This window comes from Chelonia mydas, chromosome 3 (assembly GCF_015237465.2).
Source record: "Chelonia mydas isolate rCheMyd1 chromosome 3, rCheMyd1.pri.v2, whole genome shotgun sequence".
NCBI lineage: Eukaryota > Metazoa > Chordata > Testudines > Cheloniidae > Chelonia > Chelonia mydas.
In genome coordinates this window covers 20,448,293-20,520,381 of record NC_057851.1, presented here as the reverse complement: position 1 = coordinate 20,520,381, position 72,089 = coordinate 20,448,293, and the positions used below count along the sequence as shown (strand labels likewise).

At 43.6% G+C, this 72,089-nt stretch overlaps 1 long non-coding RNA gene across 1 annotated transcript; it reads left to right on the top strand.

Annotated features, from left to right (window-relative positions):
* The first annotated feature begins 31,295 nt into the window (after positions 1-31,295).
* On the top strand, positions 31,296-69,155 carry LOC119565685. Its single transcript, XR_005224496.2, has 3 exons — positions 31,296-31,741; positions 42,444-42,533; positions 67,702-69,155. It is a non-coding gene; the product is annotated as an uncharacterized LOC119565685 (long non-coding RNA).
* Positions 69,156-72,089: the final 2,934 nt, after the last annotated feature.

The window sequence follows — 72,089 nt, the reverse complement described above, 5'->3', positions numbered from 1 at the left end:
GGTGAGCCAGGGGAAGCAACTCAAACATCCAAAGAGGCTGGCCAGGGCAGGACATCTTCCTTGCAGGGAAGGGGTGGGTGTGGCAGTGACATCATAAAGGCCTGTTGTAGGACCTCAGCCTATTGGGCAAAGGAGGTGAGGAGGTGGTGACTTCACAGAGAGACCCTGACATCAGCCAGGCAGGACAGAGGTGCAGGGCAGGGGCAACCTCAGAGACCCCTGGGGCTTAGCTGCAGGAAGTCTCCTCCTCAAGGTCTCTCTCCTTGGGGACTGAGTATTAGGATTCATGTACACAACCATGAGGAGGAACCTCTTCAGAACTTTCTCCTTTCCTACTACTGATTTTGTAGTCCCTGTTTAGAAGGTAAGAGCCTCAGAGAGGTTTGGAATCTGTTCATTCTGATCCACTTAGTACTAGCTGAATTCTAGGCACAGAAAACACTAAGTTAAGATAGCAGAATTTGATTTCCTACCTAGGGATTTTTTCCCTTAGAATCACTGGGGACATTGGGGTTTATCCTTTTAGGTTTCCCTTTTCCTCTTTTCCTCTTTCCCTCCCTCCTTTCTCTTCGTCTCTTGCTTTTTTCCCTGCTTCCCTCCCTCCACCAAGGAAGTGTGTGTGTGTCGGGGGGGTTGCTCTCTTTGTGGGAGGCCCTCACAAAGAGGTGGGGCTGGAATAGTGCTCTGAGCACGATCCCCTCTGGTGGTGACCTGGACCATCCTTTGGGACGTCTGGTGAGACCCCTCAACCTCCCAGCTCTGAGTCTCAATTCTGATTAGCCGAGCAGAGGGCTATTGACAGGGAGCAGACCCAGGTCCTTTTGTTCTCTTTTAAGACCTAGCATATAAGTCATAACCAATTATGTATTTGATTGATCTTGCTACTTCTCTCCAATAATTGTCTCTGAGCAGTTCATGATTCTCTCTAACATTCTAGTTCTTCTAAAATACTTGCTGAATAGTGACTATGAACAATTGTTGGTCTGTAGCTCATTTGAGAGCACTTTATTCTGATCAGTCAGTGTATCCAAGGGGCTGGCCAGGGGGAGGACATCAGCCTTGCAAAGGAGGGGTGGGTGTGGCAGTGACATCACAAAGGCCTTTTGCTGGACCTCAGCCTATTGGGCAAAAGTCGTGTGGAGGCAGTGACCTCACAGACAGACCCTGACATCAGCCTGGCAGGACAGGATGCAGGGTTAGAACAACCTCAGAGACCTCCTGTGGCTTTGCTGCAGCAAGTCTCCTTCTTGAGGACTGAGAGAGAAGTAGGATTCACATACGTGAACGTAAGGAGGAACCTCTTCAGAACTTTCTCCTTTCCTACTGCTGATTTTTCTAGAAAATGAATGTCCCTGTTTAGAAGGTAAGAGCCTCAGAGCTGTTTGGAATCTGTTCATTCTGACCCTCCTGGTGCTAGCTGAATTCTAGGCACAGAAAACACTAGGTTAAGGTGGCAGGATTTGATTTCCTACCTAGGACTTTGTCCGCTAGAATCACTGGGGACATTGGGGTTTGTCCTTTTAGGTTTCCCTTTTCCTCCCTCCTTTCTCTTCTTCTCTTGCTTCTCCCCCCTACACTTTACCTGCTTTCCTCCATGCACCAAGAAGGTTTGTGCTTTGGGATGGGGCGGGGGGTTGCTCTCATTGTGGGAGGCCCTCACAAAGAGGTGGGGCTGGAACAGTGATCTGAGAGTGAGCCATCCTTCAGGACATCTGGTGAGACCCCATCCACTTCCCACCTCTCAGAGTCTCAATACTGATTGGCCAAGCAGAGGGCTATTGGCAGGGAGGAAACATCAGGTCCTTTTGTTCTCTGTTAAGACAAGCATATAAGTCATAACCAATCATGTATTTCATTAAGCTTGCTGCTTCTCTCCAATAATTGTCTCTGAGCAGTTCATGATTCTGTCTAACGTTCTAGTATACTTGCTGAATAATTACAGTTGTTGGTCGGTAGCTCATTTGAGAGCACTTTATTCTGATCATTCAATGTATGAAATTCAAAATGTGACAGTTAGTTCGAAAGTCAGGACTCCTGGGTCCTATTCCCAACTCTGCCACTGACCGGCTGGGTGACCTAAGACAAAAGAATAACAATCCTCTCCTGCCTCCCTCACGGTGGTAGGAGCTGTGAGGATCCATTTGAGAGTGTCACTAGTAACAGTGCATAATATGAGTGAGGTGTCCTATCACATTGAAGTGTATCAGATTATGACGTAATATAATAGCTGAAATATTCTATTTTATTATTTTGAAATTGTTATGAGCAGCAGCTACTTAGCACAGACTAAAGCATCTTGTCTAATTCTCTAGATCAAAGTGTCTCCTCTCTGTGTGTGTGATGAGAAAATTTAACAGTGTGCGACAAATAGGAGGTGGTTTAGTCTAGGGTGATCATATTTCCCAAAGGGAAAATGGGACACCGCATGGGGCTAGCCCGAGCCCCCCTCCCCACATGAGGCTGGCATTGCTGCTCACCGAGCCCTGCCTATCGCCTGTGCGAGGCTGAGGCTGGCCTGGCTGCTCCCTCGAGCCCTGCTTGCCCCCGGTCAAAGCCCTGCCTCCCCTCCTACACGGGGATGGCATTGCCACTTGACCAGCTGGCAAGAGCAAAAGGGACAAATGCCCACTTTTGCCAAAAAAATGGGGACAGGGCTTAAAAAAGGGACTGACCCATCCAAAACAGGACGTATGGTGACCCTACAGATGGGGAGGTAACCATTCTGTCCAATAGCCCCTTTGTGACTGTTGCCCCCATATGGGGGGAGAGGGAGAAGGAAAAGCCCCCCCCCCCCCGACTTTATTCTCCTGCACCAGAACCTCCTCCAATGGGATGCTGGGAGACGTTACAGTGAAGGGGAGCGAGGAGTAAACACTAGAGCTGATAGCAAATTTTCCACTGGACCGCCTCCTTTTTTTTTTATTGACAGAAAATGGCTTTTAAATTAATTGGACATTTCTGTTTCTGTCCAAAAAACCCACAAAAACTTCACTTTAAGCTAAGAAATGTTGGTTTTCAGTTGGTGAAAAATGAAACATTAATTATGTGGGGTTTTTAGGTTTTTTGATGAAAACCTGAACAATGTCAATAAAAAATATTTTTTCTTGAAAATTCCCATAGGAAAAAGCATTAATTGCCAACCAGCTCTAGTGGAAAGTGCTCCCCTGCATGCCTTTTGCTGTGCTCACATTCCCAGACCCTCTACAACACTTTCTATCCTCTTTCTTCCTGCCTGGTTTATTTTAGTTTGGTCCATAGTTTACTCTGCCCTGCTCAGAACCACTCCTTTTCATGTGATCTCTGTCCAGCTCTTCCTGAGCTTTCTGCTTTACTCAATTTTCATCTCAACTTACTTTTGTCTTTACTGTTACCTCCACTTAATCCCCAGCTGCCCTAGCCTTTCCCTTCCAGTGGTCACTCATCTTGTCCCTCTCACTCCCTCATTCAGCCATTCTCAATCATGTTTATTCTCTTCCCCCTCCCTCACCCTTTTTCCCCCATCACTGTTGGGGGTAAAAAGTTGGAAAACGGAGTCACAAGTCCACCCAATTTAGGCTTTATCAATTTTTGCCTTTATTTATACAGTTTCAGACAGAATTATTGTCACTTATAGTGTCTGGACATACATTTGTGCTAGATAAATAATAACAGACAAGACAGAATTGGTAAATGGGCCCAATTTACCACATTCTGGGGCACCAGGAAGTTCTTTCACCTTCTGTGGTAGTCGTTGCCTTCTCTAATCCTTCAGTCTCATTCTTTAGTTTCTGTTCCAGCCTTTCATGTTTACTTAGGTTTTTGTTTGTTTTTTTTTAAAAACATTTCTACATTACAGATTCCTTAATCTTTGTCCAATTGACTTTTAGCACATCAACCCTTTGGATTTCAGAAAATCCATACATTATACATGCACAGACTTCAGTTACACAACTACCAAAGCTTTTATTTTTACCATTAACAATTCTTCATTTTATCTTTCAATTATATATCTATATATCTCAGTATGTGTTATTCTGTGCTACCCGGAATCTGTTAGATAGGGAAGGGGAAATTGGTGATTCTTTAATGTTTACATCTCTTATCTTCTTTAAACATGTTTTTTTTTTTTCCCTTTAAAGTTTCGTTTTGTTTGTGAATCATTGCAAAGAAACATCATTAGAAATTCTTGTGAGTACATTTTGAGGGGGTGTTTCAATTTTAGGGCCCTGATATATAGTTGCTTTTAATGGTACCCCAACAATCACACACTACACACAACCATCCACTCTCACAAAGTCACCCTCCCAAACAGTCATAAGCAGAAGTTCCGTTAGGCTAGAGTCGGGGAAAGGTAGGTGGCCTACATACAAGCCATGCTTGCAGTGTTGTGGCACTGTAGGGGATCTGGAGTCCCAAGAAAAAAATACTCTTGGGGCCAGAAGTGGATTATGGTTTTTGTGGGGCCCTGAGCCAGAGCAAGAGGGGGCCCCTCCCTACTCCTTCCACCTGCAGTTCCCCCCCACCGGGGCTCCTGCTGGGGAAGTACCACTGCAGATGCAGGATGGGCAGGGAGTTAAGTTCGCTCCCTGTATCCACAGTCCAGTGTCTGAAGCCTTTGGAGCAATTCCTGTTGAGAGCTAGGAGAGGGGGACCCAGCCAGAACCGTGCTGCACAGACCTCCTGTTTGGGAAGTCTACAGAGCTATAAAATGATACAATCCCCCAAAGTGGAGGCTGTTATTTTGGTATAAAGGTGCTTTTATGCTGGTATAGCTTATTCCTGTATGGGAAAGGAGTAAACTATACTGGTATAAGGCATCTTTATATGGGTATAACTGCATCCACACCAAGGGTTGTACTCATTTAACTATTTTGATAGGGAAAAAAATCATACCTCTAACATAAATAGTTAAATTGCTACAGAAACTATGTGTAGACCTGATCTGGGGCTGAAACTTCTCTGAGAAGCTTCTCTGAATTGCCTTGACCCAGAATTATTTGATTTGAATTCTTCTTCCCCCCCGCCGCATTTGCTCAGAAGTAACTTGAGCTCTCTGGACATCACCCAAGAGGGCAGGAGTAGGAGAAGGATGTCGGAGTTTGAACTAAAACAAAAGTTATACTGGGGTTTTGGAAAATCTTTCTGTTGCTGCTGTAGGTGGATGATGACACAGCTTCCCCAGAGCCAGGGGAGAGCAGCACAGAAACCTAGGCAACTGGGCAAAACAGAGGCAAAAGCTATTAAAAGCAGAGAGGCTGTGCCCTGGATGTTTACGTCAAAGGTCTAATTGTGAGAACTCAAACATGCCAGTAAGTGCTACTACAAATTATTAAGTACTGACTTAGTTCCACCATACACAAGGACTCTCAGGTCAATTTAGACCCAGCTTTAAGGGCCTGTTCCTTTATCTCTTCCTAGACAGATGGTCCTGGCTCATACAAAATACTTCACTGAAGGCTGTTGTCACAAGCCGTGGCTACTCATGTGTAAGGGTGTTGTAGGGCATACCCCTTGGCATAACTGAGTGCAACTCCAATGAAATAATGGAGGTGCCACCCACTTCCACCGCAGTGGATTTGTCCCGCAGGTGCGTAGCACCTTGTCCCTCCGTGTGAAGCACCTTAATTTTTAAGTAAAATGATCATCTTGCTGATATTAGAGGGCTCTGGGCCTTTGCAGAGACATAGCACACAAGGGGTTAATAGAACGGCCGTGTGATTTGACTCACCTCTATGCAAAGGCGGTGGCTAGGGCACCACCCTGATGAGGCCCACAGAAGTACCTGCTGTAGAAAGACATCGAAGCTACTGAAGAATAATCTGGTGCCCTGTTTCCAAAGGTTATGCACTGTATAAAGCCAGGCTTTACTCACTTGTACAACCATCTTTTTTGTGTGTGTGCAAAGAACTCCCCCCTCTTCTTTGTCTCTTTCCTTCCACTTTCCCACTTGGAAACCTTTTCTTTCTGCCAGATGGCAGGACAAGAACTCTTCTAGCACACGCCATATGCCATCATTCCTGGGGTGAGCCAGTACGGGCTGCTTCACGTAGTACTCTTCCGTGTACACTGAGTACAGTACCGTTCCTAGTGACAGGTCCAAGATGTCACGACCTTGAGCACATATCTGTGGCATGTCACCACGCAGTGCTGTGGATTTTTGCCTCCAGACTCATTTTACTCAGACTGAGCCCGGTCTGCACAGGGGAGTTGCACTGGTACAACCTGATGTGTGAATTTAAACAGATATAGTTAACCTGATTTAAACCCTCTGTGTAGATGCTCATTTTGGCATAAGAGAGGCATTTTTCACTTAAGTCAGTTGGGAACAGGTTGAAGTTAAACTGAAATGAACCATTTGAATCCAAAACAAGAATGTCAGCATAGGAGTTTGCACTGCTTTAACGATGTCAGTTAAAAAAATCGATGTACATGAAATGGCTGCAACTGTTCTATGTAGACAAGGCCTAAATCAGCTAGGAAATACAAGTGACGAGCGCTCCCACTGTGTCAATGACCCCGTGAAATCAATGGCAGTTTTTCCATTGCCTTCAGTGGGCTTTGGCTCAAGCCCTAATGGCCCATTTCTGCATCCATTGAAATCAGTGGCAAGGCGCCCATTGTTTTCAAGGGGAGCAGAATCAGACCCTGTTTTATTGATTAAGAATATTGGACAAAATCTTTTAGAGAAATACAACACCACTGGGCTTATTTGCCTGCGATCAAACATATCATATTACATAGTACATGAATTTAGCTGTTTGTTCTTACTGGACATGGTCAATAACCATTAACATGCATAACCCTTTGCATATCATTCTTAATGACTGAGTGCGCATTTGACTCTGTACAAATATAAAGGAAGAAGTCATGATCCCTGCACCAAAGAGGTCATGATCTAAATTAGCAGGTACAGCAACATTATGAATGCTATGACATGAAGATGTAACAAAAAATGAAATGTGAAAACAACCTCTGTTGATATCACCATTAATTATAGAGATGCAACTGTTCTCTCTGCAAACAAACTACTCTTTAAATGAATAGCATTTGTGCTAAATGGTCTGTGCCACAAATTGTACAATGGGATTTAATCCTCTGATGGGATAAATAATCGTGTCCAGTAGTGAGGGCTCCTTATTGAAATTTTGTGTGTGTGTGTATAAGCTATCACATGTGGATGTGAACGAGAGAGATCAGGTTATTAATGTTTTAAAGACCTGATCAGTGGAAGCTTTGTTATTGATTTCAGTGGGCACAGGATCTGCCCCTTAATTCTGCCCGTTAACGAACTGATTTGGGATTGAAGCTTTAGGAAGAAAGATCTTGTGGATGAACATAGAGACACAGAAATTGCCAGACTGGCTCAAACCAGTGGTTATCTAGTCTAGTATATTGTGGCTAACAGTGGACAGGATCAAATGTTTTACAGGAAGACGCAAGAAACCCTTCAGTACATCCGCCTTCTGTGAAGATTATCATCCCAATTCCTAATAGTTATATATTGGTTTAAACCCTGAAGCATTTAGATATTTATTATTATTATTTATTTGTATTGCAGTAGGTAGGTGCTGTACTAACAGAAAAAGCCAGTCTGTGCCCCACAGAACTTGCAGTCTAAAGCTTATACCAATTTAGTTTAATTCTTAATTAAATCTGTCCTGTAGAGACATGATGATGGGGAAATCTGAAACTATCTAATGTGCCTTTAAAGACCAGTCCATCTAATCTGGGACTCTGATATTAAGTGACATTGCTGCAGGGCAGAGTTAAAGTTGTCAGCCTGCCTTAACTGTGCATTTCTAGAACTCATTGTGTTTGGATTTATTTTAAATTTAACCTTAACTCTGAATTTCCTAGGTTTATGATGCTTGTTTTTCAGATCATCACAACACCCCTGTACTGTTTACACCCTTAAATTAGTGCTATGTACTCAACCTTTAATTTGAGTTTAATATAGTTTTCATCTGGGAATGGATAGATATATATTAAAAATAAAATATTGGGTCCTAGATTGGTCCTGTATACTATATACTACATCTATGGACTGTTGTTGTTTCATACACATTCTGATATTAATGTCTTAAATATGCATCATGTTTTAATTTCCCTCCACTCTATTTGTATGGCATGTTCAACCAGCTTTGAAGAATTGAAAAGTATAAGCACTCAGGGGGAGGGTGAGATCAATTACAGTCTAAACCTCAGGGCAGGGCTCTTGTGATTCTTATATCAAGTGCCATATTGTACAATCATTAAGTGCAGTATTAATAACTATAGGAGCTTGATAAATCATTAATCTTATACAGGCAATTAATTGGTGCTAAGGAGTTCGTGGTAATGCAAGGCATCACAACGCATCATCCAGCACCCTAATAGCCCCATAGTTAAGGTAGCATTGAGATTTGCATTAAACACACATATTAAATCCTTTCGTTGTTTGAATTATTATCTTAGTGCCTAGGAGCCCGTGTCCAGACCTCATTGTGTTAGTTGCTGTACAAACACAGAACAAAAAGATGGTCCCTGCCCCAAATATATAATATATAAATATCTTCCTTAAAGTGCTTGCAAGTTCACAAGTTATAATTATTTTAAAAATCACCCCTTCTGACAGTTTTATCTGGGAAGTCTCTTCTTTTTTCAGATCCTTTCACTAAGTTCCTGAGGTTGGAGATTTGAAAGATGGCATGGTTGAAGACTATTTCAAAATCTAACACACGGACTAAGTTTATTTATGCAAAAATATTTGATTTATTAACACTATTAGTTATAAACCTTTCTGTTTACATTGCAATGTTCATCATTTATTTGGCCTCAGAGATGTTTGTAATGCATGGTTTGGAATCACAGTTTTCATGAACAACATGGGCACTGCTCTGCATCTCAAATGAAAGAAGGTGCAGTCCACTTGTCAAGGTTCTTAACAGAGTGTGGTAAAAGCCTCAAAGCTACGCTAGACATAGAACAAGCCACAGGCAATGATCTGTCATAGTAAGACTTCCCAGCAAATGACACAGCCAGAAATGAAAATAGCTGAGAGGGAACAGAGAGCAGATTTAATGGGCTATGTTTCCTCACTATACCCTAGCTAGAAGGTCTGTCACTGTTGCGGTGGGAAAGGATTTCAGAGTCATGAAAAACATGTGGAAAATTTGGCATTTTGCCCCTGAAACTTTGTTATTTAAAGTAGAACAAAGCATGGGCCAATAGCACCATTCACTGATCCACCATCTGGATATATTAAGTGAGGTTCCCTGGTTTTATTTTAGGCATCTGACCCAACGGCAATGCTCAGGAAATATGCAGAGGCAGGCACTGATCAGGTCTAAGGTCATGTCTAGATGGGGAGGTTATTCTGGAATAAGGCAGGGTGAGAATTTAAAGCTTTATAGCTCTTCTGGAATAACTCCCCATGTGTACACTGTCATTCTGGAATAGCTATGGAAGAATAGTTGTGCCTGTGAATTTCCCTGTGTAGACAAGCCCTAATTCTTTTCCTGTTTTGTCTCATATCACTTGTGGGAAAATGTACCTCATTTTCTACTTTGAACCTTGATTTGTCTCTTTAGGCTTGAACCTTTAGCAGCGTTCTTCTCTAGGCTTCATTTGTTAATGCTAACAGTGAGCTCGAATTATGCTGGGAAAATAGGATATTTACATAAGGCTTGATCCAAAGCTCAATTAAGTCAGTGGAAAGACTCCCCTTAATGTCAATGGGTTTTGGATCAGGTCCATAAATTATACTTTTTTGCTGTATTATTTCTATTTGTGTTTGCAAAATAAACATTTTAAAACTGCCTTCCAATAAATACCAACATCTGGACAGAGCAGCTTTTGAAGCTAATCCTTTCTGTCACAACTGCTCCTCTGATACTTTTAGCTGGTAGCTCAAGGAGTATTTGAAGGCTGTAGTTGTTCATTGAGCAATGTGTTTAGGTGGCCAGCAAAGTGTTTTATGTTACTTGCTTCTGTAGCACCTTTTAGCTACGCAGGAACAGATGTGCAAAAATGGTGCCAGATCACAGTGACGCACTCATCCCATCCAGAATCCTACTGACCCCATTCAGCATCATGTTCCTTGTGTGCCGGCCCAAATATATTTCTGGCCAGCCTTAGTATGAACTGTTTGTTTTCCAGGCACGTTGTTCCTCCGTAAGCAATCTGTGATTTTCTGGTTGCACTGACATTGTTACTTGCCCCCACCCTCTACCCCTTAATGACTTTCCCCACAAAATATAATTACTGATGAGCCTGCTACTGCCTTGGCTAAGAGAGACAAGGTGGGTGAAGCTCGAGTGGGTCTCTCTCACCTACAGAAGTTGGCCCAATAAAAGATATTATCTCACCCATATTGTCTCATTAATGTCCTGGGACTAACACAGCTACAACACCACTTCTTACAACAACTGGCTAAGAGTCTTTTTGCTCAAGCATTAGAGGCTCATCCTTTAAGATCAAAAGGTCCTAGGTTCGATCCCCACCACAGACAATCCAGCCGGGATGTAAGCTATAGTCATGTTTTTAGAATTCTGGGCAAACTTTGCCTTTGTTTCCTTCCTCTGTGCCCCTATGAACTTTTCCTTCCCTCTCCTTCAATCTGATATGCTTGTAATGAGGAAGTGTGTGGTACTGTTCACAGGGTGGACTAGCTCTTTAAGGGAGTTGGGCTCAGCCCCACCTGTGTCTAGTCAACTGCCTCCTCAGGTGATAGGTGTTAAGGCCTCCTATAAGAAGGAGCCTGCTTAGTTCCATATGAAGAGTGACCTATAGGGAGTTAGAAATTGTCTGCAGGATATTTAGTCTCAGGGAGAAGGAAGGGTCTCCCTAGTAGAGCCAGATGGATGGCAGGAAGTGCCTGGAGTCTCTCTACAGTGGGTCCAGAGAAAAGTCCTAGAGAGAGCCCAAAAAGAGGCTGTGGGAAGGGCCTAGAAATAGGCAAGGTAGGGACTGGTTCAGGGAGGAGGTGAAGCAAGAGTTCTGAGCAGATGTCCCTTTGCAGCTACAGTGATACAGTGTCCCTGGAGTGGAGGGCGGGCCTGGGTTCCCCTACAGACTCACCAATGAAGGTGATGTGAAACATGAGATTTCTGGTGTTGACTGTTTTGTTGCCCTTCTGCTTATTCCCAGAAAGGGGGATGAAGTTCATGATTTGTCTGGAGGGTTGAATCACTAAGAAGCCCTGGAATTGGTCCTTCAGAAGACAGAGACTGAAGGGGCTGGACCCAGAAGAAGGGGATGCAGAGGGATGGGATACCAGGCGTACCAAGAGAGGTAAGGTGATCTTGTTACAAGTACACATACCCTGCACAATATTTTTCTTTGGTAACTTGATGTAAGTAGATCCTTGTGCATCAGTGGCCAAGTAAACAGAAAAAATAACATGTTCCCCTTCTTTAATGGCACATACACCCTGCTAAGAATTCTCTAGACCAGTGTCTGGGCAGGGCTTCCTTCCAGTGGCTTTTGGCTGGTCTTTCTTCTGGACAGGAAGGAGACTGTTTTTTGTTCTCCCTTCAAGTGGTGCCACCAGAGTGTATTGTACTCCTGGCTTCCTGTACTGGTGGTATGGGCTTGGTAAACATAGTCATTTAGCCATATGCTGCTGCAGCTTACAACTAATGGACATACTGATATTTGTGAAATGTGAACAGCCAAGGGAACAAGCGAAACAGCAAACCGTAATTGTCTGTATTAGAGTAGCACCTTCAGGTCCTAACGAAGACCTGAGCCCTAGCATGCTATGGAGCGTATGTTATGGAGACGTGTTTATCCTTTCTGTAGATGAAACAGAAGGGGGTGGGAAGAAAAGGCAAGGGAGTAATTTTCCAAATGTTAAGGATGGGGATCTGAGGCACAGAGAGATTGTGATTTCCCCAGGGTCACACAGGAAAGCAGTGGCAGAATCAGTCATTGAAACCAGGTCTCCTGAATCCCAGCCTAGTGCTTTAAGCACAAGAGCACTGTTGTCTTTTGGGAGGGGGGTGGCTGTTGGTTCTTTAATGCTGCTTCAGTGTAGTATTTAAGGGGAAATAGTTATTTGGTTGCCCAGAAAAGGTATAAATAGCTGTGCCCCATCAAATACATGATTACTTGTTTAATCCCAGCAACGTGTTTAGTGCAGTAGAGTAATAAACACACAGACAGATCTGCCCTAGAGAAATCACCATGGGCTGATTCATAAGTGATTTTCTGATTATCAGCACTCTCAGAGGTAAATGTTTTGCCTGAACCTTGAGCGTTGGGAGAGAACTAGATCATTCCCACACATATGTTTGTGTAAGTATCGGTGACTGACATAATCAATGAAGCTCAGATGGTTAGACTGAGTTATGAAAACTGAGCCCTCTGAGGTGTTCGGACCATGTATGCCATCTAGTATCTCTGACAAGTGCACTCTCAGGGTGGCTAGCTCCTCCGGCCGCTTGCACTGCTGTGGCTACGTTCTATTTTTTGCATACTAGCTCAATCAGAGCAACGATGAGTATGTCTGCTCAGGTTGGCAATCACACCCCCAGCTCGAAATGAGTAATAGGCATACCCTTAAATGGGCTGGATTCATTTTATTGCCCTGCACCTTGTGTAGGAACTTATCAGAATGGCAGCATTTTGCACCCACTTGGCACAAAATAGCGTTCTTACAAAGTATTGCAAAGCACTTCATAAAGAGAGGTAAGAACACCTAGAGGCTGGTCCAAGGAACTGGGAATAAAGGCTCATGGGTTCTAATCATGGGTCTACTAGGGACTCGTGTAACTTGGATGAATCACTTAGTGCATCTATTTACCCACTTGTAAAATAGATATAATCCCTCCTCACAGGGGTGTTGTGACAGAGGTTTAGTTAAGGTTCTGGAAGCCTGGTTCTAATGTGAATTCTTCAGTGGCAGTGTACTGTATCTTGTGTTTTGGCTTAGTGAAAATGTAAGTTTTGGCCATTGCAGTGTGACAGTGTGTGATGCATGATACCCTTTCCTTAGCACCATTCCTGCCCTTTATTTTCTGATGAAGTAAAATACTTCCCTACGACAAATCACTGGTATCATTAGCCACTATCATGTCAGATTCATCAGTCTTCTGCATAGTAACATGGCTTTGGATGAGTCTCCATTCAAAGCATGTGTTACTATTTAATATGACATACAGGTTGCTGTCGACTGATGCAAAGCCCTTTTTTACCACAAGGGCTAGTCCTATTGCCTCTTACATGCCCCACCCCAAACATACTGATGAGCCTGGTTTCCTCACAGGGCAATTCAGACCATTGTTACAGCCTTCGAACAGGCCAGCCATCTTCTTTAAATACATTTTCTGAATTTGTTAAAGAAGCAATAATCTCCCACTTACCCAGCTCTCTGTATTCCCTCATTTGCTCTTCCCTGGTCATGCTACATGTATATCTGATTGTGTGCTTTCTAAGTTTCAATTTTTCTTAGTCTTTTTTTGGCATTAAGGAGATGCAATCTGCAATTTTTCTTCAGACCCCAGGGCTCTGGAGCTTATGCAGGCACAAATCCCTTAAGAACAGAGCCTTTGGGTAAGAGCTATCACTCTGAACATACTCTCCACCCCTAGGCGTTTGGAGCCTGCTGGGGACAGGAGTTTTTAAGATGAAGGGCAAAGGAATGAAATGTGGCATGGTTGACAAAAAGGTGAAGTAAGAAGACAAACCGAAATGCTATGGAAATAGTCTGACTTTAAAAAGACAGGACAGTTTTTTTTAAAGCAGAGAAAAGTGCAAGCCATCATTTTGGAAATGCTGGGTATGTCTATTCTGCAATAAAACACCTGCAGCTGGCCCATGTCAGCTAACTGGAGGTCGTGGCAGGGTCCCAGAGCCCAGGCTCCAGCCCAAGCCTGAATGTCTTCACTGAAATTTTATAGCCCCACAGCCTGAGCCCGAGTCAACTGACATGGGTCAGGCACAGGTGTTTAATAGCAGTGTAGACATCCCCTTTCAGTCTCATTCAGCTAATAGGAACGGCTGTTTGTATTGGACATACACTTTCTTCACAAAGAATGTACGATTATTCACACAGAATATATTTAAACAAAATAAGGCAGATCTATTAACTTTTACGTCCCTGTGATGGCCTCCCGGGATGGCACTAAAATGTGTACGCTGTTCTGGTGGTTGGTAAAAGAAATTCAAACGCAGCAGCTACAGAAATTCTTTGAAATATCTAACACAATTTAGCTGTCTTTTGAGTTTCATTACAGATGACTAAAAGCTCTTGTTAAGAGCTTACTTGTACCCATGATGTACACAACTGAAGGTGGACAGAGCAGCAAAAGAGCTAACCCCTCCCCAAGAATGCAAATAATTGCTGCCTCTTTTTATACAGTTCTGTTTGCCTCTGTTTATCTCATCTTCATGCCTCCTGTGATAATGAAGATTTTCAGTCTATCAAGAGAAGTGGTAGATTCGCCATTTCATGTCTTCAAATTGTTGTGAACTGGCTTAAAACTTGCTCTGGGTTGGGTTAAAGTGTGCTACAGGTTAAACTAAAACCGCATTGAAACTAATGTGTGAACACCCACTCCCTTCATTTAAGATAGCCGTCAGAGACATTTAAGGGGCCCCACCTAAAAGAGTCTGCCCAGAAACTAGCACCATGTGGGTGGAGAATTCCACTGGGAATTGTTCTGACCAAGTGGGTGGGTGTGCCTGACAAAAGATAATCTGGAGGAAACGAGTGGGGTGGGGGGGGGGACACAGCTAAGAGACTGAAGGCAGCAGAGGAAGAAGGCCAAGCAGCAGCCTGTAAACACAGATAGGGCACTGGGAGAAGGCTAGAGAGTTCTTGAGCCTGCTGCTGGCTGAGAAAAGCTTAGCCCTGTAAGCTAAGAAACTACTCCTTTTATTTTTGGTTCCTCCTGCATTTGCAGAAACAGGACTTTGTTTTTTTTTATTAAATCTTGTCTGTTTACAAGAAATGTACAAACAAACCCCCAATACCAAACTCCATCATCAATTTCTACTCCCAACAGGAACAACAGGGGGTTGGACTAGATGACCTCCTGAGGTCCCTTCCAACCCTGGTATTCTATGATTCTAATAAATATCATTCTATAACCTACAAAGCTCCAAACTTTGAGTAGCCACTCAGCTCAAGAAGGGGCAATAAAATCAAGACTGGATGCCTCTCTGGAAGTTATGTTTTAGTTTAGTGTAATCCAATTTACTGGGCTCAATACAGGGGTCACTGGTTGAAGAATGGCTTCTGATATACAGGAGATCACACTAGATGATCTAGTGGTCCTGCAACGGAGTGGCTCACCACTTGAGGGCTGGGGCTAGCCAGTCCTGGTTACAGAATGAGCCACGTGTGGAAGAGATCAGGGCGCTTGCCCTATGAAGAACAGCAGGGGGCAGCACTGAAGGGGGAATGTTCAGGGATGAGAGACCACTAGGAGAAAGTGGGCTCTAACAAAGAGTCCTGGGAATTAGGGCTGAGACTTCAGGTACATAGGGTCTGAGAGTGGCCTGTCAAACAGGAAAGGTCCCAGGCAGGAAGGCCTGAGGGGAGAAAGAGAAATCTTTGTTTTGTCTGTTTCTGAGAATTAAACCCTGTCGTATTCTTTGCTAGAGTGTTGTGAAGGGTCCTTTAATGATCTCAAGAGGGTGTAGTAATATTTACAACCACTTTGAGGCCACTTCACATTATGGGAGGCAGGGGGAGAGTGGGAAATTCTGGCCTTGTCTGCACTTGGAAATTTACCAAAAGATCTATTCTGGAATAATTATTATACAGTATTTATTTGGTATTAGGTCTGCGTGGAAATGGATTAAGCTACATTGGGAAAAGACACTCAATACAGAATAAGTGTCCATGTGGGGGGTTCCTCCAGAATAACTATTTTGGCAAATTTCCAAGTCCTCAGGCTGTTTTCTATCCTTCTCGATACCCTTTGGAGTCATGTATTTGTGTGGGAAGGGCAGCATTACCAGATGTCCCCTCTCCAAAGCTGGAAGATGGGAAGCTTGGGAATGGTTGCCTGAGAACCCAACTGGGAACTAAAGGGAGTAGAAGAGAAATCAGGCCACCTTTCTTCCAACGCCCAAGAAAACTACAAATATTTATATTGAGGTAGGAGTGCATCTTGGGGATATGGCTTCCAGGTAAATCTACAGAGGCTGGTTTATTGCAGATCCCTGCAAACTGCCTCTGCGGTTCTGGTTCATGTAACCCACAGGAACTGAATTCACCCCTTTTTATTTCATACCAGCCTCTGTATAGCCAGTGGACAGTTAGATGGTTGAATCACTGCTGAGCTATCTTCCTTTGGAATCTAGCACCTAACCTGAAGGTGAAAGGCATCATGTAGCATTAGCCATTCTTTGAGCCATCCAGCTCCACTCCATCAACAAGTATTTTATGGGATAGCTGAGAAGTAGAGTAAAGATTATGTAAGGACCATTAAATATCAGGCATGTAAGCTTAGGCACTAACATAAGCAGTTAATCCAAACAGTTATTAATTTAAATGTCCAAGTGATGTAGTAGCTACCAGAGAGGATTCAAGCAGGATTTATGAATTTAAGACAAAAATAAGTTCTGGAAAGAGAAAATGGAACAAGACAAAATTTATCTCCTCTTCTGGCACAAAACATCAAGTCTGTTCTATAAACAAATGTGCATGAAGGCAGAAGACCTTCTCTGTGATAAACAGCTTAAATGTGCTGTGCTCTCTTGCCTGAAGTTCTTGGAACAAAGGCAGATTTTAAGACCTGTGGATGTATTTTCATGCTGTTGACACATTTCAGAAACATAAATGAGAATCTGAGGCCTGGACAGCAGACAAAACCTTATGGGCTGATTGTGGCTGACCCCTGTATGGATGTGCAAGGAACCTCTTTCCTCCTTTGCCATTGTGAAGAGGCAGGGTTTGCACTAGTGTAAGCGGGGGAATAGTCCCGCTCTTGTGGGGAACTTTCCTGGCTTCTGCACTACCCCGGTGAAGTGGGCTAGTGAAAGGATCTGAGACCTCGCTCCCACTTGCTTTATCCAGTGGCCTCCCTGCCCTTGAGGATCCCCTTCCACTCTCCTGTCTGGCTGAGTCCTCGTAACCCCAACAAGGCTGGGCCTGGGATTCCTGGGGGGCTCAACCCCCAACCCTGCTGTGGTCACCTAGGACAGGGGCTAGGGTGTCCCCACTCCAGGGTACTCTCTCTGCACTGGGCACTTCTCTGACCCACTGACCATTACATACAAGTTAAAGCAAATGCAAGTTATTTAATCAACAATTAAATTTAAAAAGAATAAGGAAAAATGGGAAAGGTTAAAGGAAACACATCAACCCGCTCTGTGGCAGGGAACATCACAAACAGTGTCTCTGGAATGTCAGGGCAGTTCACAGTCTGTTCCTTGTAAGTCCCAGGCCTCCCTCTCCGGCCCTGGCTGTGCTGCAGGGATGCTGTGGGTTGGACACTTGCTCTGGTGGTGACCACATGCTCTCAGGCTCTAAGTGGTAGGACCCTTCTTCCCAGTGTTGCCCCCATCCTGTCGGGGTTACGATCCAAGCTTGGCCTGCAGAGCCTCTTGGCTGAGGCGTCTCTCTGTGCTGGGCCCGCTGCCCAGGGTCCCCCTCGCTCTCCCCAGCTTCTCACCGTACCCAGCTCCAGACTGCTCCAGCTCCAGCTCCACCACTCTGCCTCAGCACTGCTGCTGCTGCTCTGCCTCCAGCTCCCTGGGCTGCTTCTCTGGCCCCTCTGCCTCTGGTTGCTGCAGCTCTGCTCCCAGGACAGGTCTGCTCCGCGGGCTGCTTCTGTGACTCTGCTCCCAGCACTGACCTGCTTCCTGGGCTGCTTTTCTGGCCCCTCTGGCTCTGGTTGCTGCAGCTCTGCTCCCAGGGCAAGTCTGCTCTCTCTGGGCTGTGCCTCTGGCTTTGGGGCTGCAGCTCTGCTCCCAGGACAGGCTTGGATCGTAACCCTGGGCTGCTTTTCTGGTCCCTCTGGATCTGGCACGGCTCTGCACCCCAGCTCAGCTTGGGCCCCTGCTTTTTCCTTAGCTCTGCCCCACTCTGTCTGATCCAGGCAAATCCAGCTCACACGGAGGACGGGACCTCCCTGGCCTCCTGACTCCCTGATTAGCCTGCCCGCCCTGTCATTCAGGCTGACCTGGAGCATTGGCCTCTCCCCATTGTTCCTGGGGGCTGTGAGTCTCAGGGTCCTGATTCCCCATCGACCCTTCCCCCTTTTTAGTACTGGGAGCTAGAAAACCAAAACATCCCCACTGAATGTTAGTAAGGGGGCAACAGTCCCCTTACACTAGCATGGCTTTCCTGAGTCAGTGTAACTTAAAGTGCTTGCCATGTGTTTAGTCTGTAGAATGGCTTTGTAAATCTCTCAGACGTTCACAGCAGCTCAGTCTTCTCTACACTGGCCCAGAAAATGCTGACCTTACATCTCCTCAGCTATGTAATGTAAAGGAGTGGGGAATCCTGATGGAATAGCCCCAAAACTGCTAAGTGAAGGGGAGCTACCTCCCTCACCCTGAGACAGCAGTTCCCCCATATGAATGCTGCACTATCAGGATTTCACAGGTTGGGGGGTGGGGGTGGGGCTGGGGGAGGGAAGGGGGTTGTTGTTGTCAGGCCAGAGGGGAGCAGACATGAGAAACAGCCACTCCATGTAACTGTCTCCTAACCATCCCAGGGAAATCCCAGTGGGAATCAATGCTGCTTGTTACAGAATGATAGAGAGTATAATTGTATTTGTTGTAAGGCACAATATAAACACACTTTCCTCCTTATTCTGTAAATAGTGACATTCTCGTAAATATCCTAAGGTGGGCCTGGACCCAATTCCTAGGTACAAACACAATGGACCTGCAACAATTTACACCAACAGAACTTCATCCACAACGTTCAAACGGGTTTGAAATTGGCTAAAGTGAGTTCACCTGTCCCCTACAGCCAACTCGGCCACGAATCCCGGGTTAAGGGTCCACCTGTCTGTGGTGTTGGTCCATAGTTCTGGCTCCAGACTATATTTATTCCTACACAGAGAAATGCATTTCAGGGTAATAGAAGGGACTCTCTTCAGAGGACAGATTGCTGGTGGGTGCTATAGTCAGTATTTTTAGAAAGAGAGGCTGAGAAATATTTATATCTATGATGTGGCACTGTATAATTGAGGGATAAATACAATAAATACCTACAGTACATGGGACAGAGGATGATAACCTCATAATAGTCAAAGAAAAGTACATGGTTTCTAAATCTGGTCAGGGTCTTACACAAGCCTATTTGTCTAAACCAGTCATACCTCTCTGAATGTAACTCTTTAGAGCATCCATTGATGTAGATAAATATATATCTTCTGCCCATCTATAAGAGGTGGGGGAAAACAAATTCCAAGTACTCAACAGATGTACTTTGACTAGTCACGCTCATTGTGTGCTTGCTGTCCTAACTATTTTAGCAAACAAGTTTACTAGCAGGGCTATTCACTGAAATAACTAGCTGTACCAACATATTGTGGAATAGTCACTGAAAATGAATTCATCAACATCTGTCTCAGAAACCTGATTCTATGGAGTTATGCTCATTCAGTCGGATCAGAAACATGGGCCCTAATTGTCCAATTAACAAAGCTCAAATATTAAATATTTGCAACAAAAGGATCAGAAATGAGCCACAAACCAAGGGCCAAATTACCCAACCAATGCATGCTGGGAGATCATAAATTGCTTGTGTATAAGAAGTCAAATTACACTGAATTATTCCTTACGCATGATTTGCCCAACTCAGGTGTATTGATACATATGCACAGATACATATACCACTTAGATTAAGCATATCCTTCCCTCCAGTTTCCCTGTTGATGAGCCTAGGTCTAACTGAAAGCATGGATGTGATAAATGTCTAATCTGGAAATCAGCCAGCCGTAATGCAAGTTTCACAAAGAATGAGTTGTAGCTGAGAGGCTTGTTATTCAGTTCCTACCAGCGTAGGCACAGGGAGGCTCACATTTGGCTTACCTGTTAGTGCTGCTGATTCAAGTCTGGGCACACACCACAAGCCCAGCCACCGGATGGTGGAAGCTCTGTTCATTGATCAATTCTGCTTCTGTCTGGTCTCCAGCTGGCAGACACAAGACAGGATAATGTCAGCACCTGTGTAAAGGAACAGGGAACCCACAATGAGCATTCAAAGGAACTCCAGACAAACCTCATGAAAATACTACATTCCCCTCAGCCTTCAAAACATGTCTGTCTGCAGAAACTGCTCCTTTATGTGGTCTCTGCTGTCATGCATGCCTAGTAACTCGCTGAGATTGCTTCTGGGGTGGAAGAGGTGCCAGGCCAGAAGGAAAAAAATACACTCACATTGAGAATATCATACCTAGGAGTTTCCTCTACACTGGCACAAGAGGGGACTCAATGGGTAAGTGGATTAGCAATGAGCTAGGAAGAGGTTTTTGTTCCTGGTTTGGCATTTCAGATCCAGCCCTCGTAACCAGTATTTAAAAGTAGTTACCGCCTGCTGGCTAGTGACTCTAGATGAACTGAATTGGTAATACACTACAACTGGTACCATGCCGGCAAATTCAGCAGGGAGAATCTGGACTGGGGAGGAATGGAGACTGAACTGCTCTGAAAGTCACCCCGTGAGGAAACCTCTCCAGATCAGGCTTGCTGGGCGCTAGGAGAAAGGCCGCACTATTACGGCCAGTGCTGCGAAGTTTCTCTCAGAGTCAGTGCTTTTGATCAGTATCCAGAGCTATCAATCTGCCACCTTTCACAAACACTGACGGCGCATTTTCAGTGGTGCTGAACACTCAAGTTGCCATTAAATCAGGCCATAAATTCATCTCAAAAGATCATTTATCACTTATTATTAATCATGCAGACAAAAACTGGAAATAAAACTGTTCTATTAAACTGACCATTCCATTACATCCCATCTCTCCTGTTCAGAACTGAAAATGGAAGGCACCCCCATTTAAAACAACTAACACCGGCACCCACCCCAAAGAGTGACGTTCCAAATGGCGCAGCCCAGCTTCAGAGCTAGTCTTTCTTTGTTTCCTAATATTCACTACTTGCCTGTGTTCTGAGGCATTCAGGTAACAGGAGTATGTTACCAAAGGCAGTGTAAACTTCAAGAGTATACAAGCTGGGTACAAATGAAAGGTAAGGTGAATTTTTAAGTCCTGTGCAGCCTTTGAAAGATTTTTGGAGGTCTAAATACCTCAGGGATGATCTAGATAATACCTAGCCCTGCCATGAGTGCAGGGGACTGGACTCGATGACCTCTCAAGGTCCCTTCCAGTCCTATGATTCCATAATCTATGCCTATTAAATCTTTGGGCCCACACATTTACCCAGTTGACCAACCCTCTCCTGCTAATAATAAGCAATCTATGCCCTGCAAGTTCTTGGACTCTTCAAATGTCTAAAAGCAATGTGACCTGCCTGTCAATTTGGTTCACCTTTGTATTTTACTTATTCTGGCCTCCCTTTCTTGAGAAGATATTGTTATATCAGCAAATTTCTAAACTCAGCACAAGACTGATTGTCATAGAGACATGGGGAAATCATCGAGAAGGGAGGTTGGATTGCTTGAAGAGCGCACTCAGTTCTACACCTCTGCAGCAAATATAGTGCCAATTAAGATGGAAAAGCAGTTAAGAGTATTAAGGAGAAACAATAAAAATAACCTCACTTAACACAATGATTGCAGCTGCCTGGATATATTTCCACCCTCTCCCCCACGGCCAACTTTTGTATCTGTACTCTTTGTTTCCTCTCCTTGAGGGTATAGGACTTCATGCCTGTTAGGGCCAATTCCCTCATGATTTCTGGCATCCCCCACTGTTCTCATGTCTCCAAGTCACTTGGTAACTTGGTGCCATCCTCTTCTGTGACTGGTGTAAATTCAATCTTGATCAAATTTTCACATGACAACAAAATTGGAGAATTAGCAAAGAAAGAAACAGCCAAGAAAGAGATTCATTAACAGACTCCAGTTTCTCTGCAGGAACAGGCAGAGAAGCATAAAGGGGGCATTAATCAAAGGGAACTGTGCATGAAGAATGAGGCCTACTACACAACTGAAGTTTCCTAGGATAAGGGGTCTGCCTCTGGTTTCAGTTGGGCATGGTCCCCATTGTGCGGGAAGCAGCTCTGGGGACCACCTAGGAGCTCTCTATAGACTAGGTTGACGACCACTTCCCTAGAAAATTAGAGATAGGTAAAGACCCATTAAATCACTAAAGGCCTGATCCAAAGCCCAATCAGGTCAACTGAAAGCCTCCTATTGATTTAAATGGGCTCCTGTTCTGGCCCTTAATCCATCCCTGTGTTAGTGCAGGATTGTCCCATATGCTATGGTAAGTGTTTTGTCCAGTTATAAATTATTCAAGCACCATGATCTCCACAACTTTTCTAGGTAATAATTCCAAAGGGTAATAAACCAAATTGTTCAGAGTTTCCTCCAAATAGTCACCTTTGCTCAATCTTGCGCCATTATTCCTAACTATCCTCTCTTTGACCAACATAAGCAATCCCTCTCCCTACTTTATCTTTACATTATCAGTTGCTTGTAGATGCTTTTCTTGCTCTCCTTGGTAGCCAAGTACAGCTCATCTATGTGACATAACAATGACCAGGAAGACTTGTGAACTTCTGTGGAAGGGATGGTTCCATAAATTAAGGCTGACTAAAGATGACAATCAACTATGTTCCAAGATTTCAAAACTTCCTAGTTAAAAGAATACATAAGCTGCTTGTCTGGGCCAGTTTCTGGAAATGAGATATGCTGTCTTTTCTTTATCTATCTGGATCATCTCCTTAAATGTGTAGCATGCACACACTGACAGTAAGGGGAAAATGGCAATTTACCTAACTTGCATGTGAACTGTGCAACACTCATCTTTGACTCAAATGAGATGCCACAGTACTGCAGGGTCATATACGAGATCAACCCTATAGCCTTTGTTGAAGGCAGTGAGCCTTAATGTAATTTGTAACCATTAGGTTCATAGCACTGTCATAAATATAAAGGGAAGGGTAAACACCTTTAAATCCTTCCTGGCCAGAGGAAAAACCCTTTCACCTGTAAAGGGTTAAGAAGCTAGGATAACCTCTCTGGCACCTGACCAAAATGACCAATGAGGAGACAAGATACTTTCAAAGCTGGAAGGGGGGAGAAACAAAGGTTCTCTCAGTCTGTGTGTTGCTTTTGCCGGGACCAGAGCAGGAATGTAGGTCAGAACTCCTGTAAAGGGCTAATAAGCAATCTAGTTAGATATGCATTAGATTCCGTTTTGTTTAAATGGCTGATAAAATAAGTTGTGCTGAATGGAATATATATTCCTGTTTTTGTGTCTTTTTGTAACTTAAGGTTTTGCCTAGAGGGATTCCCTATGTTTTGAATCTGATTACTCTGTAAGGTATTTCCCTTCCTGATTTTACAGAGGTGATTCTTTTACTTTTTCTTCAATTAAAATTCTTCATTTAAGAACCTGATTGCTTTTTCATTGTTCTTAAATATCCAAGGGTTTGGGTCTGTGTTCACCTATGCAAATTGGTGAGGATTTTTATCAAGCCTTCCCCAGGAAAGGGAGTGTAGGGTTTGGGAGGATTTTGGGGGGAAAGACGTTTCCAAGCGGGCTCTTTCCGTTATATATTTGTTAGACGCCTGGTGGTGGCAGCAATAAAGTCCAAGGGCAAAAGGTAAAATAGTTTGTACCTTGGGGAAGTTTTAACCTCAGCTGGTAAAAATAAGCTTAGGGGGTTTTTCATGCAGGTCCCCCCATCTGTACCCTAGAATTCAGAGTGGGGAAGGAACCTTGACAAGCACATTCTTTGAAAGAGGCTGCTCGTATTATTCTACGTGACAAACAAGTAAAGGCTTTCTAGGTTGCTCCTTCATCAGGAGGGATTTGAACTTTAGCTGAACTTTTCTACAGCAACGCAAATTAGTTGGATATGCTGACTGTATGCCTCCTGTGCAGCCCGCATTGATAGAGAGCAGAATTAATGACATTCTCAGGGCTGACAGCACATAAACCTCGGTACTCTTGCCTGTTTCAAGAGGTCACATTTTCCCCCAGAAAATTAATCTGAAATTCCTAGAAAGGGATCTTCAACGTAGAGAGAGTATTAAAAATACAACCCATGCATGTATTTAAAATAAACCTAAAAAACCACAGTAGGGGGCTGATATTTGTTATCTTTTGTTTGCCAGGGAAGTTTGCTGAGAAAGACATTCTGTTGAAACCACTGGTTTAGTGGTCCTAAGCTAACTGCACATTTATGGAGTTATAGTCTCAAAAAGTTTGTAGTCTTCAAAATTAAAAGAGAGATTTGAAAATAAAACATCCAGCAGAAAGCAGGGACGTTGCGTAACACTTATTATGCGCTCATATTTTCTGGAGAAGTACGATCAAGGGTTCGGAACCTTCTCCCACAAATATGATGTTTATCAAAAATGTATTTAAAGCTCTGGTGTTCGCTTCCTACCTTATCTTTTCCTGCTTCTCAATCCTTCCTCTTTCTTAGCCCCTGAACCTTTTTTTTCCTCCAGCTCTTCTGGCCATGCTTCTCACCTTAACTTCTGTGCTTTAAGGGCCAGCTTTTCAAAGATATTTAGGTGTTTATCTAGTGGGATTTTCAGAAGTGACTAGGTGCCTGACTCCCACTGATCTCATTAAGTGCCAGGCTGATCTCCTGGTGTGGGAAGAGTGATTCATTCACCCCAGTGCTCCTCTCTAATCCTTGACCCCCTACCACTTCCCTTTATTGATCTCTCAGCTCCTTTAAGAGATCTGAGCTGGTCTGGCAGTTTCTCAGATCTGAAGGCAGCAGGTGCCCTCAGCCCTGCACACACTGTGGGGCTTCCCCTGCTGCTGTAGATTCATGGCAGAACCCATATATTAACTACTCTGTCTTTAAGTGTGTATTTACTATGGACATTTGATCAACATTTTATATATGAAATATTTTCAAATGGTTCAACCTATATCCCATTTTTTGCTGACATTATATCTACCATGCCTTTTGGAAAGGCAAACCATATTCATGCTGCAACATGCCCTAGTCCCTCCTTGAGCCAAAACAAACCCATCTGGCATGGGCAACGAGTATCATAGGCTGTGGGAGGCTGAGCCTCCCCAAACAGCCCGGCGCAGCCCTGCCCATGCGCCGCCCACCCAGTGCTCCGGGGCTGGGGGTGCTGCAGCCACACTGCCCATCCGGCACTCCGGGGCTGGGGGCACTGAGGCCACGCCTTCTGCTTGGCACTCCAGGGCTTGGGCTGCGGGCGCTGGGGCTGCCCACCTGGCACTCTGGGGTTGGAGGTGCTTGGGTGGCCTGGGGCTGGAGTGGGGGGAGAGGGGCGGCTGCGGTGTGGGTGCTCTGGGCTCCGGCAGGGGAGGGGGGTCAGAAAGAGAGGGGGAGGGGCGGTGCCTCCCCCAAGGACCGGTTCACCCACCACCCATGCCATCTGGCCTGAATGTAGGGCTAGAGGAGTGTACAGGAAAGATCCAGTCTAAGATCTTTTCCCATACCAATCTAAACCAAGGCAGATTCACAGGATCAACCAGCGAAAACTAGATCCAAAATGCCAGATAAGGCAGCAATGCAAAATGCAGCGCTGCCAACTCTTGTGATTTTTTTATCACAAACATTTGGTGTTTTAATTGAAGTCCCAGCTTGTGGAGACAAGTGATTATGGAGAATTTCTGCTTATTTTTTTTTTAAAAATAGTTGGGGGAAAGGGTAACATTTTCAAAAGTGGTGGAGGTGCCTAATTCCATTGACTTTGTCTCTTTTTGGGGAGTAAACCTCCTAACTTACTTTGACAGTTTTCAAAACTTGACCCCAAATCTTGAAAACATGACTCAACAGCACCCTAAAGGCACAAAAACAGACAAAACCAAATAACCCCAAATGTATTTGGCTTAAAAATCATAAGATTAAAAAAAAAATCCCACAATTTTGGGTGGAGCTGACGTGATTTTTGAATGTTTGGTTTTTTCAATTCTGGAGCTGCTGAGCTCTGAGTGAAATCCTGGGAGTTTTGCCATTGATCTCAATGGGGCCAGTGTTTTAAACTGGGGAAAAAACAAACTCTGAAGCATCTGAACTTGCAAGAAGCCCCTGTTTTTTTTTATAAATCATTCTCTGCAGCAATGTTACTTCCCTCTCCCACCCAAATGTTTGGGTCTCCATATCTAACAGAGTGGAGCATAACCAGAAGCGTAAGGGGATTAAATAGTACACTATATCTCACTTTGTTTATGACAGTCAAGAACATGATGAGACGTGCAGTCACACTTTGCTTCTTTCATCTTACGTACAGTCCCAGAGCAGTGAATCTGCTTCTTTGGCCAACACATAGTTTCCTTGCCTCAGAGAACAGCAGATTCACACTGAACAGGGAAAACAGAAAATTAAAACAAGTGTAACAGGCATGTGTGTGCGTACGGGCTCTGAGATGGCGGGGAATAAGCACAGCGGAACTGCATTTAACCTCAATATTTAACAACAAAGGGATAATGGTCTGGGGAAGGGAGAGTCAGCCAACTTCAGACAGAGCTACCATCCAAAAACAGGCTGGTGGACTCAGATAGAAAGAAACACTGTTATCTCTATAGCTGGGACACTTCCTGCCATCAATTATTGTATGTTAGTCACCACCACCTCCCACTCTTTTGCTGCTCATTCTTTAAGCATGCAGGAGACAGCATGCAGAATATTGCATGAGAAAGGACCATTTACCCTTCGCCACTTGCAATCTATTTCTTAAAAGGCTTGTTTATTTTTGCCAGGCATAGAGAAGCTCTTTGTGCTTTGAACTAGAATCACTGGATTCCTGTATCCAGCTACCATTAACCATATTGCTGTGGTTTATAATTCAGTGCTTTCCCACTGCATTGATCTGCAGCTTCCATTCATTATTTTATTGGAGTAATTGCGCTAAATTATTTTCATTGCTTACGAGGAGGAGGATGAATGGAGAGCAGAGGCTTTACCAATGGGGCTTTACCTTATGCACACTAAGGCCACGTCTACACTAGCAAGCTCATAGCGGCACAGCTGTAAGATTGCCGTGTAGCAGCTCTGTGCTGATGGGAAGAGAGCTCACCCGTTGACATAATAAAACCACCTCAGCGAGCAGCGGTCGCGACATCAGCAGGAGATAGTGCTGTGCACATACCCACTTATGTCGCTCGGGGTGTGTGTGGTTTTTTCACATCCGTGAGCGATGTAAGTTTTGCCGACATAATTGGCAGTGCAGACATGGCCTAATACATACTTGCAACAATATAGTAGCAAAACATTTTTAAAGGGAAGGATTTAATAGAAGGGATTTAAAGCATTGATTAGAACCTAGCAGAGATCAAATAGGTGCTAGCCAAGTTTCTCAACGTGCCCTTCCATCTTAGTCCACAATAGTCTGATGTATCTAGATCCAGCCTGGATTGGATAGGCTGAAATGCTATGAGGTTTGTTTCAGGGTGGTAGCTGTGTTAGTCTGTATCAGCAAAAAAACGCCAAGGAGTATTGTGGCAACTTAGAGACTAACAAATTTGTTTGGGCATAAGCTTTCATGGGCTAAAACCCACTTCATCGGATGCATGCAGTGGAAAATACAGTGGGAAGATATATATACACAGAGAGCACGAAAAAATGGGTGTTGCCATACACACTGTAACGAGACCAATCAATTGAGGTGGACTATTATCAGCAGGCGAAAAAAAACCTTTTGTAGAGATAATCAGGATGGCCCATTTCAAACCGTTGACAAGAAGGTGTGAGTAACAGTAGGTGGAAAAATGAGCATGGGGAAATAGTTTTACTTTGTGTAATGACCCATCCACTCCCAGTCTTTGTTCAAGCCTAATTTAATGGTGTCCAGTTTGCAAATTAATTCCAATTCAGCAGTTTCTCATTGGAGTCTGTTTTTGAAGTTTTTTTGTTGGAGAATTGCGACTTTTAGGTCTGAAATTGAGTGACCAGAGAGATTGAAGTGTTCTCCGACTGGTTTTTGAATGTTATAATTCTTGATGTCTGATTTGTGTCCATTTATTCTTTTGTGTAGAGATTGTCTGGTTTGGCCAATGTACATGGCAGAGGGGCATTGCTGACAAATGATGGCATATATCACATTGGTAGATGTGCAGGTGAACGAGCCTCTTATGGTGTGGCTGATGTGATTAAGTCCTATGATGGTGTCCCCTGAATAGATATGTGGACACAGTTGGCAATGGGCTTTGTTGCAAGGATAGGTTCCTGGGTTAGTGGTTCTGTTGTGTCGTGTGTGGTTGCTGGTGAGTATTTGCTTCAGGTTGGGGGGCTGTCTGTAAGCAAGGACTGGCCTGTCTCCCAAGATCTGTGAGAATGAGGGATCGTTCTTCAGGATAGGTTGTAGATCCTTGATGATGGACTGGAGAGGTTTTAGTTGGGGGGCTGAAAGTGACGGCTAGTGGCGTTCTGTTACTTTCTTTGTTGGGCCTGTCCTGGAGTAGGTGACTTCTGGGTATTCTTCTGGCTCTGTCAATCTGTTTCTTCACTTCAGCATGTGGGTAGTGTAGTTGTAAGAATGCTTGATGGAGATCTTGTAGGTGTTTGTCTCTGTCTGAGGGATTGGAGCAAATGCGGTTGTATCTTAGAGCTTGGCTGTAGACAATGGATCATGTGATGTGGTCTGAATGAAAGCTGGAGGCATGTAGGTAAGTATAGATATCAGTACGTTTCTGGTATAGGGTGGTGTTTATGTGGCCATTGCTTATTAGCCACGTAGTGTCCAGGAAGTGGATCTCTTGTGTGGACTGGTCCAGGCTGAGGTTGATGGTGGGATGGAAATTGTTGAAATCATGGTGGAATTCCTCAAGGGCTTCTTTTCCATGGGTCCAGATGATGAAGATGTCATCAATGTAGCGCAAGTAGAGTAGGGGCATTAGGGGACGAGAGCTGAGGAAGCGTTGTTCTAAGTCAGCCATAAAAATGTTGGCAAACTGTAGGGCCATGCAGGTGCCATAGCAGTGCCTTTGACTTGAAGGTATACATTGTCCCCAAATGTGAAATAGTTGTGGGCGAGGACAAAGTCACAAAGTTCAGCCACCAGGTTTGCCGTGACATTATTGGGGATACTGTTCCTGACGGCTTGTAGTCCATCTTTGTGTGGAAGTTTGGTGTAGAGGGCTTCTACATCCATAGCGGCCAGGATGGTGTTATCAGGAAGATCACTGATGGATTGTAGTTTCCTCAGGAAGTCAGTGGTGTCTCGAAGGTAGTTGGGAGTGCTGGTAGTGTAGGGCCTGAGGAGAGAGTCTACATAGCCAGACAATCCTGCTGTCAGGGTACTAATGCCTGAGATGATGGGGTGTCCAGGATTTCCAGGTTTATGGATCTTGGGTAGCATATAGAATACCCCTGGTCGTGGTTCTAGGGATGTGTCTGTGCAGATTTGTTCCTGTGCTTTTTCAGGGAGTTTCTTGAACAAATGGCATAGTTTCTTTTGGTAACACTCAGTGCGATCAGAGGGTAATGGCCTGTAGAATGTGGTGTTGGAGAGCTGCCGAGCAGCCTCTCGTTCATATTCCGACCTATTCATGATGACGACAGCACCCTTTTTGTTCTCATAAGGTTTCCAGAGCAGTTTTTCTGATTTCAGTGGTTCAAACAGTTTGGCTAAAACTTCAGTCAAGGCTCCACACTTTGGACACCTATAAACAGTGATTAACCTGTTCTCCAACACCCACTTCTAGCAGTGAAGACAGATAATTAACACCCCTCTTTGAGAACAGTACAGACAGTGGGCCACATTCTCTCCTGATGTATCTCCATTGTCTTTGATGGGGATGGAGTTTGGACCTATTTGGTAAGTTAATGAGGTTTGGGCCCAGCAGTCAGGGGAAAGTATTAATGGGAGTTATAATTGAGACTACAAAATGGAATTGCTACACGATAAAAACAAATCAAACATATGTGCACTTGATATACAGCTATAATGGAGGAATGTAATCTCATGGTTTGGGGCCAATGACTGGGGGGTCAGGATTCTACGGTTCTATTACAGCCTCTACTACTAATTTGCTTTGTGACTTTGGAGAGATCACTTAATTTCCAATCCAGAAATGAGTCATCAACATACTATTAACCCTCGAATTCACCTGACTCACTAGTCTCGCCAGTGCATCAGCTCACAGAAGAAATCTAACCTTCAGAGCTGGAGTGGACATCAGAGGCACAACCTCCTCTAAGCAGAAGAAAACTGTCAGGAGCAGGGTATCAATGATATGGTCTAATAAATTACTGTTGGCATTCTACCACCACACCGATCACCAACGTTCTCAGACAGCTAAAATGGGAAGGCAGGAGTACTGATGCAGAAAGACCTGTGACAGAGAATATGACTGCCTGCAACATCAGGATTTTGCATGAACCTATGATGTGACTAAAGCCCAAAGGGCCACCAAAGGCATTATTCTGACTCACAAGTTGCCCAATAAATGCTGAGACTCATTTCTCAGCTGAAGCCCCATCACTGCCTGCTGCAAAGAGCTTGCAAGAATTCACAGTCTCTTAGGCCTAAAGATATAGATGTTGGAGCTCTTAAAACACACACCACATCCATCCTGATGGAGCCAGGTGGAGATGGAGACAGAGATACTAGATGCAGTGAAAGAAGCCTGTGTTACTGCCGGCAACCTGGTCCTGGTTTGTCAAATCCAGACAGGAATGCTGTGTCTCACAGCCGACAGAAATAGTTACCCGTCTTTGTTAAAGGGCATGCTACCAAACCCCACAAAGCCCATTATAGCCCAGCCTGGAACTCAACATTTGGTCCAATGTCCTCACTACTATAACCTAGCCTCATACTTTACTCCTAGGAGCAGGCCCGTTTGGTGCAAGCTAGTAACTCAGCAGGGGCTGGGGGAGTGTTTGTAGCCTGTTCTGTTAGGCATTCAGACCTTTGCCCAGGGGTGCTTTAGAAATTACGGTTTAACATTCAGAATTGTACCAGTCACTTATTAATCGCTTATTAATCATTGACTAAGAAGCTATTTTCAATCTAGAAGAGAGGCTGTGGACTGTCCAGCTCTCGGAAAGAATTATAAAGCAGAAAAGCCATTGTTACAACGTACTTTTTGAAAGCTTCATCTCTTGGCAGACTGTGAATGCTCTTACATGCAAGAGATCCAGATGCTATCATTTGCATGGCTGCCGGAAGAAAAGTGAATCAGTAAGAGTTGAGTTCACTTAGCAGAGTATGAGCTTTATGCCACCACCATCTCCGATGCAGGGATGCGTGACATTAAAATCTGTATGTTGTGAGTATTATTAAGGCTGTGATCCTTCCAGCTGCACTGTCACATGTAATCCCATTGACTAGTTGGTTAGCTCCTTGAGGCAGGACCCAACAAACAATAGACAATGAAGACTATGAACTCCTTAGTCCAGGATAAGGACTAATCTTTGCTTTTGTGCCTGCCACTATCTTGGGTGACACACTGGGGACTTCCAGAGCTAAAAGCACAAGTTGCTTCAACTTCAGCTTAAGCCAGGCTAGGGGTTTTAACAACTCATATCCTCTGTGAATTGGCTCAGAGGGAAATCCGCAATGGACGTGCACCAGTGGGTTTCGTTTGCACTGCTCTCAGTTACACCAGTGGTTAATCGGAGGGTGGAGAGCTGTCATTCTGTTGGAGAGTTGTATCTGTGGAATACCAGAGGCTCAATATTGATGATGATGTTGTGAAGAGTCATCTAAAAAACCCAGAAAGGAGCTGGCATACCATCAGAACAGGTAAACATCAACTTTATGAAAGTCTCAGGAGACACCCAAAACCTTTATAAAATTGGGGGGTTGGGAAGAAATACACTAACGTATTGTTAGGATGGTGGATACAAAGGAACTTTGGATAAGAGGGAGTTTAATAAAACTGAAATTTGCCTATACCTTCCCCCCACTGGGTAGCAATATCAGTGTGGGCCCCACTCTTGGTTGGTGCATAAACATGATTAATAAAAGTGTGAAGGTTTTGCTTTAAAAGAGGCTTGGCAAATCTACTAAGTGTGAATATAGGTTGTTAACTGACACAGCAGGTGAGATCTCCGCCCCATTGAAATCAATGGAAAATTCCTGTTGACTTTAGTGGGGCCAGGATTTCACTCAGGCTATGTCTATGCTGGCAATTGGACGACAAAGCTTTTGTCTTTGAGAGGTGTTGGGGAAAAAACCCCTGAAAGACAAAAGTTTTGGTGACAACAAGTGCCAGTGTGAACAGAGCATTGTACAACGCAAACACCGCTTGTTGGGGGTGGAAGTTTTTTTTCGGCAGGGAGAGCACTGGCTGGGAATACAAGCTATGCTATTAATAATAGATTGTTACACAAGTTGAAAGAAAGTACACAAGCCAGGAAGCAATCTGTGACTTTTCCTAGATAGCATAAAATGATGAGGGATTAATATCTTGCTATTTTTGGCACCTACTTAATATTGAGCAAAATGGAGATTCAAACAGATAAACTTTTCAGATCAGAGTAAATACAGAGTATTTCTCTGAATTTTTAAACAAATGTTTTCATTGTGTTAGCACCACAAATGTTTGCTCTCTGAGAATATTCTGCAGAATGTATTAACTGGCAGGAATGTTCACTGAAAAAGTGAATTTTAAGCAAATATTACAAAATATTCATGGAAAGTGAATTTTGAATTCATAATCATGACTCTTCATGCAGGAAACCTGATTGTAGCTATTACTCTTGTCCAATCAGAGAACTGAAATATGCAGTCTCACCTATGTGTCCAATCAGAACAGTGAAATTTTAAATACATAAAATTGCTTAAAGAAAAGGAGTACTTGTGGCACCTTAGAGACTAACAAATTTATTTGAGCATAAGCTTTTGTGAGCTACAGCTCACTTCATCGGATGCATGCCATGGAAAATACAGTGGGGAGATTTTATATACACAGAGAACATGAAACAATGGGTGTTACCATACACACTGTAATGCTCACAGGTTCTTGTCAACTGCTGGAAATGGCCCATCTTGATTATCACTACAAAAGGTTTTTTTTCTCTCCTGCTGGTAATAGCTGACCTTACCTGATCACTCTCGTTACAGTGTGCATGGTAACACCCATTGTTTCATGTTCTCTGTGTATATAAAATCTCCCCACTGTATTTTCCACTGAATGCATCCGATGAAGTGAGCTGTAGCTCATGAAAGCTTATGCTCAAATAAATTTGTTAGTCTCTAAGGTGCCACAAGTACTCCTTTTATTTTTGCAGACACAGACTAACATGGCTGCTACTCTGAAACCTGTCATAAAATTGCTTGTAAAAGTACTACCAACCAAGAAAAGAGAGTATTTGGCGAATAATTTTGAATACTTAAATTCATTTTAAAAAGTCTCAATCTATTTTCAGTTCTTTGAGATCCACGGATGCAAAGTAATATATAAGAGGTAGGCAGCTCTCGAACACAACTTTCTGCAAGCCGTTACCCTCTGATCCCACTGAGGGTTACCAAAAGAAACTACAGCATTTGCTCAAGAAATTCCCTGAAAAAGCACAAGAACAAATCCTCACAGACACACCCCTGGAACCCCGACCAGGGGTATTCTATCTGCTACCCAGGATCCATAAACCTGGAAATCCTGGATGCCCCATCATCTCAGGCATTGGTACCCTGACAGCAGGATTGTCTGGCTATGTAGACTCCCTCCTCAGGCCCTACGCTACCAGCACTCCCAGCTATCTTCGAGACACCACTGACTTCCTGAGGAAACTACAATCCATCAGTGATCTTCCTGAAAACACCATCCTAGCCACTATGGATGTAGAAGCCCTCTACACCAACATTCCACACAAAGATGGACTACAAGCCATCAGGAACAGTATCCCCGATAATGTCACAGCAAACCTGGTGGCTGAACTTTGTGACTTTGTCCTCACCCATAACTATTTCACATTTGGCGACAATGTATACCTTCAAATCAGCGGCACTTCTATGGGTACCCGCATGGCCCCACAGTATGCCAACATTTTTATGGCTGACTTAGAACAACGCTTCCTTAGCTCTTGTCCCTTAATGCCCCTACTCTACTTGCGCTACACTGATGATATCTTCATCATCTGGAAAAGAAGCCCTTGAGGAATTCCACCATGATTTCAACAATTTCCATCCCACCATCAACCTCAGCCTGGACCAGTCCACACAAGAGATCCACTTCCTGGACACTACGGTGCTAATAAGCGATGGTCACATAAATACCACCCTATACTAGAAACCTACTGACCGCTCTACTTACCTACATGCCTCCAGCTTTCATCCAGACCACACCACATGATCCATTGTCTACAGCCAAGCTCTACAATACAACTGCATTTGCTCCAACCCTTCAGACAGAGACAAACACCTACAAGATCTCTATCAAGCATTCTTACAACTACAATACCCACCTGCGGAAGTGAAGAAACAGATTGACAGAGCCAGAAGAGTACCCAGAAGTTACCTACTACAGGACAGGTCCAACAAAGAAAATAACAGAACGCCAATAGCCATCACCTTCAGCCCCCAACTAAAACCTCTCCAACGCATCATCAAGGATCTACAACCTATCTTGAAGGACGACCCATCACTCTCACAGATCTTGGGAGACAGGCCAGTCCTTGCTTACAGACAACCCCCCAACCTGAAGCAAATACTCACCAGCAACCACACACCACACAACAAAAACACTAACCCAGGAACCTATCCTTGCAACAAAGCCCGTTGCCAATTGTGTCCACCTATCTATTCAGGGGACACCATCATAGGGCCTAATCACATCAGCCACACTATCAGAGGCTCGTTCACCTGCACATCTACCAATGTGATATATGCCATCATGTGCCAGCAATGCCCCTCTGCCATGTACATTGGCCAAACTGGACAGTCTCTACGTAAAAGAATAAATGGACACAAATCAGACATCAAGAATTATAACATTCAAAAACCAGTCAGAGAACACTTCAATTGGTCACTCGATTACAGACCTAGAAGTGGCAATTCTTCAACAAAAAAACTTCAAAAACAGACTCGAACGAGAGACTGCTGAATTGGAATTAATTTGCAAACTGGATACAATTAACTTAGGCTTGACTAAAGACTGGGAGTGGATGGGTCATTACACAGAGTAAAAATATTTCCCCATGTTTATTTCCTTCCCCCCCCCACCCCGCTGTTCCTCAGACGTTCTTGTCAAATGCTGGAAATGGCCCACCTTGATTATCACTACAAAAGGTTTTTCCCCACCCGCTCTCCTGCTGGTAATAGCTCACCTTACCTGATCACTGTGGTTACAGTGTGTATGGTAACACCCGTTGTTCCATATTCTCTGTGTAGATAAATCCCCCCACTGTATTTTCCACTGAATGCATCCAATGAAGTGAGCTGTAGCTCACGAAAGCTTATGCTCAAATAAGTTTGTTAGTCTCTAAGATGCCACAAGTACTTCTTTTCTTTTTGCAGATACAGACTAACACGGCTGCTACTCTGAAACCCATATTAATGTTAGGTTTCAGAGTAACAGCCGTGTTAGTCTGTATTCGCAAAAAGAAAAGGAGTACTTGTGGCACCTTAGAGACTAACCAATTTATTTGAGCATAAGCTTTCGTGAGCTACAGCTCACTTCATCGGATGCATAGTTATTATTGCAGACAAAATGCATGTACATTGACATAATCAATAATGACAGGATGCAAGCAGACATCACGATTAACAGTCACATTGTAGAGGCGGTAGATGAATTTAATTATCTGGGATGATAAATATCCAACCAGAAATGCATGCAAAATTTGCACGAGGACATTTCAGAGGCCCTTATCTGTGTTTTGATGTCCCAGAAAAGATGCTGTCTGGTTGGGAATATATTCCTAGTGTATGTACTGCACTGCATGGAAGTGTGTGTAGAATTACTGAAAATGCTTGGGGTGGGGAGTAGGCGAAGAATAGAAATACTATTAAAGGAAAAGCCAACCACATTGATCAGCTGGAAAGCCTGTCTTGCTAATTGCTTGTAGAATACTTTCCAGGTTACTACAGACCACTAGGCCACAGCATTTATTCAGCTGAACTGAAAATTACAGTGATTTTCCCCCTCCCCTTTCTATTATTTGACTGATGGGAGTCTTGCATCTCCTCAGGCACTTGCAGGAACTAGGAAATGGTATCTACTACTGCAGGGTGTCCTGCTGGTTTGGCTTTGATTGGAGTTCAGTGTTTGTTGTTGAAAGGAGATATTTCATCTCAGCAGATTCAGAATGTACACAGCCTGTTCAAGGCTATTGCCGCAGGACTTGTCAGACAGAGTAAGAACAAGGGTTTCCGCTGCCCCTCCCCCAAACAAATGATGAACAAAAGCAAATGTCCAGCCAAATTTGGGTTCGTTTCCATCTAGCACAGAATGTTGAAGAATCACTCACATATTCATTATTCCCATGTTCTTAAAGACATCATGCTGGGCAGTTTTCAGAATGGTTTCTTATTAGAAGTATATAGTTAATATCAACGTTAACTTTCAATTACACCCATGTCCTTAAAGAAATACTCGGCATTGTGCAGCCATGGTTCCTGTGCCAAGCTTTGTAATTAAAGCCAGACTAGCAAATATTCAAGAGCAAGTACAGAGGACCACCCTCCCCAACCCCCAACCTAACCAAAATAAAACCTACGAATAGATTGTGCTGCACTTCATATTTTTCTTTTGTCATTGACTCTGTCCAGCATATTCTAATCCTTTGCTTCTCATATTAAACAAGCTTGTGCATGAATTTTCTGTCCTTATGTGATCCACAAGCTCCGATTCTGATTTACACCTAGGACAACCATCTATATATTTGGGAAAAGAGGGTAAGCAGGGGTCAGTGCACAACCAGACTGTGCTTAGTGTGAGAGTTTGTTAACCAGATATTGGATTAATAGGGTTATATGATGTGGCCTATTTTACACAGGGAAATTGACCAGAATAGAAATTGTGGAATAAACTATTCAGGATTAACTATTCCAGAATCGCTCCCCAAGTGGACACTCTGTTCCGGAAAAAGTCATTTTATTCTGGAATAATCTGCCTTCATTTTTCATAATTATTCTGAAATAAAGAGACTTTTATTCTGAAATAGAGTGTCCACACAGGGAGCTCCTTCAGAACAGCTATTCTGGAATAATTTATTCTGTCATAGCTATGTCAGTCAATTTCTCTGTGTAGACACAGTCTCAGTTTAAGTATTCATGTGTGTGTAGCTACATATGTAGCCTTTGCTGTGTGTGTGTAGCTGCATATATAGTCAATCCTCCATTACTGAAGAAATCAGTCACTGTCTTGGCAAAATATCCTTTTGCATTAACCCAACCCACCTTTTTGCTTTAATATTCAGTTTTGATCACCCAATGCATATGTAAGATGATGTGCGGGAGGAGAAGCAAGTTCTCCTCTGAATGAGAACTCCCACTGCTGCTTTGTTTGGGTAGAAAGAGTTAGAGCTTCCCAAATTCTGTTGCCAAAGGGGGGCTGATACAACATTAGCTCTCGAGTGCCCAGCATGTTGTCAGTAAACAAAGGACTGAATCTGAGGAGCTAGTGGATGGCATTTCTGTATTGTCGAAAATGACTGGGTGAATCCGTGAATCTCCTTCTTCGTTCCTTTCCTTCATGAGCCAGGGAGAGAATAGAAACTCTCCATTGCCCTCAACATGCAGATAATATTTTAGCTCTGTATTAAGACAATTACTGTAATAAAATCTCATGATTCAGGGCTTTAGCTGGTTGCCTGTAGGGGTCAGGAAGGACATTCCCCGCTGTACATAATAGCTAGATGTATGCTGGGATTTTTTCCCCCCTTCCTCTGAAACACTAGATTGGTGACAGCTGGAGAGGGAACAGTGGACAGGGTGGAGGTGTGGTTTGAGGTGGTACAGAGAATCCACTTTCTTTGATGCCTGGCTAGTGTGTCCTGCTCATATGCTCAGGGTGACACTGATCACCAAATTTGGGGCCAGGAAGGAATTTTCCCCCAGGTCAGATTGGCAGGGACCCTGTTTTTTTAAACCTTCCTCTGCAGCTTGGGGCATGGATCACCTGCTGGGATCACCTGGGCATATCTCACCTAATCAATTCCCAGCCATTCGTTGCACCTCAGTTTAGTACCTTGATAACTGAAGTGCTTTTGAGCATCTACACTTAAAATGCTACATTGCTGTGGTGCTTCTGTGAGGACGCTCCCTACGCTGACGGGAGGGATTCTCCTATTGGCGTAAGTAATCCACCTCCCTGAGACGTGATAGCTAGGTCAACGGATGAATTCTTCCATCAACCTAGTGCTATCTACCTGGGGCCTGAGGTTGGCTTAACTACATCGCTCAGGGCACCTGAGTGGTGTAGCAGGGTCAACCTAATTTTCTAGTGTAGATCAGCTACACTAGATTTTTAAATTTAAATTTAAAAATTAAATTTTCTAGTTTCTTAGTCTAACCAAGTCACTGGGTTCAATATAGGGTTAACTGAGTAAAATTCTGTAGTGCTGTGCAGGAGGTCAGACCAGGTGATCCATAGTCCTTTCTGGATTTAAACTCTATGACACTCTGAAGACTCCAAAGACAACGCCAGACTTATGAGAGATGCAAGGGCAGGGGTTAAGTAAACAGGAAGTGGGAGGAGAGGGAGCACAGCTCCTTCTCCTTTGCTAAAGCAGAAGGGAGCCCCTACTCCTCTCTGTGGATTGGGGGAGTGCTCCTCCATAGCTCCCCTTTGCTTTGCTTGTGTGATGGGATGTCCACCCCACACAAGGCAGAACAGGTTAAATTTGGTTAATTAATCTGATAGGCTGCATCTGGGGGAGAACCAGGTACTGAAAGGCTCATTGAAGATGGAACCCAGCTGAGAAGGAACATACAGGGCTGGTATAAAGCCAAGAAGCTGGCAGCAGAAAAGGGGCTGCAGGGAACTAGTCTGCAGTCACTCCCAGGAAGAAGGGAGTTTGGGTTTGTAAACTTAGGGGGTGGGGACCAGAAGATGGAGCAAGGAAATAGCAATAGGATCTGGGAGCAAGCGGACCACAGTTGCTGGACATAGGGTCCCTGCTTGGACTGGAATCTGGAGTAGTGGGTGAGCCTAAGTTCACCTACCAGCCACTGGGAAAGTAGCATAGATTGGGCAATGGAACTGGAGTCTGTCTGAGACAGATGATCTAGTGACACTTGGATACCCCAGAAGGGGAGGACTGTACAGTGACCTGGCTGGAGGGCTGAGTCACAAAGAGGGAGCATCCCAAGTCCCAGAGAGAGAGAGGAGCCACGGTGTGAGGGAGGGGGCTAATCCCCAGATGAGGTCACAAGGAGGTACCCCAGCAATGCGTGCACGCACCCCATAACAGGCTGGCTCAGTGAGAGCTCCCCACCTGTTTCAGTCCTGTTCAAGGTGAGACTCTGACATTGGGTGAGGCTCTATGGGTGCTTATTCAGCAGTCAATGAGGCTGTTCACACTCTTTATGTGCTTGAGTATTTTGGTGAATGAGGGCGTATGTGTGGGAGCTGGAAATCTACCACCCACTGGGGCCATTGATCACAGAAATGCTCCATTACAATTTCTGAGTATTGTGAGTATCTCAGTATGCTGGAGGAATGCAATTTCTTTCTTCGAGCTTTTGCTGATTTCTGCTTTATAACTAAAATCCATTTTACTTAAATGGCTTGCTTGTCTGGAGCTGACTGCCTGTGTCTCACAATTCTTCATATCAGTCACCCTTAATAACACACTTCCAAATGGATTTCTTGCCCCAGGATTAATTACCGCAGAGAAGAATCCTCTACCCAGTGGAGAGACCTTCCAGTGAAGGAGGCTGAGAGTTAAGATTTTCAGTAAAGTATAGAAGTTAGGAGCAGTGCAAGCATAACCCATTTGTAATAGCATCATTGACCTGTGAGTGCATGGGAGAGCTTATGCTGAGGGTGAATAAAGCTGCATAATGTACTAATGCTGTTCTTCACAGCTGCTTAGCCTTGGTGTGCTTTCCTTTCCTTGCCTCCTGCCAGAAGCCTGCCCACGTCTTAGTAGCATTCACTGTGTACAGGAGTGGTGGAAGTGTCCTCAAAGTGTGGGGGCTAGAGGTGCCCGAACCATGCTCCCCCCACCCCCCGTGCTGCCCCTTCCCCCCAAAGCCCTGTCCTGCCCTGCTACTTCCCCTGAGGCCCGGGCTTCACACTGCCTCTTTCCCCTAACACCCTGCCTCCTACTCCCTCCTCTCTGCCCACTCCCCCCATTGCTCACCCTTAGGAGTGGTAAAAAGTGGGAAGGCATAGCCCACTCACTTTGGAGGGGGGGGCAAGGCCCCTTGTTCCCCCCATTCTGACACCCCTGATTTTGCAGCCACCTTCTCACCTTGCTCCCTTCTAACTTATTAACACATAGCTGCTAAATCTTCTTCACTCCCACTGCTCTCAGTATGGTGCTGTCTCTTCAGTAGCTTCCCCTCCTCTTCTGCCTCAAACTGAAACTCGTTGTCATAGAATCATAGCATCATAGACTTGTAACACTGGAAGGGACCTTGAGAGGTCATCTAGTCCTGTCTCCTGCACTCAAGGCAGGACTATGTAATAACTAGACTATTCCTGACAGGTGTTTGTCTAACCTGTTCTTAAAAGCCTCCAATGACAGAGATTCCACAGCCTCTCTAGGCAATTTATTCCAGTGCTTAACTACCCTGACAGTTAGGAAGTGTTTCCTAATGTCCAACCTAAATCTCCTTTTGCTGCAACTTAAGCCTATTGCTTCTTGTCTTATCCTCAGAGGCTATTGAGAACAATTTTTCACCCTCCTCCTTGTAACAACCTTTTATGTACTTGAAAACGGTTATCGTGTCCCCTCTCAGTCTTCTCTTCTGTAGACTAAACAAACATAATTTTTTCGATCTTTCCTCATAGGTCATGCTTTCTAGACCTTTAATCATTTTTGTTGCTCTCTGGACTTTCTCCAATTTGTCCACATCTTTCCTGAAATGTGGTGCCCAGAACAGGACCCAATACTCCAACTGAAGCCTTATCAGCAGAGAGTAGAGCAGAAGAATTACTCCTTATGTCTTGCTTACAACACTCCTGCTAATGCAGGGGTAGGCAACCTATGGCACACGTGCCAAAGGAGTGGGCACGCGAGCTGATTTTTCAGTGGCACTCACACTGCCCGGGTCCTGGCCACCGATCGGGGGGCTCTGCCTTTTAATTTAATTTTAAATGAAGCTTCTTAAGCATTTTAAAAACCTTATTTACTTTACATACAACAATAGTTTAGTTATAAATTATAGACTTATAGAAAGAGACCTTCTAAAAACGTTAAAATGTATTACTGGCATGGGAAACCTTACATTAGAAGAATAAATGAAGACTTGGCACACCACTTCTGAAAGGTTGCCGACCCTGGTGCTAATGCATCCCAGAATGATGTTCGTTTTTTTGTTTGTTTGTTTTTGTTTTTTGCAGTGTTACCCTGTTGACTCCTATTTAGCTTGTGATCCACTATAATCCCCAGATCCCTTTCTGAGGAATTCCTTCCTCGGCAGTCATATCCTGTTTCGTCTGTGTGCAATTGATTGTTCCTTCCTAAATGGAGTACTCCACGGTTGTCCTTATTGAATCCCATCCTATTTACTTCAGACCATTTTTCCAGTTTGTCCAGATCACTTTGAATTTTAATCCTGTCCTCCAAAGCACTTGCAACCCCTCCCAGCTTGGTATCAGATTCAGTGCTGCACACTAACACTTAACATGCAAGTATGTTCTGTCTCTATCTGTATTCAATAGGAATGGATGGCACAATGCAGGAGGCACTCAGCACTTTACAGTATTGGCCCTTTGTATTAAGCTTTGAAGACAAGAGCCTGATTGTTTTCCCTGTTCTGTACAGCACACAGTGCACTCGTGCTCAATAAATAATAATTGCCCAGTTCTAGCTGCCCCGTCCTGTGCTCTGTTTCATGGTATCTTTCATCATCACCTCCAAGGTGTCGATGAGTCACATGCTAAGGTGCAGGTACTATGGATTGATTGTACTGAATGAAAGATTTAGCTACCGAGCAGACACTTAATCAGTGACAGGCTGTAGGAATAACTCTTTATTTCATCAGATAGCTGGAGACATTGATGGATGGGAAACCAAGGGTGTTTCCTTTATGGTGATCATAACTCATTTCTGATTAATTGTTATGCCAAACCTCTGACAAAACAGGGTTAAAAAGTTAAACCTGATGACAGGTATACTTAGGCAGACACCGGCAAGGCGCAGGAACGAGTCTAAGTTTTCTTTGCACGGTGCATTATAAAGGCATCACTTATCTGTCTGGTGAAAGAGGAGCATTTAGTTTAGTTGAGAATCCTTATGAATTAAAACAGAGTGGTTTTCCACACTGTATTTCAGCAATCTGGGACCCACATACAGTACTGACTTATGCATATATGTTTATTTTGTTCCAGCTGGCGTGCTGGATGCCTCTTCCAATCCAGTTAGCCCTGTTGAATGCCTAAACCAATGTCTGAGATCGGGGAATAGATGAGAGCTAGCAGGTAACAAAACCACATAATTTTCGACAAAAAGTCAGTTTTAAAAAATGAAAAGTCAATGTACTGACCAGCGTCAGCCTCAGGTAAACTAACCCTCAGAGTAAATCTAACACATCTCTCACTGCCTCAGGGAAAGGTCTGAGGAAAATAGGTGAGCCTTAAGCTTTGTCTACACTGGATTTTTGTCAGCAAAACTTTTGTCATTCAGGGGTGTGAAATCCCCCTCCCCCAACGACTACAGTTTTGCCAATGAAAAGCACGGGTGTCAGCAGGAACGCTCTCCTGCCAACAAAGCTACCACTGCTGGTTAGGGATGGAAGTTTTTTGTCGATGGGAGAGCTCTCTTTTGCCGACAAACAGCAGTTACACTGTGCGCCTTTTAGCAGCATGGCTGTAGTGGCCCTGCCGTGTTGCTATAAGGTGCGTAGTGTAGACATGGCTTTAGACTGTTCCATAACATTCAACAGACATGGGATCTGTTGGACCCATGGGAGCTGCAAGTGCAGAACCAGTGATTTTCCACTGAGAATGTCCCCTGACATTCAAACCTCACAACTTACCAAAGGCTGCTACAATTAAGGTGCCAGCTGTGGGGTTGTGGGTACCTGTTTACTGAGAACTGGACTCATCCTATGCTCATTTCTTATAGACAGTGAGAAGCCTTCGGAGGATAACAGCCTTCAGTCAGTCCCAGCAAAACAGATTTTTGCTTCTGAATATGATGTAATAAACCCAGTCTGACCCTCATATCCCATCATTAAAATTCCAAGGGAATTCCAGCACAGGGCCTCAGGCCGATTCAGAGCCCTATGGGTGATGTCACGTCTGCAGTGAGCCGATGACAATAATTGCCTTTATATGACCCTAATTATTTTGCTGAAGACACATTAACGCCATTTCTGAATGAAGCCCTGGGCTACAGAAGAGGCCATCTATCAGCTAGGATCTATTTGTGGTTGGTGTGGCTTTATTAACTTGAAGTAGTTAGTCATCGTTTCCAATAGCCTCAATCCTTGGCAGTGGTAATATGTGATGGATTGTTGCACTTTAGTTTATCTGTTCTGATAAATAAATAATAAAAAAGCTCTTTCATGTGGCCCCACAGCGGAATAGACTAAGTGCCAGCTTCTGGCATGTTTTTGAGTTTATTAATGTAATACATGGCTGGTTTCCAAAATGTTTCCATCCTTTTACATTTTTATTTCAGAAGGCTTGGGAAATGGTTGCCTTCTTTATCACAAGGATCAGAGAAGAATGTGGTTCTCTCACTCCTTCCTTCTGCAGGGTGGCCGGTATTTTGAAATGCGGAGCCATGTAAGGTGTGTCTGGATCTGCACTGAAGGCCAAATCAGGGCTTGGGCGCGGGCTTGGATCTACTGAGTGAACTCGCAAAAAGAAAAGGAGTACTTGTGGCACCTTAGAGACTAACCAATTTATTTGAGTATAAGCTTTCGTGAGCTATAGCTCACTTCATCGGATACATACTGTGGAAGATACAGAAGATGTTTTTATACACACAAACCATGAAAAAATGGGTGTTTATCACTACAAAAGGTTTTCTCTTCCCCCACCCTACTCTCCTGCTGGTAACAGCTTATCTAAAGTGATCACTCTCCTTACAATGTGTATGATAATCAAGATGGGTAGGAAAAAACAAGGGGAAATAGGTTACCTTGCATAATGACTTAGCCACTCCCAGTCTCTATTCAAGCCTAAGTTAATTGTATCCAATTTGCAAATGAATTCCAATTCAACAGTCTCTCGCTGGAGTCTGGTTTTGAAGTTTTTCTGTTGTAATATCGCAACTTTCATGTCTGTAATCGCGTGACCAGAGAGATTGAAGTGTTCTCCGACTGGTTTATGAATGTTATAATTCTTGACTTCTGATTTGTGTCCATTTATTCTTTTACATAGAGACTGTCCAATTTGACCAATGTACATGGCAGAGGGGCACTGCTGGCACATGATGGCATATATCACATTGGTGGATGTACAGGTGAACGAGCCTCTGATAGTGTGGCTGATGTTATTAGGCCCTGTGATGGTGTCCCCTGAATAGATATGTGAGCACAGTTGGCAACGGGCTTTGTTGCAAGGATAGGTTCCTGGGTTAGTGGTTCTGTTGTGTGGTATGTGGTTGCTGGTGAGTATTCGCTTCAGACTGGGGGGCTGTCTGTAGGCAAGGACTGGCCTGTCTCCCAAGATTTGTGAGAGTGTTGGGTCATCCTTCAGGATAGGTTGTAGATCCTTAATAATGCGTTGGAGGGGTTTTAGTTGGGGGCTGAAGGTGACGGCTAGTGGTGTTCTGTTATTTTCTTTGTTAGGCCTGTCCTGTAGTAGGTGACTTCTGGGAACTCTTCTGGCTCCATCAATCTGTTTCTTCACTTCCGCAGGTGGGTATTGTAGTTGTAAGAATGCTTGATAGAGATCTTGTAGGTGTTTGTGGGGCCATGCGGGTACCCATAGCAGTGCCGCTGATTTGAAGGTATACATTGTCCCCAAATGTAAAATAGTTATGGGTAAGGACAAAGTCACAAAGTTCAGCCACCAGGTTAGCCATGACATTATCGGGGATAGTGTTCTTGACGGCTTGTAGTCCATCTTTGTGTGGAATGTTGGTGTAGAGGGCTTCTACATCCATAGTGGCCAGGATGGTGTTATCAGGAAGGATGGATTGTAGTTTCCTCAGGAAGTCAGTGGTGTCTCGAAGGTAGCTGGGAGTGCTGGTAGTGTAGGGCCTGAGGAGGGAGTCTACATAGCCAGACAATCCTGCTGTCAGGGTGCCAATGCCTGAGATGATGGGGCGCCCAGGATTTCCAGGTTTATGGATCTTGAGTAGTAGATAGAATATCCCAGGTCGAGGTTCCAGGGGTGTGTCTGTGCGGATTTGATCTCGTGCTTTTTCAGGGAGTTTCTTGAGCAAATGCTGTAGATGCTTTTGGTAACTCTCAGTGGGATCAGAGGGTAATGGCTTGTAGAAAGTGGTGTTGGAGAGCTGCCGAGCAGCCTCTTGTTCATATTCCAACTTATTCATGATGACAACAGCACCTCCTTTGTCAGCCTTTTTGATTATTATGTCAGAGTTGTTTCTGAGGCTGTGGATGGCATTGTGTTCTGCACGGCTGAGGTTGTGGGGCAAGTGATGCTGCTTTTCCACAATTTCAGCCCGTGCACGTCGGCGGAAGCACTCTATGTAGAAGTCCAGTCTGCTGTTTCGACCTTCAGGAGGAGTCCACCTAGAATCCTTCTTTTTGTAATGTTGGTAGGGAGGTCTCTGTGGATCATTATGTTGTTCAGAGGTGTGTTGGAAATATTCCTTGAGTCGGAGACGTCAAAAATAGGATTCTAGGTCACCACAGAACTGTATCATGTTCATGGGGGTGGAGGGGCAGAAGGAGAGGCCCCGAGATAGGACAGCTGCTTCTGCTGGGGTAAGAGTATAGTTGGATAGGTTAACAATATTGCTGGGTGGGCTGAGGGAACCATTGCTGTGGCCCCTTGTGGCACGTAGTAGTTTAGAAAGTTTAGTGTCCTTTTTCTTTTGTAGAGAAGCAAAGTGTGTGTTGTAAATGGCTTGTCTAGTTTTAGTAAAATGGTGACCCCCCCCCCGTTCCTCAGACGTTCTTGTTAAACCCTGGATTTGTGCTGGAAATGGCCCACCTTGATTATCACACACATTGTAAGGAGAGTGATCACTTTAGATAAGCTATTACCAGCAGGAGAGTAGGGTGGGGGGAGAGAAAACCTTTTGTAGTGGTAAACACCCATTTTTTCATGGTTTGTATGTATAAGAACATCTTCTGTATTTTCCACAGTATGCATCCGATGAAGTGAGCTGTAGCTCACGAAAGCTTATGCTCCAATAAATTGGTTAGTCTCTAAGGTGCCACAAGTACTCCTTTTCTTTTTTCAGAGAGGAACATTTTCTACATTGCTACATAATTATTTCTTATCGAGATCAATATGTTGCTAAAGTGGAAATCCCACCCAGCCTTCCATTCAATTTTTATTCATTTTTTTCTGGCCAGGAAGTTGGTATAAAATAATTCCATCTTCAACTGAAATAAATGGCACCAAGCTAAGGCCTCTGTCTCTGGGAACATGAATTTCAGACTTTCCACAGAATAATTCTCCTGAGGAAAAATCCTTAAAAGTTTGCAGGTGGCTGTTTGTCAGAGAGATGACTGAATCTGGGGGAATCAGCACGACTCTCACCCTCATTCATGGCTTGTATGAAAATCACAAGCTTCTTGCTCAGCTTCTGCTCCGCTCACCTTGTTCCAGTAGCCTCAGTTGCTCTGAGTTTGGGCCAGGTGTGCTGGACAAACTGCTAACATTACCATGCAGTCTGGCTTCATCAAGCCCCAAAGCATTTAGTCTGAATTGCAGTAGCAGGGCAGCTGGAAGAAACACTGGAAGGAAGTAGTGCTATAGAAATATTTGCATGATTTGGGACTAAATAAACAGAAAGAATTTGAACTGATCAAAACACAATTTTTTGTGACATTTCTTGCAAAAATTGTGTTTACTTGTTTGCACCATTCAAAATTTGTCACCCTTCAGAAGTCTTTAATCAGTGCTATAGCTGGTTAACAAATGAAACAAAATTGCTAACAAAGTTTAAGATACTTTTGTGTTATTTGAAACTTCAAATATTGAAAAATTTTAACCAGTTCCAGAAAATATGGAGGTGGCAACCTGTAGGTGTGGAAGGGGTAGGTGAACAACAAATTGAGAAGGTGCCTTTCTTTATACTAATGCTGTCATAAGTCACATGAACAGGGGAAGAGATGAAACAAGGTAGGAAACTCAGCTGGGCGAGGGAAGACTGAGGGATTGTGGAATATTGAGCTGGAAAAGGTGGATAGATTCTGAGGCCAGAAGGGCCCATTGTGATCATCTAGTCTGACTTCTTGTATAACCCAGTCCAGTGAACTCCAAAATAATTCCAGGAGCAGATCTTTTAGAAAAAAATCCCATCTTAATTTAAATATTGTCAGTGAGAATCCACCACAAACCTTAGTAAATTGTTCCAATGGATAATTACACTCAACATTAAAAATGTATGTCTTATTTCCAGTCTGAATTTGCCTAGCTTCAACTTCCGGCCATTGGATTTAGTTATATCTTTCTCTGCTAGACTGAAGAGCCCATTATTAAATATTTGTTCCCCATGTAGTTACTGATAAACTGTAATCAAGTCACCCCATAACCTTCTCTTTGTTAAGCGAAATAGATGGAGCTGTTTGAATCTACAATTATAAGGCATGTTTTCTAATCCTTTAATCATTCTTATGGCTCTTCTCTGAACCCTCTTCAATTTATTAACATCCTTCTTGAATTGTGGATGCCAGAACTAGACACACCATTCCAGCAGCAGTTGCACCAGTGCCAAATATAGAGGTGAAATAACCTCTCTGCTCCTACTTGAGAGTCCCCAGTTTATGCATCCAAAGATTGCATTCACTCTTTTGGCCCACAGCAGCATACTGGGAGCTCATGTTCAGCTGATTATCCACTGTGATTATCCACAAATCTTCTTCAGAATCACTGCTTCCCAGGATAGAGTCCCCCATCTTGTAAGAATGGCCTACATTCTTTGTTCCTAGCTGTATTCGTTTACCTTTAGCCATATTAAAACACCTATTGTTTGCTTGCACCTAGTTTACCTGAACCAGTGACCTGGCCTCTTCATTATTAACCGCTCCCCCAGTTTTTGTGTCATCTGCAAACTCTTAGTGATAGTTTTATGTTTTCTTCCAGGTCATTGATAGAAATATTAAATTGTATAAAGCCAAGAACCGATGCCTATGGTATTCCACTGGAAACACACCCACTTGATGATTCCCTGGGATATGTGCACTCCGTCCTGGTTAAGAACCACTGCCCTAGATGTTGGCCTTCTGTGCTTGAATATTCCAGATTCTTAGCTAGAGTTTAATCCTACCCAGTCTCCAATTTTTCCTGCTGGGCAAAGAAGGTCCACCTCTATTCCCACCCCTTGAAATCCTAAGAAATGAATTAATTCCTGCCCAGTAGTTCCCGAGGACAGCAAATTACCCCCTCCCCACTACGGAAAAAAAATCCAACCCTGACCTCAGATATCAACTTGATACATGTCAGCAATATGCTCCTCCAGCAAGCATCAAACTCATTTATATCCCAAAATTCTGTCTTAACCACTCAGTCATAAAATGGTACATTCAAGATTTAGTAGTTGCGTTGTCCTCTGGGTGCACACTATTTTGAACAGCTTTTCGTGTAAAGAACAATAATTTCCTGGAAATCCAGAACTAAATGAATTTTATCAAGGGTCAACAATCATCTAGAGACATACAAAAACAAGACTTTGTATAAACAGTTTTAAAAATCATTAGGAATTGTACTTTACAAAAAGAAACATCCCTTCATTAGATCTTAGAAGCCATGGACAACCCCACATGTTGCAAAGGTTTCTTGATCTAGGCTGTAAATTTGGATCCTGGTGTAGCTAATATCTTTGCACTGGCATTTACAAATGAGCACACACACCCCCGATGCAAAACTATGGTGACCCTAGAGATCAGCTAACTGATCACATAGAAGAAAGTCTCTTAAGACACATCCTAGGGCATGATGTCCTTTTGAGCAGCATTATGCATCCCATAGGAGCTGTGATCCAGTGGGTGAACTGAACACGGAGCTTGAGAGTCAGGAGACCTATTCCCGACTTCTGCTGACCCACTGTGTGACCCTTAATTAGTCTGTTCCATTTTCTCATCTTGAAATAAGGCAGATTATACTTGCCCATTTTGGAACACTGTCTGAGAGCTCTGGGAAGCATGAAGTAGTGGCAATAAACATGGAAGATGATTCTGTTATGGCAAAAAATAATTTTACCACCTGTAGATTACAAAGTGCTTCTCAAAAGAGGGTGTCATTAGCCATATAATATAGAGAGACGTATTAATGACATTATTATATATCTGGGGGAACTCAGAAGCTGAGAGATTAAGTGATTCACCCAAGGTCAAAAAGTGAGTCAGTGACAGTGTTGGGGATAGATCAAGTCTGGGGCCCAACCACAGGATCAAGCTCCCTCCTTTTATGATCTCCTCTCTGAGTGTACAGGAATATCTGCCAGGAATCAGGGCCTGCAGCAGAGTTAGTGTTTGGGCCACCCTAGTGAGCATAGCTGGCCTGTGGTAGGCTGCCTGATTGGCTACCCCATCTGATTGGTTGGAAGAGTCAGCAGACCAGCTCTTAAATCCAGCAACAGAAGTTCAGCAGCTGCTTAAAACATTCACTTATGGGTGTGATAGCTCCTGCAGCTGCTGGTTCTCAGGCTCGCCTCACTCCCGGTAACCTGGTTCTGACCCTCAGCTCTGATTCCTGGCTTCTGACTTTGGCTCTGACCCTTGGTTCAGGCATCTGGTGCCTGACTTCTGCTCTAACTGCTGGGCATGACTGCCTGCATCCCAGTCACTGACAACATCTTTCAGGCAAGCCACTATTCCTTTTACTTACCCAGAACACACAGAATGATTGTTTTTGTGTTGTGATACAGGAGGGCCAGGGAGCAGTAGGAGAGAGCTAGAGGGAAAATATATAAGCTCAAGGCTAATTAAGGCGTGGTTCCCTGTAGACTAGGGAAGGTAGCTGCAGGTTAATTGGAGCACCTGCAGTCAATTAAGGCCCTGTTAGGAACCTAATAAAACCCCCTGCGTCAGGCAGACAGAGGAGGAGGAAGGAGGGGAGCTTAGAAGTGTGGTGAGAGATTTGGAAGACCTGAGAATTAGAGTAAGGGAGACCCTGCCTAACAGGACAGGGAGACTCCCTTCCCCCCAGCATCTAAGGACGGAGGGTAACCCCACCTAAGGAGGATGAGGGTAAGAAACCTGCAGGGGTTGAGAGGGGCTGGGACTCAGAGCGAGGAGCAAACCCAGACCCCTCCCCTGCTTCCCTTCTCTACCATCTTCCCAGGCTAGTAGCGGGGCCCTCGGCACCCAAGAGCAGGGGTAAAGGGTGGCATCTTAGCTCCCTGCCAAGAAAAGCGCAGGACCCACCAGACTAAAATTGGCCATCTTGCCACAGTGTCACTGACCAAACCTTCTCTCTTCCCTCTCCATTGCTGCGCAGAGGGTGAGCATTCAGCTTCTGCTTTCCTGCCACCTCAAAAATAGCTGAATCGTCCCCATATGCTTGTAGTCCTGTACTGACTTGGTGTGAGGCACCTGGCTACGGCCTTCCCTTAGCATCAGACAGCCTTTCTATGCCTGGCAGGGGTTGGCTCCCAAACTGCACTGGCCACAGGCAACACAAGTACCCCCTGCTAGGCCTGTGCAGACTAGGGATAGATATACTTCAACCCCCAAGCCCTCCGAGCACCTCCCCAGAGTGTCCAGACCCTTTTCCACTGGACATGTGCAGATTCCACAGATTGACCGCTTTGAAAGAAGCAATTCCACTCACTGCCCCGCCCCCCAGCTTCAAGTCAGATCACTCTGTGTGACACAGCCCTTAGAAATATTTATAGTGAAAACAACTAAAAGTTTATTTAACAAAGGATAGAGATTCAAGTGATAGCAAGTAGAAGTATTGGAAACAAACCGTTACATATAAAATCAAAGTACATGTTCTAGAGGTAATTAACTATATTTCTAGATGTAATTAACTACATACTTTCATATCTTACAGCGCAATGCTCTCCCAAAGTCATTCCAGAATCTTACAACCAGGGTTGGCTGTGATCTTTTATTTATGAGACGAGTCACGCTGTCAGCTTGCCTCCTCAGTGAAAGACCCCGGGTGCCTATTTGCACCCCTAAATATGTCAAAACAATCCATCTTTCTTATTCATAAACAGGATGCCCCCCTGCTGGTTGTATTTTTCGTATACATACCTTTCTTGTTGACTTCACAATCTCTTAATCAGCATCTGGCTCAGTGTACAAATCGGCATATATTGGGGGACACAATGGTCACACAGGGAGAAAAGCATCTGTTGCCTCTTTTCTAAAAGGAACCTGCTGAGACAGGTCACCTCCTGGTTACCTGCTTTTGGAATATAATTGTCACTAGAGGCACAATTCCTTAAATATTATCTGTACACACATTTTTGCAGTGATTATGATGACCAGTGGGCATGTAGAGATCTCACATGCCATCCTGTGGTGAGCTATTGTACATATATCCAACCCAGGGGGTCACTGTAAAATTCTGTGAACCCCCTGTTCCCTATACCAGTTGGCACCAACAGGTTCCTGGGTCACAGAGGGAAAGTGGATTGGGATCAGTGATGCATATTGCAGGAAAAAACCTGAATCTAGCAATTGTGCAAATACCCACAATGAGGGTAACATATAATTAAATGACCTAAACAAAAATGGAATAAATGACTTGTTCGTCCATGTTCTGACAACACTGGCTCCAGCTCCACTCTGGAATGTGGTCCTCAGTGAAAAATCTTTGAGAATATATCGAAGTTATAGTTAATATTCACACCTAAAGAGCAATGGGCATTTTATAGCTGTTGACAACCATTGTGCAAGAAGCAGCTATTAGCATTTTCAAGAAGTTCTTTTATGGGAGGTTGGTATATAACAGTCAATGAAAATTTCTTTTCTAACTCCTATAAACGGAAGGCTGTGTGAAGCAGATGAGTTAATGGAAGCTGTCTGTCACTGTGATGAAAGGTTCAGTTCATTATATGCAGGAGTGGGATTTTTTTCGTTGTATTTTACATACAGTTCCATAATTTCACCAAGAAGGGTCCGATGTTAGCTGACACGCAGGTGGAATTTCAACACCTCTTGAGTCCGTAATGCATGGATTGCACACATGGGCACAGGGAAATTCCTTTTGGTTGATTCTCTGCAGTACCTTGAGAATTCTTACAACTCAGAATATTCTCATAACTTTCCTCTTCAGGCAGAAATCACATGTTGTCATACGGAGTAGAGTAAAATGCTGTTAAAGGCTAGTCATAAAAATACCACTAGACTTTTAGATAAACCTAACTAGTAAAGGAAAAACAAAGTATGTGTTGCTGTGTGTGGTGTGCTATATCCATCTCTTTTTATCAGGTGTTCCAGGACTATAAGCCAGAGCACGATGGCTTTGATAAATATTTAGCTATACAGGTACAGTACCCAGAAAGCATGCAGATGTTATCGTTAAACATTTACATTATATAGTAATGGGGCTACAGCACTGTTAGTTAAGTGCTGTACAAACACATAAGACACTGTCCTGGTCACAAGGAGTTTACAATCTAAATTATTGCTAAATGCATGACAAAAATATTTGAGTAGTGTCTACTTTGTATATTTCTGATTGATCATAAAACTCTGCACTTCTGCTGTTCTGCTTTTTTGCCTGATGCTTCTGCATCTGCTACCATAGCTCTGAAAATACTAGCTGACTAAGTGTTTTTGAGGCAGACACTTTTTGACAACAGTCCCAAAGAAGCAGCTCTTGCCCTCCCTGAATCTGGATGTTTTGGGGTGTCATAGATATGTGTAGGTAACATGGGGTCTGATCCTGTGAGGTGCTGAGTGTCTTCAACATTCACTGACATGCTTAGCCCTGTGCAGAATCAGGCCTCTTTTATTGAAGGCCTGTCGGGGAGGGGCCGGGGGGAGCCAGTTCAGAATTACAGCCTTGAGGCTGGCATGCCAAGGCCTGATCCTGCTTCCATGGAAAACCCTGGCAAAGCTCCATTTGGTTTTCAGGAGAGCAGAATCGGCCCCTCCGACAGCAGCTTTCTTCATATGTTGCTGCAGTGCTGCGTGTGGTGAATAAAACGAGCGCGGAGTTATTTGCGAACTGTGCTGTGGGAAGTGATTGCAGACGTGCTCGAAGCAGCGGGCAGGACAGCACTACTTCATCCTGCTAGCAAAAGAGGAGCTGCTGCTGCCTTAGGGGAGTTGAATTACAACAGTCTGAAGTCAAACAGGGGGATCCCAGCCTTTTGACGTTGTGGTCTCTTCCCGCTCAGTTAAAAAAAAACAAGTCTGGATTTGCCGGTGTGGCTTGTGCTCTTCTGCAAAAGGTCTAGGTCAAGCTTTTCAGAATTGGGGGCCTAAAATTAGGGCCTTAAATCCATATTTGGGCAGCTATGTAAGTGATGTGATTCTCAAAAATGCTGAGAACCCAGCAACTCCCATTAAAGAAAAACCCAAACCAGTTCAGATAGTTTACGTTTGGCTGTCTTGCAAACACACATGCACAGAGCCTGTATGGGGTTATTATTATTGGGCCAAACTCAAATGCTGCTTACCTTACTCACTTCAGTGGGACTGCTCCCAGGAGTAAGACAAGCAAGTTTTGGCCAACACAAATACAGAAGAAGAAGCAGGGCCCAATGCTGCAGGACCCTACTCCTGATATAGCCTCTTAGAATCATAGGGTTGGAAGGGACCTCAGGAGGTCATCTAGTCCAACCCCCTTCTCAAAGCAGGACCAATCCCCGATTTTTGCCCCAGATCCCTAAATGGCCCCCTCAAGGATTGAACTCACAACCCTGGGTTTAGCAGGCCAATGCTCAAACCACTGACCTATTGGGTATAAAACATTTCTGAATCCCAGTGGCTCCATTTTACCCATTTGGTAAGCTCCCAAGGGCAGAGACCGGGGGCCAGATTCCATGTTACCTGTCCCTTTTGTGCACATTTACACCAATGCACAGTGGGTTAAATGCAGCCATTCTGATTTAGAAGTGTCTTAAACCCACTTTGTACAGGTGTAAATGGCTACACAAGGTGCAGGCAAAATGGAATCAGGCCCTCAGTCTCTGCCCTTAGGAGCTTACAGACTAATCAGGGACAAGACACAGAGGATGAGGAACCGATATACAGACCGTTGTTGGCCCAGGTTGTGCCCCTGAGATCTGTACGGGCGCTCTTCTCCTGCCCATGTGGAAGGGAAGGGGCAGTTGCTCTGCAGTCCACTCGCCTTTGTAAATGGACTTGTTCAGCGAGTTTTCCATTCCGTCGGCATTGTCTGCAGGATAAATTAAGCTGACTTCCTTCCACTCTAACCAGGATATCAAATTTAACAAAGCAAAAATGAATTTGTTTAAAAAAAAAAAAAGCGAGGGGGGGGGGGAAAGTGATTGAAATGCCTTTGCAATTAGACAATGGGACCAGGATGAATTCAAGACAGGAAATAAGAGTCTGGGCAAATACCCCCTGGCCATTTATTCTAACCTACTCCAAAAACGTGCCTGTAAAGCTAAGCTAGAAAGGATGATAGTTTCACTAGGAGGCTTCTGTAATTGGGTAGCTAGTCTAAATACTTATGTAATTACTGCTTATAGACTGATAAGCTGCATGCATATACCTGACCACAGCATTAGTGGGACCTATTCATTTCTGGGTTGGCGCAGCTATAAAGGGGAAGGGAAGAAATTCTCAGACACCACAAGAACGTGCAGGGTCCCTTTGCAGTATTTATGGAGCATAGGATAATAGCCTGGAAAGTGTGGATTCTGTTCATCTTTCCAGAAGGGCTGAGCCTGGCACAAGCGCTGAGTGTGAGGGAATACCCCTTCCCAATCCCTGTGCTACTGGGAACTGCTGTAACCAAAAGTATACGTTATAGTCAGTGGCTGGGTTTGGGCTCCACCTGCAATGTCTCCACTAGCCATTCTGGTAGCCAGAGCTAGAGCTGGCCACAGTTTTTTGAAAGAAAAGCTTTTTCATTGGAAAATGGCTTGTTTTTCAGAGACAGACTTTTTGTGAAATGCTTGGTTCTCAATTTTCCGTTCCTCCCTCAGAAAAACAACCCCAAACACTTCCAAGTTGGGGTTTTCCCATTTTACTGTTCTCCATTTTTTCTTTCCTCCCTGGTGTTTCTTCCTCTTTCAATGGGAAAAGAGAAAAAGGGAGGAAGAAAAGGAGAATGAGGAAGGAAAGCAAAATCCAAAACGTAAAAGTTCCCCAAAAAAGAAAAAGCAGGCTTCTTCGCAAACTCTGACCTGAAAATAATTAGGAAAATTTCAAAACTACTTTGGCTGTTTTTCAACCAACTGCTGTAGGAATTGCCTCTGACATGTCCTTTGTGTGACTCCTGTACATGGGAGACTACAGCTGGCTCTCAGCACCTTTCAAGGAGGCCTCCTGTACCTGGATATTGCAGCTGGTGGACAGCACTGGGATGAATTCCCTTCTACCATTGCCTTCCAATGGCTAGAATATCAGATCTACTTAGGCTGTGTCTAAACACACAAGTTATACAGCTTTCATTAGAATGGTCTAGTTAAAGTGGTGTGTGTACACACACAGACACACACACACACACACAGCGTGGTTGTAGTGACACACTATAAAGGTGCTTATGCTGGTTTAGTTTATTCTGGTACGGAAAGGGGAATAAGCTATACTGGAATAAGGCACTTTTATACTGATATAACTGCATCGGCAGGAGGGATTGTACCAGTATAACGATACCATTTTAAAAATCTGCGCCCCTAACAAAATAGCTAGACTGGTACCAAAAACCACGTGTGGAGCACGCCTCGGTGTGAGCAACCCTCCAGCTAGTGACTACAGCTTGCAGAGGACTAAGCCCCAGTACTACTGCAGCTGAAAGACGTTAGCTGCACTGGCACAGCGGGGGTGGGGGGGGTGGGTCTCTGCTTCTGGAGCAGCAAGGCCCGAGCTCTTTTTTCAGAGACTTTGAAATCCTGTGCTTGCCTCTTGTGCAGAATGAGTGTATGATGAGAGTATTTTAGCACTTGCTTTGCACCGGTGTAGATGACTAGGCAAGGAGCAAGACAATGGAGGACCAGCTCCGAAGTGCCCATATTATCCCTTGTTTGTTTTAATACTAAGCAGAATAGCTGATGATTGAAGACTTAGTGGCTACAGCGTCATTGTCACAACATATTCAATACTAGATAATGGATGGTACTCCCTTTTTTAGGTAAATGATGGCTCCCTGCCATTTCTATGGTGACTTCATAATAATGATGTTTGAGGCTACTTCTGGTGGCCCATAGAGGGAACATGGGACCTGCAACTACAGTCAGCTAAAGGAGTTCTCTTTCAGAAGTTGGATTGGCCTGTGTGTCTAGAACTGAAGAAGCAGAGTCCTAATCCCAGCTCCCGAAGAGTCTGTCTGTCTGAACCCTGTATAATTGTGTTAAATGAGCATATTGTAATTCTCAACTTGAATGCAGCTATTCCAGGTGAGATCAGAATCCGACCTGGTGCAGGCAGAAATTGTAGTGCCATGTTGGGGGCTGGGCAATCATATCACCTCAGTGACATCATTTGGCATGCTAGCTGCCTTCCTTTTGAGCTAAATGAGGCAACTGGAACAATTATAGGCCCCTTTGCTTAGTGATAGCTGAAACAATGGAAAACTACTGTTCAAGGGCTAGACCGTATGCAAGCCTGGGAAGTGGCTGAGCTATGCAGCCCAAGGGGTTTCCTGGGGATCTGATGCAGAAGTGGGGGATTGAGTTGACTGCAGTTGCATCTGTGTGTGAGAGACAAGCAGTAGAAGAACCACAGAAGGGCGCAGAGAAGGCAGCAAAGAAGCACTAGAGACAGACAGAGAAACGTTTGTGGCATGATCCTGAGAAAAAGCTAAGAGAGACAGCTTTTAGGTAGAGTGCTGGCTGGAAAGGGGCTTGGAACTGTGTGCAAAGAAATGGTCTCCTGTTGTTTGATTCCTACAGTGTTCAGGAAAACAGGACTCCATGTACATTCTATGTAAATAAGCAGAATTGCACCCAAGTCACATCATCATCTCCTTTTTCTTGGAAACAAGACCATGCAAGACCAGGTGCAAGACCATGAATTTTGGCTAATTGCTCTGGTCACAAGGGCAAACACTTGAAGCTGGTTGAACAATTTTCAGCTAACTTTCTCTTCTGTTGAAAAATCAGCAGCCCCCCAAACAGCTGTGGCTGGTGGGTGCTGAGCACCCTCTATTTTTTTTTCCATGGGTGCTTGAGCCCCAGAGCACCCATGGAGTCAGCGCCTATGCTTGGCTGTGCTGGGGGACTCATGCTCTCCCAAAAATTCAAAAGGTTTCTTTTTCATTCCACAGTAGGGGTGAGGGAGACCTTGAAATTGTACATGAAGCAGAATTGTTGTTTTGTTAGCCAGCCTTGGGAATTGTGTACAATTCTGTAAACAACGGCAATATTTCTAGGTCACCAGTCAGGGACTGAAAAGCTAGGTAAAACCTTACTGAAAGCTCTATTACAATATACCTGTCTGCCTGGACTAAGAGCCTAGAGTTTGCAATGTAAAGAAGTTGCCTATAGAACTGCATTTCTGTCAAGCGGAATCCTTCTGGCAGAAAAGCCAGATTTTCAATTTCTTTTCCAAAATTATCAATCAGCTAAAAAGAACAACAAAAGCCCCTTCACATGTACAATTCCACATTCTGTGTGAAATTGGGAGAGCAGATTTAACTTCAAAGCAGGCAAAGAAAACTCCCTGCAGAGTTCATAGAAGGCAGACAAAGGGGCGGGGAGAAGGGGGAAAACCAAGAAAGATCCCAGCTCGCCAACTTCAGAGGCTGAAAGGCTTTTTCAGAACAGCTGGGAGCCAAATAAGCATGTCAGGCTTGTTGTGGGTGAGGAGAGATGTCACACCAGAATCCCCACTCCAATGTGTGTGTATGGTTTGTTTCCTGATTACCTCTCTTGTAGCAACATTGACTGGAACAGAAAGTACCAGAAAGAGGTATTGAGTTAAGTCTCGTAGTGTGGCCAAATGCTCCAGCTTCAAGTAGCTAACGTATTCCCTCTTTCCTGTGTGTCCTAACCCTTGGTCGAACTTTGCTGTGTGCTGTTAGGCCCTGATTCAAAGCCTTGTAAAGTCAATGAAAAGACTTTCACTGACTGCAGTGGGCTTTGGATCAGCCCCTTAAACAGTTCCCATCAGCTGTGATTTTATCATTATTACCTGTCACTGGATTTTCCTGTAAGGCATTGCTATGTGCTTTTAAACACCCTGAGACACTTCACCTCAGAAGCAGATGGATTCCAATGTTGGGTGAAGTGATTCCTGGCATAACAAGAGGAATTCACTGCTGACAGAGAGGCTTAGATTTATTTTCTATTTTTGTGAACCTTTTTTTGAGGAGAAATGGCTCTTCAATCCAAACAAATTTTCACTTTGGTCAAAATGTTCTGGTTTTTTTTTTTTTTTTTTTTCAATGAAAAACCAAAACCTGAAAGACTTTTGGGTTTAAGAACCTAAACATTTTTTCAATTTTCCAGTTTTTTTCCTCTCCTTTCTCTCCCTTATTTCCATAGGGAAGCAAACCTGAAAACCAAATACTTTTTCTTTAGTTGAAAAACTGAAAAATTAGGCAAAAACCTTCAAACAAAATAAATGCTTTTCATTTTAAATGTTTTGCATTTTAGGTCCAAGGGTAAAATTTCAATAGGGCCCAAGTGAATTAACATAAGTGCCTAATTTGGGCTGGCGATGGTCCTTGCACACATTTAGACCCAAATGTTCAAACATAGATGTCTAGGTTTAGGCACCTGAACCCCAGTTTAGGCCCTGATTCAGCAAGGTAATTAAACTGGTGCCTTGCTTTAAGCACACGAGTAGTCCCATTTGCTTAAGTATCTCACTGAACCGGAGCCCTAGGTATTTAAGTAAAATTGACTTGATTCACTTCTTCAGTAGGAGATACGGGTACTCAGCAGTGAGCACCTCTGAAAATCACACCACTAGAATGTATTAACTGCATATGGTCTTTACACTGACCTTTTAATACTGCTTCTCTAGTCACTGAAATTCTATTGTAATTCATTGGATTATAATCATGCTATTAATTTTAGTACTTTAATTCATTTTAACTGCATATTGTGCAAGACACCTAGAAAGCTATCGCACTTAAGACCCATAAAAATAAATGAATAATAATCATAATCATTAGTTGCTAGGTAGGAGTGCTGCTAAGTCAGCGTGCTCGGTCTCTGATGGGAATGGAAATGCTTTTCATAACTAAACAATGACCCCATTTAACTGGTTATAAGCACTAATGAGCATCAAAGGGAGTCCCAGGGCCAGCCTCCTCTCTTCACCCACAAATGTACTGGTTGAGACACAAGGCCTTCAAGGTGCGCCAGGAGGTTGCAAAGTGTGGGTAAAAATAGGAGGGAATCCTAAGAGTCTGTGAATATTGATCTTTTTCTCTGTGATGTTCAGTAGAGAAGGGATTTAGGTGGAGAATAGATTGCTAGTTTTGGTTTTTTAGGAACTGCCCTTTGGGTTTAACAATAATAGCATGAGTTTAGGAGCTCGCCTGGGGCTCCTCCAGATTGCTCCAACCAGGGGGCTGGCTAGGGTTTGGGGCTGCTCTGGGTGCTGGTGGGTCGGCCAGGGTTTGGGACTGCTCCGGCAGGCTGGCCTGTGAGAGCAGGGGCAGGGCTGGGCCTGCCGGAAGGGGTGGGGCAGGGGGCTAGCCTCCCCAAATGCGGGGGTGGGGGGGGTGTATGCACTGCCCATGCCAACCCTGAACATCTGCACTGTTATTTTTAGAGTGCTAACTCGAGGAATTTGTGAACTGTGACCAAATCACCCCTTAAGCTTCTCTTTGTATATGACATATCGGCATTCAGAGATGTCATATACAAAACATGGAACTTGGGAGCTGCAGAGTAATCTGGAGACTGGAACGGATCCACAGCTGCCAGTGCCAGATTTTTGTTGAAAAGAGGAGAAAAGTGTTGTTTTGATTGCCAGCAAACCTTGGTACCTGAGAGGCATTTTCCTCTGAGTAATCCAACAATCAAAACAATCTTTCCTGTTCTCTTGAAGGAGCTCAGTGTGCTTTGGAAATTAGTTCTATATACACTGAAATATAGCTACCTGGAGCACAGCAGCTGTTTAACATCATGTGGCAACACTAGACTGTTTAGGACAGGAAGTGAAGGAGGATACCATAGTCATCTGCAACAGTAGAAGGAAATATTTAGGCAGGTAGAAGATAATTTTACAGATTGAGAACTTGGTTGAGGGGGTCAACAAGCATGTGGACAAGGGGATCCAGTGGATATAGTGTACTTAGATTTTCAGAAAGCTTTTGACCAGCCCCTCACCAAAGGCTTTTAAGCAAAGTAAGCTGTCATGGGAAAAGAAGGAAGATCCTCTCATGGATTGGTAACTGGTTAAAAGATAGGAAACAAAGGGTAGGAATAAATGGCCAGTTTTCAGAATGGAGAGAGGTAAATAGTGGTGTCCCCCAGAGGTCTGTACTGGGACCAATACTGTTCAACGTATTCATAAATGATCTGGAAAAAGGGATAAACAGTGAGGTGGCAAAATTTGGAGATAACATAAAATTACTCAAGCATGGGCGGCGGGTGAACCCCCGCTCTGGGGAGGCTAGCCTGCTGGCCACGCTCCTTCAGCTTGAGGCCCCGCCCCCTCCCCTGCATGCTGGAGCCCCGACCTCCCCCATAACAGGAGGAGCCTTGAGGGCTCCCCACAGCTAGAGGAGCCGCACCGAGCTGCGCCACCATGAGCTGCTGGGCCGGCTCCAGCCACACTGTCCCCATCAAGCTACTGGCCGAGCTAAGGACTTGAGGGTGCACCAGGAGCTTGCAAAGCCAGAAGGGAATCCTAAGAGTCTGGGACCTTTAGATTTAGATTTAACAAGTCAAAAAGAGGATTAGAAAATACTGCTGAGTTAAAATTGCTGAAGCAACTTTGTCTTCGGGAATTTCTTGTACAGAATATCTAAACTTGAAATCTTAATGTTTTATTAATTCTAACCTTTTCCATTTAATTTTATAGGTTTTTTCCTTTAAAAAAAAGAAAAGAGGGAAATCTCAGTGTAATCACATTACATGTCTTGAAAGCTGTACTGGCTTTCAGAATCTGTGCTTGTAAGTCCTTTGAACTGTGTGCTCTCGGTATGTCTTTGTTCAATGTACCCATGTAGATCTAGGAAAATTATCTTGTACATGCAAGTTTCAACCTAGCATAATTTTTCAATCATAGCAATTTATTTTTCAAACTAAGTAAAGGCCCTGCTCCTCAGGAGGGCTACAGGTGAGTTCATCCTTGAGCAAAGCACCACCATAAGGCCTCTGCACCCGTTAAGTCACTGGCCCTCAAAATAGGGCCCAAGAGGACTTAAGTTGTGAATAGGTATTGTGCGTCTCTGTTACTCAGTTTCAAACTCTGGCCGCTTTTGTTACAGACCTATCTAAAATTGTGAACAGATTTTTTTTTTTTTAAAGGAAGAATTCCCACATCCATATACCTTCAAACTAAAAAATGGCTGTGGGAATTTTGCTTCTTGCCCCAAAAACTAATCTGTGAAAAAATTCAGCTCAAATGAGTTTGTTTCTAAATCAATGAAGCTATGAAAAACAGGGAGCTATATCTGAATGTAATTTATAACCTTAAATAAAATAGACTTTACTTAGCATGAGCTGTAAGGAAAATCAAACCTATACAGAATAAATTAAGTCACAAGAATCTGTAGCATGGTAAGAAGGATGTGCAGAATAGAAGATTAACGTTCTGAAAGATATATTCCATCATTAGAAGTAATTAAGCAAATACGTATATATGCCTACCAGAACAATAAAGAATATAAACAGAAAAATCAAGATGTGGAAGGCTTACTTTTTCAGTAACCATCATAATTAAATCCATTGCATGTAAATTATATAATGTGTGCTGAGTTTCCATTACAATTCTATTCAGCCAGGAGATCATTTGTCAAAATTAATCATATAAGATGGAACAACACACAGAGGTGAGAGAAATCCACCTGGAATTGTAATTAAACATGAAATAATGATGATTGTATTGCTGAATCCACAGACTGCATCAACATTAATTTCCTCTTTTTTGCCAATATGCTCCTTGTAAGAAGACCAAACATAATGGCAGCTATAAGGTATGAAATCACTGTGAAAATACTCTCTCCTCCTAAATAATCTCCAAAAGAACCCCCAAACCCAATGGAATTAAATTGGATATTCACATATGCATGGAGACAAGATGGCCTGATTTTTCATGTATAATAAGGGATTGATTACATGCGGGAAATTGACCACAATAGCAAAATCTTTCTATTTAATTCAATACTTTAAATGTATTCAGCTACATCAGAAAGTATAAGAGAACATTGTATAATTGCCTGTGTCTTTTAATGACAAGCTAAAGATGGTATTTTACGATTATTCCAAGTGAGGAAAATGCAAAGATACAGAGCAAAGATAGGTAGGTGGATAACCTAGGCTGGTGTAAGAAACGGTATTTTTGAAACTGGTATAAATCTTGTCACTTGTTTTGAAGTATTTGTCTCAAAAATACCTACCAGATGAAAAGTACAAAAAGAAGCTATTAAAAGAAAGCAAAGATAGTAAGAGCAATAAAAACATGCTCTTTGATAATTTGTGGGCTAAGAAACAAAAATGAAAGGACTAGCATGCAAAATTATCTCACTTTTGGAGAAAGATCTAAGGAACCTTTCACTCTTCTTTGAAATGACAGCCTTAATATACTTCCATAGCATTATGGGGGTCTCTTCCCTATCACCCCTTTCCAACAAACACATACATGAAAAAACTCCTTTAATGTAATCCTTTAAACAGAGGGTCTTTTGTTTTATGGCCATGCAAAGAAAACTTCAAACGAGCCATTTCAAAGAGGGATCGTAGCTACTGCTTTGAAGAAATCATTGTTCACTGATATTCCAGATTATCCAAATGCTTCTTTGCATTAAATATTACTTAACTGCCAGTACAGTTAATTGAGAAGATGTCTGATTAAGTTTTCACATATTACACAAGCTTCTAATTGTGGATAAAGCAAAATATTCAGTGCAGAATTATCTGTCATGCTGTAGGTAAGACATCTTAATGGCTAATGGGCCATCTGATTTTGCTATGGAATTACCCACCTTTACTTTTAGGTCATGATTAGTGTATGGCCAATTCATTTCAAACTTTCCCCAATACAGTTCTAGGCTTCAATATATAGAAACTAATCTTTTGATTTCTCATCAGGGTCATCCCTGATTTTAGCATTACTTGAAATCTAAGAGAATGAGGGGAAGTGATTTGGAAATAAGCAAATCTGCCAGCGCTGACACTGGCCAATATGAATTGGATTCTTCTCACTATATATTGGAATAATTGTAAAATACCATCTTTAGCTTTTCATTGAAAGACACGGGCAGTTATACAATGTACTCTGTAATACTTTCTGATGTCGCTAAATACAGTTAAAGTACTGAATTAAGTGGAACGATTTAGCTTTCATAAACTATGGAAATAGTCTGTCCTTTTTTCCCCAAATCCTTGCCACTTTCATCACTACGCATTACACAGCTTACTCTAATCTTTTGAGAAAAACCACCAGCTGTTTATTATTCTCATGAGAACTACTGAAAACTAATAATGAGTAATCTAATTTATTTGACAGCAGACTTTGATCTTTTGGAAATATACGTCCATCAATTATTTCTAAGAGTCACATGATTGATTAAAAATGCTTTCCTATAAGCTTTCCATAGGTCTAGATAGTCCAAAGATTGTGGGCAAATAACTCTCCTTTGCTGACAATGTGTATTTATAAAGTACTTTTCTTCACAAACAATCATAAAGCACTTTACAAGCTATACAGCCATCACTTCGCCCACTGCCGAAATGCAGCCACCTCAGGTTTAGAACAAAGCAACTGTTTACCAGCGCTTAGTAACGTTATACAGCAATTTAGGGCAGGACATGAAGAATACCATGTCCACTTGGAACTTCAAATTAAATCTGGGCAAGTGATGTGTGAAACAGGAAAAGGTGTTGCATCTGTAAATACACAAATGTCCTAGAAAAGAATGGCTTAAGTCTAGCTATAGGACTAGGGACATTTTTGGTTGAAAACATAGATATTGCCAAATCAGAAAATCTTTGGCTAAAGTTCCAAAATTAACTTTATCTGTGTGTTAGTCCCCAGCCACCCATTGCATATGAGCAGAAGTGGTTATATTTTGGTGGTAGAAGAAGAGATCTCTATCCATTTCTCTTCTGCTTCACAGAGGGACTGGGGCTCATCTGATACTTATAGAACCCTTGGAACCCTCAGTGAAAAAAGGCTACAGAAATGCAAAGAATTATTATTAATAATACATTTCTAACCCTCTCGACCGAAACTTTCTATGTTCCAAACATACCCGTGGTTGTGCCTTTTGAATAATCTTCACTCAGAATGTCCGAAATCCACTTACAAACAGCACTTGGGCTCTTAGTCACCAACCGCTAAATTGTGATACCTTTACTCACATTGAGTAGTACCTTACGGCTTGAGTTGTCCCACTGATTTCATAGGTGATGCTACCCAAAATAGCACCACCTAGTATTAAGGTTGCCTGGCACTTCCCACTATAAGACCCTGTTTTCAGTTGCTTATAACTGTACCAACCTTTAATTATTCAGGCTGAGATTTTCGTTGCCTGGTGCTTGCCTCACACTGAATTTTTCTGGCAAATTTGAGCCAAAAACAGTTCAGCTGTTTCTAAGAACAAAGCTAAATAAAAATTATGGTCTCTTGCCTATGTTAAAAAATTCTTTGGAACAGACTTGAAATGTGGCTGGCATAGCCTTTGTGTCAGGTATGTGCCTTTAACCATCCCAGTGAAAATAAGTCCAAATATGGCCAATTTATAAGCTTTTGAAAAATTGCACTTTGCACATGTACTTACAAAAGCTTTGCAACTTATTTCCCCAAGGATTCTCTCTGCACTGAGCATGCTACAGTTTGGGGCTGAGCCGGACTTTCCCTGCAGTTGCAGTTCCCAGCTCTGCCAGAACTGAAAGCCAAGAGCCTATCTCTCTTGTGCTTTCGATGACCCCACTGCTGGGACGTGGAAACTGAGACTGGCTAGGTGAGGAGAATGAGACAGGGATGAGGAGCCAGGGGTGGGGAAGAGAAAGAACTGGGACAGGGACAGGTTGGATGAGTAGAGGCAGAAGCTTGGGGGAAATGAGCAGAAGAGTCTGTGCCCACTAGAGAACACTCCTTTCCAGGACATAGAATGGAGCCCTAGAGTCCCATGTCTCACCATTCTTCTGTTGTAAGCAAGTATCTGTGAAACCCTCTGGCAAACCCTCTCATCCCCATCTAGTGCTGGTCCACAAAGAGGAAGACAATCTACTGCTGCTATCAGTTACTCTGTTAGCTCACGTGGCAGAGGTCTGTGCAATGGATATAAAGTTTACAACCTGCTGATGACCCATGTGGGTGTCGATCTGATGCTACATAATGGAATTTCGGTATCACAATGCATACGCACAAGGGGTTGAATTAAGGCAACCTGGATGCTTGATTATGCACCCTTAAAAATGTCCTTTTAACATTTTGTGTATGTAATATATGTAATCTTTTGTTATTAGCTCACACAGCTATGCTAACACAACAATGCACTGTGACTAACTGGTTAGAGAGTTTGTGTCTGTATATACTGCTTGCAGTTGAGGACAGGGGTGTGTGCATCTGAGCCCTGCCCCGCCAGACCTGCAGCAAAGGCTCCATCTGCTGGAGGAATTCAAAGGCAGGGAATTAGCTCATTTGGGTAGCAGAGCTGGAGGTGAGCACACCTGCAGCTCCAGCAGCGCAGAGCAGTGGGAAGCCTAAAGACTCTGACACAGCTGCCCAAAGGGGCTGTCCCTGTGGGAAGGGAGGACTCACCCTAGAGACAATCTGAGAGGGAAGTATCCCCCATCTCCCCTGCCTGTAGACTCTGGACAGTGGTAACCCCCTCTTGCTTATTTTGGTTTGGACTTCCCCAATAGGGAAAAGCCTTGGACCAAGCTGACCCGGGGGGCAGGGGGAGAACAAGAGGAAGAAGCCCAGGGGGGCAGCCTTCCTTGGTTGCCAGACCACTGGTAGCCCAAAGGGCCCTGGGTCGGAGCCCAGTGGAGTGGGAGGGCCCGGGCTCCCTCCCTACAACCCCCTTGGCAGTCAGGGGTTGAGGCCATGACCACTAACCCACGCTCCCCAACCAGACCCTGAGTGAGGACCATTAGAGTTGCTTATATAATTTTGTTGGCACCCAAATAGCACAGGGCTTGTATCTGCACAAGGGACAATGCTACACACCAGCAGGGTCTAGACTTTCTGGCAGGAGGGCCAAACATAGTATGTCAATAAGGTTCTACCTTAGGTTCAGGCAGAGCTAGCTGAGTTCCTGTCCTGCTCTCCCTGGAGCTCCCATACTCAGCAGGGGAGTCAGCAATAGAGCAGCCAGAGCCCATCTCACCTCCCTCCCTGTGATGCTGTAAACAGCTAGCAGGGTAGCTGCTGAGCAGGGGTGGCAAGGAAGAGACCTGTACAAAGGGTTAAACTAATGGGAGAGAAGGAGGGAGTACAGCCCACGTACCTCTGCTAAAAGCAGAGAGAATTTTTCTTCTCCCTGGTTCCCCACAATTGCCATCTCCACCTTGGCGGGAGTAGTGAGAGCTGTCCCTTCTATACAAATGCACTTTAACAACTGCCTAAAAACCCTTTAATGCTCTTCCCCCATGGATCAGGAGGGCTCGGTCAGCTCTGAAGATCTGTCATCTACTGCCCTGTTCCTTGTGGAGTGTGTACGTGCAGCCAGATGGGGAATGGAGGGTGGGTGCTTGAAGCATGCAGTTCTTCTGGACACCAGTGGGGAACACGTAACCGGGTAATAAACAACTTTAAGTGACACAATCCTTGAAGCTGACTTCAGCAGAAACTAGCTTAAATAATTGCCCCACTATTCCATACGTTCCTGAGGGCCTCATATTCCTCTTGGGCTGCAAAGCATTTCCTGCCCTGCTTGGGGAACTCCACTGAAATACACTAAGTTCCTGTAGCAAAACAAAGAAAAATGCTTTACTGAAGCACAGGTAAGAGTTTTAAAGCTTCAGGACTGCAGCTGCCAATGCACGTGTTGCTAAACCAAGCCTCAGCGCGTCAGATTGCTTGGCTCAGAATCATCCCTTCTACACATATGTTTATTTGCATTGTTGAGCGCCGGTAATGTATCTGGTTCCATAAGGAACATAAAAGAAATTGTAGTTGGTGCCTTATGAAACTCTCAGTGCAGTGTTTTAAGGCAATGTCTTTACTCCCTGTTGCTTAATGCAGTGCTACTCAGGGATATTGTTCTAGAATATCCTGTGCTACATTGTTTATTGTAATAGTAGTTTTTTTCTTCTCATTTCCAGGCAGTAAAACAGGTTACAGCAACACAATGAGAAGTCAAAAGCCACACTGAAAAGCAACAGTCTTCATTTTGTGGATGTTTGGATCCCGATCTGAATTTCATCATTAGCCCCTGTGTCTCTGAAGGAGCAAACTCAAACTCCAGCCCCCAACACCCTCCAGACTTTGGGGAAGTTTGACTCTGGGCCCACATACGGAGGCACAGCCCCATCTTTAGTTTATAATACCTTCCACTGATCTTTGAGATAAAGTAGTATTAAACATTACTTTTTGATCAAGATTTCAAGGTAACAGTTCAAGTAATGGTGTACATTGAACTGCAGATAACAAACACTAATGGGCATGATTCTGTCAGGTTTTACAGTGGTGTAACTATCAACATCAAGAGTTACTCTTGATTTACATCATCATGAGATCAGAATTTGGCCCTCTGTGCGCAAACTATTGATTTGCACAATACAAGGAAAAGCAGTTCCAGGACACACAGTAAGGAATGTGACTGGGTAAAACACAAAGGAGTTTATTTTGTACTAATAGTTTAGGAAAGGCATTCAGACACTTCTAAAGTTAGCATATTGTGCTGCCAAGAGAAACATTGCAGCAAGTGGAAAAAATACTTTAGCTGGATAGCCATCTACCAGCAGAAATTTCCTGTTTTTCTGCCCAAACAAATACAATATGACTCGCCAAGCATATACGCACCAGTTTTCTCTGACTTCCTGCAGGATAAATACTTCTAGATCATCCAAAGCTAACATAGTCCTTTACCAAAACCAAGCAGCACCTGATAATTTGCAAATAATGTAGCACTTTCTCTTTAGTAATGATTTTCAATTAGAAAAATTGCCTTGTCTCATCCATTAGTTTTAACCTCACTCAATTATGGTAGAAATTGTCTGTTTCTTATACCAAGGTGTAATTGTTCTTTCCACGGCTGCTTATGGTTCATTTTGTATATTTTGACATGTGATGTTGACAATTTGTTTTACCAGTTACAAAACAAACGTTTTGACTCTTTTACAGTCGTTAAATTGTCTGACTCCCTGCATTGTCTGACTCCCACAACTGTGAAAATTTAAATAGATAAAAACTTTAAAAATGCTTGAACCCCGTACTTTTGGGCAACTGGGAAAATTTAAATCAATGAAAAGGGAAACAAATGTTTAAAAATATTCACTATTACTATCAAAATTATAGAAAAATATTGAATTCTGCCAAGCCTAATCATAATGCATATGCACAAGGGAACTGAACTAAGGTTGCACGAGCAACTTTAATTTTGGCATTTCCTAACTTTTCAGTGCTTGACTTTGCAACCTGAATGTTCATTGAACATAACTGTTGGGTGTATAATATATATAATTTTAAACATCATCCCATATGTGAGAACATAAAAGATGAAGAGGGCTTATGCTGTTGTTGGAACATCATAAATCTGTAATGTCAAAGTATGTCAAACCATACACTATATAGTGTAAGGAAGGAACATAAATTCACTTGGCTCAATAAAATTGCCTACTGAGCCATTCTTCTTCATGCATATCAGAGTGGAAATGGTTCCCAAGGTGGATCTTTTAAGGCAAGTACCAGTAACACTTCTTTCTATACTACCATTAACACTATGCAAAGGGGTAAATTTTCAAAGTGATGCTCAGGATTTTAGTCATTAACTGATTAAAATATGACCAGATAGATGATTGTGGCAACCACTGTTATATATTTGCAGCAAATCTTATACAAAGGTTATCAAGTGAGGTGTCTATGAAAAGGTTATGGTTTGCTGGTTATGATTATGCTATCTGTATGCATGTATCATTTTTGTGTTTGAAGTTATAAGTAAGTATTGGCTCTATACCTGGATTTCAAATGTTTGCTTCTGGAATAACATCCACAAGGTAGCTAGCCAGCACATCTTGGAGGAACTATTCAAATTGAGTGGTTTTTGAGATTTTAGATACTAAAGGATTGGCATCAGGGTGATTTTTGATAAGATCTAAGTTATATATTGACCTGGGTGTGTGGCTGGTCCTTTGGGATCAATAGAATGTTTTAGTTGATGAGACTGGTTGTAAAGAACCACTCACCTTTAAATCCAGTGTTTTCAGTGGTAATACAAGGACTGGAATGCCAGAGGAAACTGCTTGTATGACTTCTTGTTAGCCAGTGTGGTGAAACAGAAGTTCACTTTTGTTGGTGGTTTGGCATATCCTATGGGGGATACACCCCAAGACTGGTGGCTAATCTGCCCTATTTTTCAGCAGGTTGTCCTGAATTTGGCATCCTCAGTTGTGACCCACTGAGGCACAATTACACCCCCCCCCAACCCCGCAAGCTCTGGGCCAGTCCCAGCACCAGAGTGAGCTGCCGGGCCGAGCCGCCGGCCCCTGCTGAGCGCCGGGCAGAGCCCCCCTGCCCCGAGTGCCAGGCTGGCCTATTATACCAGCTGCCCAGGTGGGTGAGTTACTAACTCTAGTGAAAGCAGAACCCGGGCTCTAACCCACCCTCCCCCTGTGGGCAAGCTAACTTGGGTTGAAAGCACCAGTCGGGTATGAGGGGGGTTGTGTGTGGACAGGAGGTGTGTGAGGGGCAATGCTAGACTGTGGGTTCGTCTACACTTCAAACAGAAGGTATGATTTTCAGCTTGAGCAGCCATACTCGTGCTAATACGCTCCAAGTAGAAGTGTGGCTTTGGCAGCACCAGTGGTGGGTGGGACTAGCTGTCTGAGTGCATACCTAGCATCTCGGATGGGATCATAATCCGGCGGCTCCTGCTGCTTGTACCACTGCAGCTACACTTCTGTGTTTAGCAGCCAGCTCGATCAGGACTAGCGCGGGCATGTCTCCTCGAGCTGGAAATTACGCCTCCACCTTGAAGCGTAGGTTTACCCGGAGAGCCTGGACTAACTCTGGAATGAAAACCTATCCCAAGTGGATAGAGGGCACTTTCATGTCACTGACCTATCATCACCTGCACTCAGGGAGCACCTGGGTGGGTTCTGCTTGATGGAACAGCATCAGCTCTGCATCCCCTCTGAGGATCAAATCATGCACACAGAACCGGACTGTGCATTGGAGGGATTCCATGGGCACTGTGGGAGAGCAGGGGGTGGGAGGGAGGAGGGGAGAAAAGATCCTTCCCAGGGTGGGCCTATTTGTCTGTATAAAGTTAAGCAGGTGTCTAAGTCTTGGCAGGACCAGAGCCTTTGTTAGTAATCTGTCCCTTTTGCCTGAAGCTGCCATTTCAGATTATAAATCATGAAAAATTTGGCAATGGATTAACTTGATGTAAACCATATAGCATTCCTCCTTTCACTGACGTGACCACATTGTAATGTATACACCTTTCTCATAGTGGGTTTGCGGGGGCGGGGTTAGAACACTGTGCCTCGTCGCTCACTTTTAGGATATATTGTTTTGCAATTTTTGGTAGACCAACCCAAGAATTAGAAAAACTGGTATCCAGCTGTATATACACTCTCAACACACACTCTTAGCCAAATACTTGAGCAGTGGTGGCAAGAGATCACCTTATATGGGCATTCCTATAACACCTAGCAAACAGCGAACTGACTTCTTTTCCATTGACAATTCTCTCAAGCAATTATATATCTCTATCCTAAATAGGGTGACCAGATGTCCTGATTTTATAGGGACAGTCCTGATATTTGGAGCTTTTTCTTATATAGGCTCCTATTACCCACCACTCCCTGTCCCAATTTTTCACACTTGCTATCTGGTCACCCTAGTCCTAAAAGAAGCACAGAATGGCTAAGTGAAAGATTTTGGACATGAGATAGAGATCTACTCACAGTACTGTGGCTTAATGGAATTCCATCAGGAATGAATTTGGCCCAGTAAGTTTCTGGAGTTGAATTCTAGTAGAAAGTGAACTTTACTTAAAGGTCTAGTCCACACTTTGATTGATTTGATTTGATTGTAATGCCTGGGAAACCCAACTGAGATCAAGGCCCCATTTTGCTAGGCACTGTACAGACACATACCCAAACACAGTCTTGCACCAAAGAGTTTACTGCTTAAATGGACAAGACAGATAAAGGGTGGAAGGCAAAGGAAGGATTGTCTGTGTAGATGCAGAATTGAGGCACAGAAAAATTAAGCAACTTGCCAAAGTTCACACAGGGTGTCTGCAGCAGATGCAGGAACTGAAGACAGTTCCCCTGAGTCCTAGTCCAGTACCTTAAATAACATAATTTTTGTAAGTCTAAGAGCTGGTCTACATTGAAAAGTTACATCAGCATAGCTACCTGTTGCAGGGGTGTGAAAAATCCAAAGCCTTGAGAGATATAGTTAATAGAGTTGCCAGGCGTCTGGTTTTTGACTGGAATGCTTGGTCGAAATGGGACCCTGACGGCTCCAGTAGGCAGCACCG